The 72089-nt window shown below is 42.2% G+C and overlaps 1 long non-coding RNA gene across 1 annotated transcript; it reads left to right on the top strand.

Moving 5' to 3' along the window:
* Positions 1-41262: 41262 nt before the first annotated feature.
* LOC123372337 lies at positions 41263-43747 on the top strand. Its single transcript, XR_006580221.1, has 3 exons — positions 41263-41360; positions 41461-41600; positions 43682-43747. It is a non-coding gene; the product is annotated as an uncharacterized LOC123372337 (long non-coding RNA).
* Positions 43748-72089: the final 28342 nt, after the last annotated feature.

The raw sequence follows: 72089 nt of genomic DNA, 5'->3' as shown, positions 1-72089 counted from the left end.
ACAACAATTTTTCTCCCTCCTCCTTGTAACAACCTTTTATGCACTTGAAAAATGTTATCGTGTCCCCTCTCAGTCTTCTCTTTTCCAGACTAAACAAACCCAATTTTTCAATCTTCCCTCATAGGTCATGTTTTCCAGACCTTTAATCATTTTTGTTGCTCTTCACTGGACTTTCAACAATTTGTCCACATCTTTCCTGAACTGGACAAAATACTCCAGTTGAGGCCTAATCAGTGCGGAGTAGAGTGGAAGAATTACTTCTTGTGTCTTGTTTACAATACTCCTGCTAAAACATCCCAGAATGACGATCACTTTTTTTTTTTTGCAATAGTGTTACACCGTTGGCTCATATTTAGCTTGTGGTCCACTGTGATCCCATCACCAACACTTGCTCTGTGTTTGTGATGCCGTATCCACTGTAGAGCCCAGGTGGAGAAGGAAGCTTTCCTTCCAGCGGTAGGAGGTAAGATGTCTTATTTTAAAATATATGTTATTTGTATTACCACAGTACCAAGGGGGCCATTGTCAAAGAACAGGACCCCATTGTGCTGAGTACTGCACAAACACAGAACAAAAAGACGGTCCCTGCCCCAGTGGGCTTAGATCTATATTTCTAAGTTGCATATTTTTTGTATAATTAAATAAGGTTATTTTTTAAAAAACACCTTGGTAAACCATTTAACTCCTCATTATCTTCTGGGGAGAAAGAAACCTGTTTCACAACTTTCCATTAATTCAAAAGGGAAAGAGAAATACCCATTTCTTTGCTGCTCTTAAAAGCTCCTGCCAAAATTCCAACACTGCCTATCTTTAGCTAGCAATTTTTTTTCTATTTATTATTAGCTCTCTCTTCTGCATGACCCACTCTCAATAGATGCTTGGAGGCTACTTCTTTGCCCTGAAAGGTCTTCACATTTTTTTCCCCCTGTGTAACAAACTGAGGTTCTCCATTATGCAAATCTCCTATCAATTGCTAGAGGTTTTTGTGCTAATATGTAATGCTGATAGCCCCTAGATAGCACGAGGGCTTCCTAGATACTGTTTTCAGTAAACAATAGACAGTGGCAAAGAAAGGGTGGGGAACGTTATATTTGTGACTTGCACAGAGCCTCTGGTGGTATAAGTAGACACAGTTCAAATGGAACGATATTGATTTACACCAGTCAAGGATTTGGCTCAGAATCTTAATGTCAGTGATAGCACTACTCTTGTTCTATCTGCCACTGCTGTTGTCATCAAAGCGTCTGGAAGATGATGGGTTGCAGGGGCTATTTTAATAAGCATTTGATAAGATAAGCCACTTGTTTGTTTGTTTTTAATCAGTCCCCTGCTCTACAAGAAGGCAGCATGATTGTAAAAATGTTGGAAAGAGAGGAGCATATTTCTTACTGCATGATAAAAACTAATTACAAATTTAAAACAATCAAGGACCAAACACGTTTAAAAAGGAACCAACACTTCATCAGGAGAAAGGACAGGGTTAACTTAGAAGGGATAAGGAATTGGGTAAAGGAAAAAGGCCAGGGGACCAGGAGGAACAGATAAATAAACTATGACCTTGGTAATGATCAGACCCCCCTCAAATAAAAATATCCCCTCAAATAACTACGTATAGTTAACATCCCATTTGCTATATGGTTGGTGTATACACTGTACTTATGTTGGAGTTCTCTAGGGCTGACTGAATACAAGCAAGTCTGTATAGAACAACAATAAAAAAATAATGCAGGCTTGACCATTACTTGTGTGTAGTATGGTGCCTCACACACCTTCAATTCTGGGTGAGCCTTCATTTGCCCATGTACTCATTGACCAGGACTTTCCTCGCCCCCAGAGGCCTTTGCTTGCTAACTAGGTGTGGAAGCCAAGCGGAACTCACTGTTGTGATGGCACACGGTGAGACAGGCAATAGGCAGATCTTTCACTGGCTGAAGCAGATCCTGAGTATGGTGTACTGTAATTGCAAGCTATCACTTTAAGAGTAGGGGGTTCCTAGTCCTGCCTGCAGGCTAGGAGGCTTTGTAGGGAAGCATGCAATGTGGGAGCACAGTCAATCTGCAGAAAGACAGCCTTGAGTAAGATGGGGTGAATTGCGCCTCTCTGTTCTGGGTTCTTGTGTGTTATGAGTCTAAGAAATAAAGTCATGTTACGCTGCAAGTTTCCAGCAAGAGTATGCATTTTTATCTAAGTTCTCTGTATGCATGCTGTGAACATAACACTGGGTTGCTCAAACCTTGGCCTTCCCTTGGCTTCCCAACCAAGAGAGGCCTAACGAGTGAGGTGGGCCACTGATCCTCTCCCTCTAGATATGGAGTCTGGAGGCTCCTTCTCTCCTTCTGGGGCTGGTGATTTCTTGGGTAGAGGAATTGGGTTATTTTCTGACTTGATACCTTCAACTGCCCAGCTGTCTGAAGGAGTGCTAGCTGAGGGGGGCACCCCTGGTGAAACTGGGTGCGTCCGGCTGGCTGAGAGTCACTTAACCTCTCTGGGCCTCCGTTTCTCATTCTGAGGGGGAAATAATGCATCCTTGCTCCTTCCTTTTCTCTGTCTGGCCATTTTGAATGCAAGCTTGTTAGAGCAGGCTTACTAGGTGTGTGTACAGTGCCTAGCGCACCGGGACCACTAGGTTCTACTGTAATGCAGATAATGTTATGTGGCTGTAGGCGATGACATTTGACAATCCTTCAAATCTTTGGATCTTAAAGCTGAAGAGCCCCAGAAGTACAGAAAAAAGCAGAGGCAGTTGAGAGAATCTGACCAAGTTTCATTGTTAGTCTATGGAGGATTCTGAAGTGGACAAATAGGTTCACAATCAATATTTCTCCCACCCCCCACCCCTGATTGAAATTGTTTATCTGCAGCTTCCCTGAAAACATAAAATTAGGAATTAGTGATGGGTTAAAGCAAGCCCCTGTCTGATGCTTTTATTGACTGCAGAGAGGCCTAAGAAATCTTCCATAAAATGAGATTTTCAAACTGGCAAGTCATTAAAAAGCAGGAAGTTCATAAAGATAAAAAATACAGTACTTGGTATTTTTTAATTCTGATGTGTTGTGGATCAGAACCGCCCTGGTGTATTTAGATTTTCATTGCTAATCAGCAGGAGGAAACAGAGATGGGGTTTGGAAATGCTGGCCCGAAAACAAAATTAACCAATAATAATGCTCCATTTTTGCAGGGTTCATTTAGAGTCTTCCCTTTGATTTCAATGGCAGCAGGATCAGCCCATAGAAAGAGGACTCCCCTTCCATGTAAGGTAGTAGCCACCCTTCAGTCTCAGCAGAAGTATGTGGGATACAAGGGCTACCTGCAAACAGGAGGAAGCACCCATGTATCAATAAATAGAGCTCTGCGCCAATACAAAAATGTGAATCCGCATCCGTGATAATTAACTTGTATCCAACTTCCATTCTGCACTCTAACTTTATATGCATTCACACCAGCACACTATCTCACTGTTAGAGCCATGTGCGGATACAGACATTTGGATCCTCATCCAATCCGCAAAGATGGGAAACAATACAACCGCATCTGCGGATATAAAGTGGATATCCGCGGATTTGCAGGGCTCAATAAAATCCTTTTATAAGGCACTGTCTACATTCCTCAGCCAGCTATAGCGGATGACTAGATTTCCCAGATGGAACACACACATTTAATTCATTTTTTTTCTAACTGTAGCAGACAATATCACCCTGCTCTTAAAGGCAGGGAGCTGAGCTGATTAGGAGACTTGGCAAACACAAAAAATTGAAACGGAAGGCTGGCTTGCATGGTTTTGACTTTTTACAAAATCAGCCTCCATGAGCTGTTAAACATGCTTTAATTAAATCAACTGTTTGAAAGATAGTGATTTTAAAGATAACAGCAGCCTTTTCCTGCTATAAAGAAGTTTTGACAACCAGTCTGCTGATTGCCATCAGTAGTAGATATAGTAGCAAAGTGAGTTTAAATAAAAACAAAGCCTCCATATTTGTTAGGCTTCTGAGTGATCACTTGTTTCTTTGGTAGCGGTTTTTCATTAATGGCCAGAATAGCAGGTGCAGGCAGCAAAGTCAATACCTTTTAAGCAGGCCTCAAAACATCTCTCTCTTTCTTAGAGTTTGATACTGCTGGCCATCTCCATAGCATCTGAGTACCTTTCATGTAAAATCAATAACAATAGTAAAATCCATAGTGGACTTCCTGGAGTCTCCTGCTCACCACCTTTTTCAGAGTTAAAAACTCTGTTTGGAGTATATGTTTGTGGTGGTAGATTTGTTTGCTACAGGTTTGGGACTTTTATTTTTTTATTTTTTTTATGTTGTTTTTTTTTTTTACTATAAAACTATAGCCACAGCAGCAGCTGATGTGTGTTGGCTTTCTCCTTATGCACCGTTTTAAAGTTGTGTATATGATAATACAATAAAATATGTACACACCTACATAATTATTTTTCATTAATATTGAAGTAGCACCTATAACATGTTAGGCACAATACACGTCAGAGGTGAATTCTCCCGAAAGCGTCTGCATCCTACAAGACCTTACAATTTAAATATGAGCAAGTAGCAAATGTATTTTCATTTGTACAGGGAAAGCAAAACCACTGTGCAGCATGGCACCCAGTATACCTTAAACCATACCATAGCAGCTAGAAGCCAACAAAAGTCATTAGCCCTGCACAACAGATCCATGAAGATTCACTTAAAACAATAGACTTCTCATATATCTGTTTCCACAAAAACAAAAAGTGGACTCTTGATTCCTCAAGCACCAAATAAAGAAATGATAGAATCTGTATCAGTCCCAGCAGCAGAATCATGACAGGCATTTCCAAAGCTGTCATATGCATTGTCAGGAGAGACACCCCCGTCACCAAGGCAGCCAAATCCAAGTAGCACCTGCATTGAAGTCACAACACACCCAGCATAGAGTGAGTCATGCTAGTGGCCTTGCCTGGGATCACCAGAGCAGACATGCAAATAAGCATTCCAGAATCGAGTCACCAGTCATATATGCTTTTGCTGCAGCCGTGTCAGGCCCAGAATATTAAAGAGACAAGGTGGGTGAGTTGGTCCAATAGTTACGGTGCTGGCAAAGGACCCACTTGATCTGGATTGAAATCCAGGCTCTATCATTGCTTTCCTGTGTGACCATGGGCAAGTCACTTAGCCTCTTTGTGTCTTAGTTCCCCAATCTGTACAATGGGGATAATAGCGCTTCCCTCCTTCACACTGTTGTTTTGAGGGTAAACACATTAGTTAGTGAGGTGCTCAGATACTGCAGTGATGAGGACCATAAAAGTGCCTAGATAGCTGGCAACTTAACGCTAATTGGTACATTTCATTAGTCCTACTCCTGTTTTCTAGGTTAAATCTTAAGCTCATCGCTGGGTCTACTTTTCACTTCCTTTTTATTTCAAAGTTACTTATTGAAACAGAGCAACAGCAACATCCTTTATTGTATGTATTTATTTATTTATTTATTTATTTAATGGTTGGAACACTTAGTTTATTGCAATGAATTTCACCACACCAGGCCTGAGCCATTATATGCAATCCTGGCATTGTTCTCTGGACTATTAATGTGAAGTTCAAAGCAGGTGAATGCACTTTTGAAACAGGAGTACTTGTGAGGCAGACTGAACTCTCTGCTACCCTGCAGCCTATTTAATTAACTAAACTGATCACCTCCTGAAAAGGATAAAGAATGATTTGCAGAATTCTGAGGGTGAACACTTCCTTTTTAGGGAAGGTCTAACTTGTTTCTGTCACCCCTACTGCCTTTTTAAATTATTCTCTACCAAACCCCACAGAGGGCTTGTAGGGGAAAAAAGTGATTTTTTTAATTTATAACTTCAGCACCTCCAGAGTGATAAATGACTTTGACAGGTTCCCTTATCAGCACAAGGCCCTATTTGCCAAACCAACTCTTCATGCCAGAATGACTGAATGAATTAGTTCTTTAGAGCAAATAAAAGTGTGTAGTCCTATTCCATACTGGCTTTATGTAGAAAATCTCCAACCCACCATACACACATTTTCTTTTAAATCCCCACTAAGAGCCAGATTTTCTATGTTAGGTGCACATAAGTGTACACACATTTATGTGTGTAATCTCCCTCCCCCACCCCCGGCTTTAGTCATCAGGAACGGACGGGATTGGAATCTAACACCTTGAGCAATGAAAACATAAGTCTTTACTTCTTGAACTAAAGCTGCCCTTTGTTGGTAGTGCACTTGACTCTTATACTCTTATGTGGACTAATCACTCAGAGTAGTGCAACCTAATTTATGCACATGAATCAGATTTGCACAGTGTGGCAAGGTGCTGCTGCAAACATACCTCATCAGCCCGTGCCACACCAGCCCCAATCAAGGGGCATAGATTGGGGCTGATTGAAAAGCTATATGTCTGCCTGGCGATTGGCAACACCTGCCAGCTGATAGGCAAGGAGCTACAAAGGCTGGGAAGGAGCCAGAAGGATGGGGGTGGGCAGGTGCCCTCAAACTGCTTATAGACCCAGTCTGTGGCAGGTGAGAAGCCTGTAAGACCTGTATATAGATGGATACTGGTGGTGGGAAAATGCTTATAGAATAAAGGACATGAGTGTTGCACAGAGCTAAAGTCTCCCTGGATGTATTTGGGAGACCAGCCAGGCCCAGAAGAATGGGGCCGGCCATGCACCCTGTGACACACAGGCACAAGGAGTTTGATCAAAAGCCCATAGAAATCAGACTCCTTGACTACAGAGGCGTTGGAGCAAGTCCATGATCAGTTATTTGCCTAACTGGTCTTCATCATCCCAGATCTGCAGCACCCGAGTCATGAAGTTAGTCACACATAAATATAAGCGTGCACGATTGCATAGCCTCAGCTTTAAGGCCAGTTTTTCAAAATTCTACTATCGCTCCAAAAACTGTGATACTCAAAATGTGAAGAGCATTACATGCAGTGGAAAAATCTTTTTACAAATATTTAGAAGAAAGGTGCCTAAATTGTACATCAAACATTATAACTGAATTTAAAAACAAGAAGAGGCTAGGTAATTGTGTATGGGACAAAGCTAAAACGTTCAGATTGGAACATCCCTTAAATTTTAAGTCATTTAGCCGCAGGGTTTTGGTTCTGCTCCTTAATACATATAATATTACGTGGGGGAAAAAATGATAAAAGGTCGGGTCCATTCATGATTTTAAGGCCAAAAGAGACCGTTCTGATCATCTAGTCTGACCTCTTGGGTAACACAGGCCATAGAACTTCACCTAGTAATTCTTACATCAAGCCCATAACACCTGTTTGAGCTAGAGCAGATCTTTTAGAAAGAGATACATAGCCAGCACTCCTGCTGCCATGCATAAGTGGTGCAGTGGGAAGAGCCTTTAGCTGTTACCGGTGGCTACAGAAGGGCTGCACTGTGTCCTTGCAGAAAGCTCAGAGCTTGAGATTCCTCACAGCAAGTTGAAACAGTGGCAAAATGTTGAAGGTCCTGATGCTTTGGTCCAGACATCTGTCATTTTGGCCATTTGCATGGTTTCAACGTGCTGTGAGGAATTTCAAGCCCTAAGCATTCCATGTGTCTCCTGAGAAACAGCCTGCTGAGCTTTGGCATTTGAACAGGTGTAAAAGGGTCTCCTCTATTGCCATCTTTAGACGTGAAATGTGATTATACCCAAGCAAGCTCCAGTAACAAGGTAACCGTCATGTGAAATGTATGAGGATTAAGGGCATTCTGTTCCCTTGCCCCCAGCCTCAGGCCATAGAGGAACAGTGTAGTCCCCACTTAGGAACTGTTTAGCACTAAGGAGTTCAGAATGGACCCGTTGCCAACCTTTGCTCTCTTGCTCCCACGCCCAGGAACTCTGGAACTTTCTACAGCTGAACTGCCAGATTATCAATGGGCTGAACTGAAAGCAGTGAGGGGCAAAGCTCTAAATGATCAAGGTTTCTTTCAGATACGCCTTTCCAAAAGTACTTAGCTCTGGAGGCGGGTCATGTTTTCTCTGCTTCCTGGTGGAAGCTGGGCCAGAAGTACCATGAGATCAGCCTATCGCTTTCAGGTCCAGCTAGTGAGAGCAGCCTAGCGGTTGCTGTGCCATTGTGGTGCATGAGGCCCTGCCTTACTCAGCCAAATGAGAAAAGTACAATCAGAGTAAAGTAAATATGTTTACTTGCAAAGGGGTTCTATCTTCCAGGGGAAAGATCTCTGCCATTTATCCTAACCTTCAGGCAGGCCCAGCGATGCATACCAGAATTTCACATTGTAAGAAGGCACATTACACAAGGGAGCACCAAAGTATCAGAAAGATTTCAGGACAAGTGCCTGGCCTGCGAGCTATGCTTCACTGTATCTCAGTCCCAGATGCCCTCGGAAAAGTTCCCTTAACCAATGAATGTACAAGCGGCTCAGAAGCAGCTAGAGATTAACGGTTCTTCAGCTAGAGTTTTTACCTTCTATGCTGGCTCTTGTACAGAAATGAGTAGAAATGAGCAACTAGCAAACAAACAAAAAAAAACCCTACACTTTTCAAACTTCTTACAATGCAAGACCCACTTCTTCAGATGCAAGACCCACTTCTTCAGATGCAAGTCTTGCATGGATGTTTAGGGAGAAATCACAAATCTTGCATCTGAAGAAGTGGGTCTTGCATCTGAAGAAGTGGGTCTTGCATCTGAAGAAGTGGGTATTCACCCACGAAAGCTCATGCTGCAAAACGTCTGTTAGTCTATAAGGTGCCACAGGATTCTTTGCTGGTATGAAGACAGGACGTTTAGGGAGAAATCATGGTCCTACGGAAGTCAATGGCAAAATTTCTATTTACTTCAATGGGGTCAGGACTTTCATCCCTAGTGTTTTACTAACCAACGGCATGCAAGTGCTGGTCAGGGTGTAGGTGGTGCAAAGAGTGGTCTGCTTTTGTACTACTTCCCCAAGGGCCACACTTTATCTGCTCTGATTGTTGCATATCATTCCCGAAAGTGGCAGATGAAGTTGTGCATTCACTAAAATGGTCACTCTCTGTGCTTTTGCAGAGAAACCACAGACTAAAGAACTCCAATTTTGTATTCATTTATCAGCCTCCTGCATCAGTGAGACCTTTCATGTAGGAAGACTACATGAGTTCTCCATTATTTAGAGCAGAGAGAGCCGTTTTACATTTAACCAGAGTGCAAATTTCCTTTACATTCCAGGAGGGCATTTTAAATCAGTCATTTGACTACTACAGCAAATCAGATATTAGAAAGGAAGTAGAAAGCCAAGACTTTTAATAAAAATGCCCAATTCCACCTGAACATGGTGAAAGATAAAATAAAATAATCAAACATATATCAAAAAGTATAAGGATGCAATTGCTGAAAATATCCACTGAATGTATTACGTGTGAAGTGTTATTATATAAAAAAGAATGGAGACTCCCCCAATCCTTTTGTTTCCACACAATAAAGGAACTTCAAGGACTTAAGCACATGAGCAAAATCAATCCACCTATGAGTGAATAAAGCAAAGTTGCCATTGTTTGTTCCTTCTAGAGTCAAAGTGGGCTTATGGGATTTCAGACCTATTGTGATTATGCAAATGTCAGTGAACAGAGTATTGTCTTTCATTAGTATCGATCTGAAGAGTGAAGGAACATCATGGGCTTCTAAATTTTAATCAACCCTTTTGAGTTGAGAAGGCCTAGATCAGAGACTTTGCTAGAATGATTTCCAGAAAATGTACGGGAGATCCATGTGTGCGTGCTAGGATGTAAGCATTTGGATCTTATTTGGGAAGTTCTTCTGGAATTCCTCATCGGAATCTAATATGATGATGAACATGTCTTTTTAGGTGAATATGTGCACTGTTCTGAATTCTGCCCTGCTGTTCAGCACTGATAGACGTCTACTACTCCAGCCTCAATGGCGAACTGGTGTAATGAACTGAGACTTTAGCCCTGCACTTTGACCCAATCCAGTGAAACACTTAAGCATACGCTTAACTTTAAAGGCATGGGTATTCTCATTGACTTAAGTGGGGCTACTTACATGCTTAACTTTCAATGAATTCTTAAGGGTATGGAAGTGGTATTTACCTCTGTATGCACCATTAGTGAGGCCATTACTGGCATATTGTGTCCAGTTCTGGTGTCCCCATTTCAAAAAGGATGTTAGAAAGTGGAAAGGGTTCAGAAAAGAATGGGAAGAATGATTCAAGGTTTGGAAAAGAAGCTTTGCAGAGAAAACCTAAGCTCAGCCTCTTTAGTTTATCCAAGAGAAAGTTAAAAGGAGACTTGATCACAGTCTACCAAGACTTGCATGGGGAAGAAATTCCTCAGAGTAGAGGGCTCTTTTATCTAGAAGAAAAAGGCATAATAAAAACCAGTGGTTAGAAGCTGAAGCTAGAGAAATTCAGACTAGAAATAAGGCACAATTTTTAAACAGTGAAGCTAATTGACCACTGGAACAGTTTACCAAGGGACGTGGTGGATTGTCAATCATTTGCAGTCTGTAACTCAGAACTGGATTTCTTTTCTAAAAGATACATGTGATGGGATATACATACCCTACATGGGCTGGAAAGGTTACAGAACTGATGAGCACAATCAGCCCTACCCATTACTCCTGTAGTGGGTGTCAGGCTTGTAAGGATACTCCTACACTCTGAGCTTTGATTGAGCTAGTGTGCTAGAAACCAGTGTAACCACAGTGGCACGGGCTTCTCAAGGAAGTACCTAATGTCCTGGGTAGGACTGTACTCAGGTAGCTGGCCTGTCCTGCCATCTGCACCTACACTTCTATATTTAGTGTGTTAGCTTGATCAAAGCTAGCATGAATACATTGACATGAGTTAGAAATTCAAGCTGAAGGTGTAAGTGTGGACATATCCTATTGTGATGGCATGTGTAGCCCATGCAGGCCCTGAAGGGTTAATGTGGGCCTGAGAGACCAATTGATATACCTGGCAGCACCTGAGAGAGAAAGCCAAGCCTAATTGCTAATGACGCCCAGCTGGGGAGGGGCTGGGGGGCAATTGTAAAGCCAGGAAGTTGGCAGAAGAATGGGGTTATAGGGAAAGAGTCAGCAGTTACTCATGGGGATGGATAGAAGAGATTGGAAGCAGTCCAGTGAAGCTTGTGAGGGAATAGACCTTAACTGCTAGCCACAGGATACCTAGGCTGGAACCCAGAATAGAGAGCGGGCTTGTGTTCCCCTACCAGCTACTGAGGAAGGTGGGGTGAAGTCACTTGAGGTAAGGAGTGTAAGGACCATGTAGCCCAGAGACAAGCAGAAGACCTCCTGTAAGACCATTAGACTATAACTGGGCTGGACTCTGTTACTCCAGAAGGGGTTGGCTGGAGGGCCAACTTGTGGGAGAGAGACCATTGCAGCAACACAGGTACCATGCAGGGAGATAACCACTACGCCACATGTGGCCATAAGGAGATCCTCCTGCAGTGAGTGATCCCCTTTACACGTAGGGTATGTCTACACTACCCACTGGATTGGTAGGTAGTGATCTATGTATCGGGGATCGATGTATCGCAATACATTGATCCCCGAATACACTCCCCGTCGACTGCAGAATTCCACCAGGGCGAGAGGTGGAAGTGGAGTCAATGGGGGAGCGGCGGCCGTAGATCCCGCACCGCAAGGATGTGAAGTAAGTCGATCTAAGATACATCGACTTCAGCTATGCTATTCTTGTTGCTGAAGTTGCGCATCTTAGATCAATTTCCCCCACCCTGCAGCGTAGACCAGGCCTTAGAAACTGATTGAAAAGGGGGAAGCTCACACAGTGGTAACTGGCTGGGAAGGAGATCAGGCCATCTACTCTCACTTGAGGTGAAAAGTGTGGCTAGAGCTAGGGAGTGAGTAGGACAATGGCCAATCTGAGGAGGGAAGGTGACACTGATGTTTGACTATTTGTGTTTATCAGGGACCTGACAATGGTTAAGTTGGGCTCTAGTAGGGTGCCTTACCTGAGGGGAAATGCTGGGTCTGAGAGCTGAGCCCAGAGGGTGAGCAGATGAATAATACAGAGGGGCTGTGAACTACGCCTAGGTGGGATAAAGATCCCTTTATTTTGTACTTGTTTTGGACTTGACTCTGGATTCTGCTATCTTGGAAGATGTGTACTGGGGAGGAGAGGGGAGGGATGTTGAACTTTTGTAGGGACCTGGCCAGAGGGCTCAGCTGTAAGCTACCAGAATGTGCTGGAAATCCTGTTGAGGAAACTGAGGCAGAGCAGCTACTGCACTGTATCCTGCATGAGAAGGTAAACAGGAAGCAGCAATCACATGGCAATATTCTATACCTCAAATAGAAGATACAGGCGTAATGCAGAAATTACTGGGTAAGGGTCTATGGCCTCTGTCATGCGGGGGGTCAGACTAGATGGTCTAGTCTGCATTTAATATTTATGAATCCAATCTCTGACTCAAGAGATTTATTTATCACCAGACATAATTTCCTCCCTTCCTGCTTCCCTACCACAATGAATATTACTACTTCTGCTTTGCATAAATATGGAGGGCTGTTGTGTCTGCTGTCTCTAAGGCCTTGCCTGTTCTGGGAAAAGGCATCGTGTTGGAAAACAGGCTAGTTAACATGCTTAGCTGGGAAGGTGAGGGAGACTGGATTTGTATGTGTGTGTGGTGGTTTTTGTTTGTTTTTTTTAATCTCCCACACTGTGGAGTTGTCTGTAATGGGATAATGCATCATGTTAAAAACATACCTGTTAAATCATTTTTCTAACATGATGCATTTCCCTGGAATAGACAGGTCCTAAGTAACTGAGAAAGTTTTTTTTCAAATCCTCATTGTAGGGACAAAAATAATGGCTTTCTGCTGCATGAATACAGAAAGGGAGAATTTGCAGAAACCAAAAGCGGGCCTTACCATGGGGAGATTGTATATATTCCTAAACTCTCTCTTTTTTTTTTTTCCTTTTTTTTGCATAAAAAGGAAGAAAATCCTGAAAGAAACCAGGCATTTTTTTTTCCCTCCATGAAGATGCAAACATCCGATTTTCTGCTTCTTTTGCTAGAGGCGAGGATTTTTCATGCAACTCTAATGATAAACAAATTATATATTCAAAGGTTGCCCTGAGGAACAATACTGGTTGTTGTCTATCTTAGAGGCCTTGGTTTATGGGTTAATCCTGTAATTCATCAGCTGAAATATAGCTAAGGACAGGGAAACAATATTAATGATATCAGAACATGTGGTTTTGGGTGTGTTTTTTTTCTTCTGGTTTTCTTTTTTTTTTTCTTTTTGTTTGTGGATCTCGGTTATCTTTCCTGTTGGGAAAAGAAACTTAGTCTTGAACCAACTTAAGATCCCAAATAACACATTAATACAGATGAATTTATTAACTAATGTATTATTGTTAGTTGTGTCTGCAATTTGTAAACTGGTCAGAGAGGGAATTGGGGAAGCACCTTAATGTCTAGCTACATAGCTTCTCCAAACTATCCATTCCGCTGGGTATGATGCAGTATGCAAACCTTACGCTGGCCAGGGTGGAGTTAGTGAGCTGCTGTAGGGTCAATCAGACCTGCCCTCCTACACCTGCAGTAGGTGTCTGGCGTGGAGGGAGGCGCTAGATGTGGGGCACACTGCTCCATTGGGGGCTGACTGGGAAGGAGAGCAGATCTTCAGCTCTCAGTTCGTGATGGTGGCTGAGCTAGGTCCAGGAATGTCCTAAAGAACTGTTACCTTCCCCCGGGGAGGCAAGCCCAGTGTGGGACGTCTGTTTGATTTGTCCCTGGTAACTCACTTCCTGGTGCTGTGTAGTCTGCTGCAGATGGTGCCCTGCCTCTAGGAGGAGGCAGCTTAAATAATTGCCCTTTTGTTGCCATACTCCTGGTTCCCAATCAGGATGTAGTTTATCCCAGAAGCAACCTGATCAAACTTGATGCCGCGAATGTGGGGTTGGAAATGTGGCAAAACCAGGCTGGATGCACCTTCCTGTTTCTGTTCACACTGAAATGCAGAAAGCAGCTTCCCTTGTGGAAAATTAACACTGTTGCTTTTGTCCCTTTCTGTCACTTGTGTCGAAATGAAGAATAAGTTAATCAAAAGCTTGAAACTATAAATATAGAGAAGAGAACCTGAGCCTTCAATGTCAACACACGTGAGCTTTAGGGAAGTTCAGCTCCAGGACTGTACTTCATAGCTGCTATCAGCTAGGTGTAGGACAAGGAGAAACATATCTGTGGTTCCAGCCGCTACCTCATTCCCCATGGGTAGCCCTGCTTGCTGTCCGACACGTTTGAGCAGGAATGGAATGTTGCTCTAAGCTCCTCCAGTTTTAGCATCCCTACTCCCTACCATCCAGTGTTCTTGTTCCTCATAGACTTCATTTGACCACCAAACCCAGCCTTGCTTGGAAACAACTAACTCAGATCAGGTATGGAGCTTTGGTGCGTGATCCATTTTTTTTTAATTAATCCAAGATCCCAATTTAAAACATCATGGGCCAAATTCCCTACACAAGAGGGCCAAGTTATGCATTTGAGATCCAAGCAGTGCCATTTCCCTGTTTTTATCTAATATTTTCTCTATGTAAGTGTTTAAATTATTTTATGAGATTCTTTGAGGGGAAGGGAAATTACTCATAATATTTGATTGCTTATTACAGATCCCCAGTTTATTTCATCTTGTAGTTAATTACATATGAGGCTGTGTTGTGTGGCTGCAATCTTCATGCCACATTAATGAAGCCTTTTGCATGTGATGGCAGTATTTGGCTTGCTGAATACAGGTGATATTTAAGCTATTTAATTAGCCTATCTGTAGTACTGCCGGTAGTCGGGAAGAGGCTGAGATAGTAATCCAGATTGGGATTTCTCAAAGGAGCCTAAGGGAGTAAGGCACCCAAATCCCACTGAAAATCACAGCCACAATACCCTCCCTTCCCATGAACTCCGTGTACCCACATTTTTAAGATCCCACAGATCCGTCAGTTTTTGAAGATGGACTTTTGCAAAAATATTTGACACCTAGATTTGCAATATGAGGTTCCCTAAATTAGGTTGCTAGATCCTGATTTAAGTGACTAAATATGCAGCCTCATTTTCAAAAGTGCTGAATGCCCTAAGCTTCCTTTGAAGTCAGTGGATGATCAGCTCTGTTGAAAATCAGGCCTCTAAATCAAGTGCCTAAATATGGACTTAGGTACCCAGCTTTTAGCTCCTGGCTGTGAAAATCTTTGTCCTTGTGTCTTGGTTCTGAGTGTCCTTTCAGGTTCATCTAGAATCTGACTGAGAAATACTAATTCCCATATGCTGCATGTAAACTATAACTAAACCATTCCCTTGTTGTACAAATGAGAATTACTCCTGTCAGCTTGGCACTGCCTCAGTGTTGTCTTGGGGAGAATAATACCTTTGGCTATTTTAAAACCATGTGACAAGTTCTATCTCCTTTCAGTCGAGGGAGAGTGAAACAAACGATGCTATAGCCTTGGTTATGAGGACAGATGGCCTGACTTTGAAAACTAACACCGAACCATTTATAACAAGGGCATTCTTTTTTAACCTTATGCAACTGTGCCCCAACTTTTCTGGGGTTTTCAAGAGTAGCAAAAAGACTTCAGAATGTATTTAGTATCTATGGATTTGACATATTTTTGTCACTAAATATTAATCCAATACAATCCAGTCTCGGGAAAAAAAAAACCTTCCCACTCTCCTTACAGGTAATAAACTGCTCTTCTTCAGCATAAGATGTCACAGGGTTGGACACAGGTTGGGTGACCAGACGTCCCGAGATTATTAGGATCATCCCGATATTAGGGGCTGTCATAAACAGATAGTTAAGGGTTAAGGTCTCTTTTACCTGTAAAGGGTTAACATGCAGTACCTGATGACCACCTGACCAGAGGACCAATCAGAGATAAGATTTTTTCAAATCTCTGTGGAGGGAAGCTTTTGTCTGTGTTTTCTTTGTTTGTCTCAGGTTCTCTTTTTGGATCTAAAAGAGACCAGTCATGTCTCCAAGTTCTCCTGGAGTAGTTTCTACTATTTAATAGTGAGTATTAATGAGAAAGGCGGGTTAGTCTTTTGAGTTGATTTCTATATTTGCAATTGTGTGCTTGCTAAAGGAAATTCTTTATTCCTGTTTGCTGTTACTTTGCTTTCACTGAGAAAGAAAGGGGGAGGGGGGATTCTCTCCAGAGATTGATAAGGTTATCTCCTATGAGTGTCCAGCTTGGGCTCATAGAGATTCTGTATTTTCTTTTTGTTCTCTTAATAAATTCTTTTCTTTTCTTTGGACTTGGTTAATTCCTTCTCTTGTGGAAATTCAGGGGAAGGGGAGGGGGGAAGAGACAGTTCCTCCTGGGTTTGATTCAAGCAGTTTGAATCAGGTATCTCTTTCCAGGACTAGGGAAGGGGACGGGGGAAGTGAGTCCCTCTTTGTGTTGAGTCAAGGATTTGACTCAGTGTATATCTCGCTAACCCGCCTTTCTCATTAATACTCACTATTAAATAGTAGAAACTACTCCAGGAGAACTTGGAGACATGACTGGTCTCTTTTAGATCCAAAAAGAGAACCTGAGACAAACAAAGAAAACACAGACAAAAGCTTCCCTCCACAGAGATTTGAAAAAATCTTATCTCTGATTGGTCCTCTGGTCAGGTGGTCATCAGGTACTGCATGTTAACCCTTTACAGGTAAAAGAGACCTTAACCCTTAACTATCTGTTTATGACAGGGGCTTTGTCTTATATAGGCAACTATTACCACACCTCCCTCCTACGGCACTTTGGTGCCCCTCATCTCAGAGCAGGATCAGTACTGTGATTGTGGTTTATTCTCATTAACTTCACTAAGAGTTACACAGAAAATAAAAATCATGGAAAACCTACTGATTTAGGCATTGATCCAACAAGCTTCTTAAACACATGCTTCACGTGACTACTCCCATTGACTTTAGGGGGACGTGCTTAAATTGAAACAAGTGGTTAAACGTTTTGCTGGGTCAAGGCCATGTTTTCTATAGTGCAGTGGTTCTCAACCTATTTACCACTGACTGTGCATTATGTGGGTCACATCCACACAATATATACACTACCTCTATGGCCCTGAGGATTTCACATGGGCTGCAGCTGTGTGCGGATTGGGCCGCAGGTTGAGAAGCACGGCTCTAGTGGGTAATTGTTATACTGAGGGGTTTTGGTTGTTGTGGATTATAATTTTTTTTTTTTTTGGTACATGGATCTATATCTGTGAAATGGAGATGCCACTATTTTCTTTCTCTATCTGATCTATGTAGACAGTAAGTTCCTTGGGACAAAGACGGGGTCTCATTGCGCATTTATGTGGTGCTTAACCCAAAAGGGCCCTCATCTCAATTGGGATCTCTGGACTCTACTGGAATACAAATAATATTGGCAACGGATAATGCTCATAGTACATAACTGTGTTTTCTTTCACATAGTTATTTTGAAATGGCAGTTTTCAGTAAACTACTGTACATTTTACACTGACTCATCTGGAGATATATGGAAAAAGGAATAAAAAGCCAGGTTTGCCTGCATCTGGCAGTCATTTTAAAGTGTCTTTAAGTCTCTGAGAAAGCTGAAGTGGAGCCAGCACTACGAGTGATTGACTTTCTCATACATAAAGAAATACAGCTGGTTTTATTTGTAGTAAGAGCAAGTTTAATTAAATTGTGTAAACTGAGCAAACAGCAGTGAATATTAATAAAACCTATAGATGCATGAGTGTCTTGTATATTGCTTGGAAAGGAGGTAGATAGAGAGAAAAGAGGCAAGGCAGAGAAAATAATAGTCTCTCTGAAGCCAGCAAAAAGGAAACTTTGTTTCCTCCATAAAGACTTAAATATTTTTCAGATAAGTCACTTTACAATAAAGAAATCACAGACTTGTTTTATATTGGCCAGGAATACAAGAAGCAATTTTTATCTCCTTAATTAGATTCTGTGATGTATCCAGGCATGGCAATGGGATGGTTTTAAAATTAGAGTAATACATTTTTCCTTTTTGAAACGGTTGGAACATAATTAGTGCGGTTGTCAGAATAAAAAGCTAAACAAAACAGCAATTACAGTGGACAATCATTATTGTCGCAGAATGCCTAAAATCTTCATATTAGACAAACAGCCAGACACATGCTAGCATATGTTTTGATCCCCTTTTGGAGATCAAGAAATAATGTGTTGCAGTTTTGAGGAACAACACTATCCAGCTGCCCAGCTTTTAGAAAGTAAATTACCCTGGCCCAAGAGTGGGAATATAGTAAGTATAAATTGGCTACCTACAAGCATTGGTACAAATTGTGCTCTTTGTTATGTTCTTGAAACCACATTAAAACCAATTGGTTTTCCAAGTTGTAACTGAATGTGGAATTTGGTCCATTGAGCAAGGCTTTCAGAAGTGCCCAGTGCTTTCTTAGTTTAGTGATGCCTAGCTTGAGATGCCTTTAAAGGGGCCCGCTGTATGGAGAGCATTGAGCACCTGGCATCTGAAAACCAAGGCTCCCCCCAAAATTAAGGCACCTAAAATCACTAGCCCCTTTTGAAAATTGTGGCCATTGTCATTGTATCTAATGAAGGGCCTTGCCGTTCCCTTTGGATTCAAATTTATAATAAACAAGAAAAAGTAAGTTTGTGGTTTACAGAACCACAGAAAGATCTTGTATGCCTAAATGCCAAAACAGAGCTTAAGTGGCACATAGGCCTTGTGCTGGTCCTCTGCACAGGGGTGAATTTCACTCCCAAATGCAGACACGCGTATGTAATGGCAAATACAGTATCACTTGTATTTGTAGACTATCAGTACAATAGCAAATGCCTATGAGCTGGCAATAAATTACATCCTATATAATAAACTGGATGTTGTTTTTAGCTGACTACCTGACTCATTGACAAGATTAGCATCCACTCATACAGTGTTCCTAATTAGGATTTTAATCAGCATCCCTTTGGAAATGTTCTCTTTTTAGAGCTTTAAAGAAGACACAAGAAGTGTAGGTGAGTGCCATTTTCTTCTATCCCTTACTCCCTTTTTCCCAACCAGGAGGCTTCCACTATTCAGACTTTCTAAATTCTTCTCCTCGCAGCAATAGGACTGACTCAGAACTGTAGGATGCTGGGTGTTCAAGATCTGTACTTTTGGGTCATGGAATCATGCTGAAGAACCTATTTCCTCCCTCCGCCCCATTAAAACCAGTTATATGGTTCAGAAGGCTCAGCAGATCTCTAGAAAACAGAGTAATATATGGGGCTCTGCAGGCATTGTAGGGCTACCTACAAATAGTGGGGGGGTTTTAAGTCAAACCCACATTTCACTCCAGAATCAAATCATCTTGTGTGCAATATATATGTAGCCCATGGTCTTTTTTCATAAATAAAGGCATCATTCATGATCCACATTGGGCTGCCTTGAATTCTCCAGTAGCTGTTACTTGTAGTAGTTCTTAAGAAGTGCTAGGTATGTAATGTCCTAGTGACTGGGGGCTAACATTCTGAATGCCATATAATTATTAACTCTTATCTCTGCTCATCCCTGTGCCACAGTTTGCTCCATCATTCACTCCTGCCCAGATCCAACATTGCACAAACATCTTGCCAGCCATGCAGTGTGCTCACACATTGAAATTACAAAGAAGGGGTCACAAATAATTTGGGATACTAGTTAGACAAATATTACTGAGTCTGACAAAACATTAGTTAAGCAATAAATCAAACTGTCATTTTCCATAGAAGCAAATTGATTTGTTAATTTGACCTTTGCTGTGAGAGTTTGAGGTATGTTAAACATAATTTGGTTAATTACTCTCTAATAATCAGTTTTTATTAGATGAAAAAAAATCTGAGGCTGACATTTTGAGGCTGACTTTATTATGTTAATGAAAGAGGCTTGTGCGCTCCATGTCTGCTTAAATTTGTAGTTATCCACAGCTGCTTGTCTATTTTTCTCACCCTTTGCAAAATAAACTGCAAATGCAGCTTTCTGGAAAAATGAGTCTTAGGTTGTTTAAATGAATGCACTGCAGTAATTGAGATGTAAGCTGTGGTGAGACACTGTTTGTAGCACATTAAGATCCAGTAGTAAGGTTTAAAGGTATTGGGTGGGATTTTCAATAACTCCCATTGCTCTTAGGTTATAAGGCCAGAAGGGGCTATGCTGATCCAGTCACCTGACCTTCTGTATAGCACCGGCCATCGACTTTCAGTGGGAGTGGATACCTAATTGTGAGGCTCTTTTAAGAATCCTTAGTTCAGAAAAGCACTTTGTAGAGAACTGGGAAATATTGGTATTATTTATAACTCACATATACTCCTTAGTGCATACATGAGATAATGCCTTTCCTGAATGCACAGAGTTAGATCAAAAAGGATCGTTAAAGGAACAAGGCAAAACAAAGGCCTAGATAAGGGCTTCTCCTCAAACAATAGCCAGGTTCACGGTCATGAAGAGGGATTCCTCAGCCCCAACTCTGACCATGGGGCTGTTTGCCAAGGCTGAGAAGCTCTAGATAAAAACATGCTGATCTGTTAAAGGTGCCCCTGGCAGAAGGGCAAGGGCGAAGTGGTCAGTTCGACTGGAAGCTGACCCAAAGAGGCTCAGAGAAAGCATGCCGCAGGCTGACAGATGCTGACTTGTTGTCCAGAGAGAACAACAAACACCCACACTAAGTCACATCTACCCAGATGCTTGAGAGGAATGCTAAGCATAGGTAAGGTAGTGTGCATGTTAGACTCTGTTATTTTAAATCCAGTTCTCTAAGTGGCAAAATAAATCCTACTTTGTTTTGGAGAAGCCACTTCTGGACGGTAGCAGTAGGCAGTGACACAGGCTTCTGAAGGTGAACTCTTGTAGGTGCCAAGTCCACGAGGCCCACTAGGTGTTATGGTTGGCCACTGGGGAGGGGATGCAATCTGGAGACCCAGACAAGATGTAGCTGGACCACAGGGCACCATCCCAAAGAGAAATGGAGGTATGGGCCTGACACTTGAAAGGGGTTTACTCAGATTGATAAGAAAAAGGGTCTCAGAAGCAGGGCCGCCCAGAGGGGGGGCAAGAGGGGCAATTTGCCCCAGGCCCCGAGCCCCACAGGGGCCCCCACCAGAGTTTTTCAGGGCCCCTGGAGCGGGGTCCTTCACTCGCTCCGGGGGGCCCGGAAAACACTTGCGGGGCCGGGTGCAGGAGCTTCTTCCGCCGAAGTTCAGCTCGGTCTTCGGCGGTAATTCGGCGGCGGGGGGCCCTTCCATTCCGGGACCCGCCGCCGAAGTGCCCCGAAGACCTGCGGCGGGGGCCCCCCGCCGCCGAATTACCACCGAAGACCGTGCTGCGCTTCGGCGGCGGGTCCCGCTTTGGCGGTAATTCGGCGGCGGGGGGGCCCCGCCGCGGGTCTTCAGGGCACTTCGGCGGCGGGTCCCGGAACGGAAGGGCCCCCCGCCGCCGAAGACCCTGGGCCCCCGGAATCCTCTGGGCGGCCCTGCTCAGAAAAGCCAGCCACCAGGGGACTAAGACATATGTACATTTCTGAATACTTAGCCATTCTATCCAAATCTCTGTGGTTAGTAAGTCTCAAGATTATACAGTAAGATTTAAGGTAGTCCCTATTTCTGTTGCATCAGAAACATGATAGCTGACTTTCCCATGGTGATTTGCCACCATGCCTTGCAGTCATCATCAGAATCTAAAAGTGCGGAGGCAAATGAAAATGATTGTTTAAAAGAGGTAATCCAGTGTTTGCTCATCCTCCAGCTTGGTTCGGATGCAGGTTTAACACAAGTCTTTGCATGAAGATTGCTGTTGAGTCTCACTTTATCCAAACAGGATTGTCCATCCCTAGTGGTCAATGCCCAGCCTGTATATAGGACCTTACAGAGTTATGGGCCAAATTAGGCAGGCAAGATCAGAGCTCTGTGAACCCTGAAGGTTGGGTGTTGGTAAAGACCATTACAAAATGAGTCTTGCCGTTCTATTGGCAAGTTTGGAAATAAGTCACATCTGCAGGGATGGATTTAACTGATTCTTCAAGGTCAGCCTCCCATATGCAGCCCTCTGCTCTCCCTCAGTTGTCCCTTCAGTCCAAAGGAGCTTTCTGGGTGAATGTGGCCCATTTCCTAATTCAGTTGGCCTCGTTAGCACTGAACCCTGCTCCTCGTGGTAAGGCAACTCCCATCTTTTCATGTGCTGTGTATTTATACCCGCCTACTGTATTTTCCACTCCATTCATCTGATGAAGTGGGTTCTAGCCCATAAAAGCTTATACCCAAATAAATTTGTTAGTCTCTAAGTTGACACAAGGACTCCTCATTGTTTTTGCTGATACAGACTAACACAGCTACCCCCTGAAACCTAACACTGTAGTATGTTAGCTAAGGAATTCTTTGTATGTGTTAGGAGGGGAAGGAAAGACTGAGGCAAACATTATCCAATGTAATGTTTTATGTAATAAATATTGCAATTTCTCTTACTTCCCCACATTCTGCCAACAGCTGCCACTTGCAGCAGATCTTGCCTTCTACTCTTCAGGGAACTGATCCAGCAAGGATCATGCATGTGACTTCTTGTGCTTAAAAGTTAGGCACATGCTTAAGTACTTTGCCCAATAGGAGGGCTACATTTTTACCCTGCCAGCTAGTTTCGTTCCTGAATTGTAGAGCTGCTTTTGTCTTGAACCTTAAACGTTAAAATACTAAGTGGCTCTGACTATTGGGTATATTCCTCAGTTTTTCATTTTAGGATGGTTGACACAAAACACAGTATTATAGATTAAGCCAGTCAGGTGGTTTAGTGCAGTGCAGAGGTCCAGGTTTGGGGAGTTGTGGTTAGCTCAGTCTTTCACTTCTCAGCTGGAAGAGCTACCTACACAGCAAATTTACCCTATGGGAGGAGGGAGTAACGTGTTTCTAAAGAAATATTGTAGTTCAACAACAGCGTAGTGGGTTTGCTGCAAGAGTTACCAGCCTGAAGTTCTCTGGCCTGTGTGATACAGGAGGCCATACTAGATCATTGTAGTGGTCCCTTCTACCTTTAAAATCTCGTGTTGCATCTTGAGTGACCCCTTTTGGCTGAAGCCAAAAATAAGAACATTTTCCTCTTTGACTTGAGGGATCTCAATATCATGCAGCCTTTTAGGGGATGTGGGGAATGGAAGCAGAAACTGAGGATTCTAGGTTCCTCCCGATAGGTACTATATTACGTACAGCACATTTTCTTGTTAGAAGTTCATGTGTCTCAGAGTTTTAGATCAAAGAAAACTCAGTGCCAAATAACTAGTTGCTATAAGGTCAAGATAATAACTTAAACAGTATGAGGTAAATTTTCAAAAGCAACTTCATTGACCTCTCATCCATTTACAGGCTAATATTCAATCTGAGGAAAACAGCTTCATGGAACACAGGTAACACGCCTATGGTTTAGGTCATACAGAAGATAAGTAATTGTCTCTGAAGAAGAGAGGCAGCTGGGTATTTGTTCTAATAATGAGGGATGTGTTTCGCTCTGGGAGGTCTAAATTGTGACTCAGCTGTGACTAATCAAATCACTTCTCTGTTAGTGTATGCTTGCATAGGTAGCAAGTAGGGATTCTATGCCAAATCTGTAGTCTGATGATAAACTGATAGGTTTGACTAACCTATTCCTTGTCTGTTTTAAAAACATTTCTGATTTTTTTTTAAATGCTCATTTTAGATATTAACAGCAGCTCAGTGGGCTTGATCTAAAACCAGTGAAGTCCCTGGAAATCTTTTCATGGTTTCCAGTAGGGTTTAAATCAGAGCTTAGAATAGAAGGTGGCAAATTCTTGGAGCAAGTGATGGAGACTCAGTAATCAGGGCTCTACTTCTGTGGAGACAGTAGCACGTGATCCTATAATTAAAGACTGTTTTGGAGAGGAATTAAGGTTGCACAGGCTACCTTAATCTTGGCATTTCTAAATGGTGAATATTTCACTTTGCAACCTTAATATTCTTTTAACATAGGGTTGTTGTTTTTTTAAATGGAATTAGGGTGTACTTTCAATAGCACAGCAAAAGTATCGGTTTATATTCCCTTGTACCCTATTGTTTGCATCCTTAAAGCACACAGAAGACCATTTAACATGCAGGGTGGCTTGCACAATGCTAAGCAAACTGCTGAGTCATAGACCATATTGTACTGATTACATCTCACTATTTGGTACCAAACGCTGCCCCCCTCCATGCAAACCTTCCTGTCTTGGCCAGATGCTTGTCTTACATAAGCGTCATTTCTTTTTCACCTCTTCCTCCCAGGTCTGAGGACTTGTTTTCCTCTTCTCCCACTACCATTGAAGTTAATAGCAAAGCCCCTGTAGATTTGAGTGACATAGGATTGGGCACAAAATGGGTGATAGCACATAGTTAGACCAGAGTAATTGGGAATAAGTAAATGACCTACCGTGTGACCTCCCACCAGTCTCTAAACCTCTTTGGTGTGATACCCACTTTACAGATGGGTACTCTAAGGCAACATTTACCTACTACACGTGAGTGTTGATGGTTAATTCATGAAAGGTGCTTTAAAATCCTTGGAGAGAGGTTGCTCTAGTTTATAATGATTTAGCTACAGATTTGGTAGATATTTTTGAAAGTATGACCCTGTGAATCATCATGTGATTCTGTGGAAGGAAGAGTTACAGACCTCAAGCTACAGACCTTGTGTGTGTGTGGGGGGGGGAAACGGTGGGCATCATATTTCAACTTCAGCCAGCTATCTCTCATGCACAACCCTGTCTCAGACAAGCAGGACCTTGTACCAGCTGCACCTGCAGAAAGCGAGGAGTCTTAGAGCTGCAGCAAGCATGTATACTGACTATTATCGCTCATTCTGAAAAATGCCATGGTCACTGGTTGATACAACTTTTCTTACTGATTACACTGCTGTGTGAACTCTGTGTAACACCTGACAGTGATGAGGCACACGTTGTGCTGTGACTGCTGTTTATTATACTAATGAAAACTGTCTGTTACCTTATGGTCCCCTCGTCTGTTTGTTGTCTCTTGTCTTGTACTTAGACTGTAAACTAGTTGGGAAAGGGACTGTCTTATCAGTATACACACGTGTAGTGCCTAGCCCAATGAAGCCCTGATTGGAACTTCAAGGCATTACCATCATAGAAATCACTAATAATCATGCACTTAAACTAGAGTTAGGAAAAAGTACATAAGAAAATGTGTGTAAATTGCAGTGTGCATAATACCTAGTTTTTGCATAGCACCTTTCTTTTGTAGATTTGAAAGTGCTTTATAAAGGAGGTGTCATTACTCCCATTTCACACATTGGGAAACTGAGGCACAGGAATGGAAAGTGACTTGCCCAAGGTCAGCCAGCAGCCACGCTAGTAACAGAATCCAGGTATCCTGAGTCTTGGTCCAGTGCTCGATCCAGTAGACCACATTTGTAATTTTTTTTCAGTACGGGTGCTGGAGCTGCACGCTCTGAGTTGCAGCAAGAAGTGGGTTAGGGATGGTTAGTTGGTATTGTTGTACTAAGGGTATATCTTCAGTGGAGCTGGAGATGTAATTTCCACCTTCCATAGACATACCTGCGCTAGCTTTGATGGAGCTAGCATGCTAAAAAGCATGCACAGGTGCTAGGACAGGCTAGCCATCCTGATTACCATCTTGTCTGAAACTCTAGGTATGTACATGGGGCAGATGTAGTTACACTGCTATTTTTAGCCTGCTTGCTTGATCAGAGCTAGAGCAGGTATGCCTACCCAGGCTGGCAATTACACCTCCAGCTCCAGTGTAGGCAAATCTTTAGCTACATCCAACAGCTACCTGGCAAAGAGCATAATTCATCACTGCTGTCCATGGTACTGATCTAGATTAAAACCAATCCTTAGCGAAATAAAAAATAATTCTGAGCCCATTATGCTCACCATATCAATGTTCATGACTATTTGCTTTCAACACAACTTGATTTATAATCCTATTCATCCTATGCCTGGTATACAAGCTCTTGGAAAAACAGTTTCCCACCTCCTTCTAAGCTAATTTCTCTCAAGAAATACCTCCCATGCAGCTATGAAAAAGTAACTTGTCTCTGAGCCGCAAAATCTGTCAGGTCCTGGAAGTCTGGACTGTAAAAAGAATCCTTTATCATGCTTTATGATAGGAAATGATGCTGTGAAATGGCTTCATTTGTTTTTTTGTGCATTGTTCATTTCCAGATGAATGCAAAATAATACATATTGCAGGCATAGATTATATTGGTTCACCCACACAGCAGAAGCATTTATAAAACTATTGTATCTACATTTTCATCCATTACATCTCTAATGTGAGTAATTTTACTGTGGGGGGGAATGTAGATAATACAGGTGCATCTGTCTCTTTTTTTCCCCCCATTTTAATTGTCTGATCAACCACAATGGAGCTCTGCTGTGTTAATTTCAAAGCAGAAAAGCAAGTTCAGTGCTTGCTAAATGTAATTATTATTTAAAAGGTTCTTTTTGAAGTGGGGGAAAAAAACCTCCCCCAATATATTTATAAGGCCAGATCCTCAGCTGAAGGAATAACACTGGAAAGTGTCATTGCATTTCTAAAGCCAGCTGGCCTCTAAATGTATCCAACAGCCTGTCAAGCTAGAGAAGTCTTGCTCTCTCTTTTTATCAATCCCTAGGCATTCAAAGGCTTTTGTTTCCCCCCAAAGCCTGTAGGTAATTGGTTTTGTACTGCACAGCATATGCAGACATGACTATATGGCTAACCTCCACTCTTGGGGAAATCTACAGAACAAATCCTTTAATTATCAATGCACGTTTTGCATGTGTGCAGGGCATCATAAATCAATCCAAACTCTTTGATACCTGCAAAGAACATCTTTCTATGGATCCTCTGAGTGTGAGAAGGTTTTACTGAATCAAACGTATGGAGTCATACCCTTGCCCTTGTATGCGCGAGGCTAAGATCCATGGCCTGACATGACTTCCTGGCTGCAGAGTGCTACATGTAAGGGAGGTATAGCTCAGTGGTTTGAGCATTGGCCTGCTAAACCCAGGGTTGTGAGTTCAATCCTTGAGGGGGCCACTTAGGGATCTGGGGCAAAATCAGTACTTGGTCCTGTTAGTGAAGCCAGGGGGCTGGACCCCTTCAGGGTCCCTTGCAGTTCTATGGGATAGGTATATCTCCATATATTAGGGGGGGGAGGAGGGATTGCTCAGTGGTTTGAGCATTGGCCTGCTAAACCCAGGGTTGTGAGTTCAATCCTTGAGGGGGCCACTTAGGGATCTGGGGCAAAAATCTGTCTGGGGATTGGTCCTGCTTTGAGCAGGTGGGTGGAGTAGAGGACCTCCTGAGGTCTCTTCTAACCCCGATATTCTATGTATCTTGAGCACAGACTAGACCTCATCTGGCATGGCTCTGGAGGTGGATTCTGTGGCTGGATCCCCATACCAGGATGCTTGGTGTCTGTATCAGAGCATCCTGACAGCGAGAGGCAGGTCATGCACTCTAAAAAACATGGCTCCTGGTGGACTGGTCTCAAACAGATGTAAGAGTTGGACAATGAAAATGGGCTTCTGAGCATAAAGTCAGCCCCTGCACACCTCTTCCAGGGTAACTGAGGCAGGTGGGGAGACAGCTACTTTCTGTGTCCCTAGCCCATTCCTTTGTAAATGAAGGAAGTGTGGCTGACACTGGATGCTGGTCTTTTTTATCTCCTGTCATTCAAATAATCCTGGATCCAAAACCGTAACTCTGGAGTCTGCTGTTTATCCCCACACACAGCCTTACCTCCAGTTCCTGAAGAACGGTGGCGTTAATGTACTAAAGCCAGTAGACTAATGCTTGCTCAAGGGTATCGCCACGAATCCTTGCTTGAATAAATATGGACGTCAGCCAAGCTGTACATATTCAGCCAGGGGAACATAATCCAAGTTCTTAACAGGCCTCTGGTGGTGGAGCTAAAGTTGAATCCCTTTTTGCTTTCTGTGGGGCGGGGGAGCTTTTCTGTACTGCAAGCTGCACTACGCAGTACAATATGTGTAGCATTAGATGTGTATATAAGTGCACTTAGCAGGCCATTTTGTGAGTCAATTACGTCTTTTGTGACCAAAAAGTAACAGAAGTTGTTATGCTGTTGGGTCACAGTCCTGCAAGGACTTATGTATAGGCTTAACTTCATGCTTCTGATTAGTTCCATTGTCTTCCCAGTGGCATGTGTTTGCAAGATCAGGGCATTATTAGTTACATGTTTTTTGATTAACTAAAGGGCTGTTTTTTTGCTTCAGATCCAGACATCTTATTGTAAATTGTTTTCAAAAAGTTTCCCAGCATATCCTTGGTGATCAGAGAACAATGCCTACTGTATAACCTAGAAAATGAAATAAAGGATGCATATAACTCTGGAAAACAAATTAAAAATTGACCACTTTCCCCCCAAGGACAATATGAACAATAATTAACAGGATTGTTTGAGGTTTTAGCTTTTTTTTTTTAATCATTTTAATGAGGTTAAGCGTCACTGATGCAAAGAATTGTTACTATAATTGAAGATTAAGTGTTCACACTTTCAAAAACTGGCTGCTTCCGTATTAAATCTTGGAATAATTGCATATCCACACTAGGCAGAGTAAGTGCCAAGGTATGGAGCTTGCATCATGTTTAGCAGGGAGACTGACTAGATTTGGAAAAGAGGATATAATTTAGGATGAGAGCTTAACAGGATCCAAAAAGAGATTAAAATTTTATATGGAGGGCACGGATAGCCAGAATTAAAATTATATAATATATCAGAAACTTTCCCTGGGGCAGACTATCCCATGACTGCTTCCTGCAGTGTTTCTTTCAGTTTCCTCTTAAGACCTGGTGCCAGCTATGGTGGTTGCTAGGCAATGGTGCTCAAAATAAGCGATGCCAATGACAATAGATATCAACTCCCTTTCCCAGTCAGAAAAAAAATTGATTCCTAGACACCCACAGACCGTGCACACACACAAATTTCTCTATCTAGCTCACACACACACACTTCTTGATCTCCCATATAATACCAACCAACTAAAAGAAGTGGGATTGTTCTCCCCCATCGAATAAATGCCACCCACTCCCCTGCAAATAGCTACTTTGCTGTAACTCCCAACATTGCTCCTCTCCTCCTCCTAAAAATAAAAAATATATTAAAAAAAAATGAGCTGCCCAGCTACTGTGCTTTTCACTCCCTCACTGCATCTCAGGTTCCCTGTGCTTCCTTTTCCAGCTCGCCTATTGTCAGGTCATAAACTTCCCCGTGTTCTCTCTTTTCCTCTTTGATTTCAGGCCCCTGCCTGTTGCCTCCTTGCTCCTGAGGAAGAGCTCTGTGGAAGCTCGAAAGCTTTTCTCTCTCCTCACAAGAAGTGACATATCTCACCTCACCCACCTTGTCTCTCTAGCCATCTTTCTCCATCAGACTTTACTGCTCTTTTTAGCTACATGAGCTAGATTGAAATTAGTGTGGGCGTGTCTACCTGAACTGCAGTCACACCTCTGACTGCAATGTAGCTGTACCCTTAAGAGTCCAAGCAGTCCCAGTGCAAAACTCCACCCCGCAACAGAGGGCAGCACCAAGGACCCAACCCAGGAAATCGGAGTCTGAAGGAGCAAGGAGATGTCAGTTCTCTAGTCCCAAAGGGGATAGAACAGGCAGCCTGTGAGCATGTGCAGTTCTCAGTCCTGCTCTCGAGACCTCCACCAGCCTCTGGTTGTAAACTATGGCTCTGCAGTACTGGAGGGGCTGGATGCTGCTGCCGGCCCCTCCCGCCGTCACTTTACTGCACTCTGGTGCTGCACTGAAAGAGCTAGAATTTGCCAGGCTTTCCTCCCCTAGTTCAATCACCTCCTGCATCTTTCTCCATCGCGCAGCTGGCGAGAAGGGGAAAAGTAAGGGATCGGTCAAGAAAGATTGTTTCCTTAAAGAAAGGAAGGAGAAGGCATTTAATAGATGCGGTATTGCCTCAGTAGCCTCTCATTACCAGCTACCAATGGTGACGTCATACTGGACTAGATGGACCCCTGCTCTGATCCTGTATGGAAATTCCTATGAGACACAGCACAGTATTTTGTAATTGGGACAAGCGTGAAATGTGGAATGTATTCACATCATGCTCACAATGACAAGTGTTCCCTGCAAGGCTGACTCATGTTTTCATTCAAGGCAGACAAACCATCGAGAGGGAAGTCTCCATCACACACATGCACAGGTATGTTTTTTTTAAAATGTGCATGGCGTGGATGTTGGAGAGAAATTATCTGCCCTATCCTTATAATTTCTGCACGTGCTGTCCTTGATACTACACAGGTTCTGTTTTGCAGCAAGAGTGGGACACATGCCACTGGGCCATGATGTTATCATTGGCTCTTCCTGATGAAAGCATATCACCCCAAGACTAGGATGAACCTGCAGGAAGGGAATTAAGCAGTAGAAGTTTAAAAAAATGCCATTGCTTCTGCGGAAATAGTTGTAATATGAACAATAACTGCCTGTTTTTCCCTCTGCTCCCTCCGCCATGGCACCTGCAGCAGCGAGACAGGGCCTTTGGCAGTTGCTGAACAATCTGAGGGGGAAGAAAAGGAGGTCTAAGGATGAGGTGTTTAGAGCCCTCCTCAAAGACTTGGAGAAGAAACAAAAACAACAGAAGGGTGTTTTTGATGTCTGAGAGGGAGAAAAACAGGCAGCTAGGCCAAGACTGCACTGAGGTATCCCAGGACAGCGTTGCCATTGCCAAAGACATGAGGGTGAAAGAGAGCACAGGGATATATAAAGCACTTCCTGGTGGCAGTGCGCAGACAAGAATGCTGTGCAGGCATGTATGCTGCTATTAGGCCCTCAGACAATACCACCCTCCCAACCAGGACTCAGCCATATTCTGCAGCCCCTGGGCAATACGAAGTACTGGGAATACCAGCAGTATTCCCTGCTGTAGCCCCACAGCTCCCAGAGGTGATTCCCCTCCCCAGCTCCAGCACAGAGCAATGAGAACAACATCACATGAGGGGCCAGTACATGTGCACCTTCTAATGCACTTGGCAACTTTGAACTCTGGCATCAACCCCAGAAGGAAAAAGGAGATGGAGCAGCAAAGGCAAGCCATCCCCATTCTGGTGTGCTATCCCTCCTGCCCCACCACCCTGCACTGTGTTTGAATTTCAGACTTGTTTATTTTAAACCTATGGTTTGTGGTTTTACAATCACTATGAGTAAAATTTATAACTGTTTGCAAGTTTTATTTTTGGCTGTTATGTACTGGCATAACTTGTGCACTAAAAATCATTGAAAAGCTACAAAGAACCTGCAGTTCTATGCAAAATAAGCACAACTTTGCATACGTACTAGGTTTTTACAAGTATAAAAGTACAGCTACGAGATAAAATAAAGAGTTAACACAATGTGCCACTCCTGCCTCCCATAAAAGGAACGTGGATGCTCACAACCCAACTCCCTCCCACCCCCATCCACCCACACACACATCCGTGGAGAACAGCTGGATGTACAGCGCCATGTTGTCAGGTCCCACACTGAAAACAAGAACAAAAGGCATCCCTGACAATATTGCCCTGGTGGTTTGCCCTTCCCAGTGGATGCCTTTATGGCTGCTCATGTCACTGAGCAAGTCTTTGCACCTCAGCTTCCCACCCATTGTTGAGATTTTTCTCCCTTACTCTCACAAATAGTGTGCAAAATGCAAGGTGCTACTATTATTCTCGGCAACTTTTATTCTGCAGCTTCTGGCCTACCCACAAGATAGAGCCATCTTGCTTTGGGATGGTAAAACACACGCTCCAGTGTCATACTGCAGTTACCGAGAGATAGTTAAACACTTCCTTCCTCTGTGAAATTCATCCTTGAATGGCTTCATTAGCCAGGGAAGCAGAAGGTAACCCAAGTCTCCTAGAATAACCAGAGCAATCGCCACACCATTAATGATCAGAGTTGATCCTGGGGGAGGGGGAGGAATTTTCCATTATTCAGTAAGGTAAAGAGGGGTGAGTTTCAAAAGATCTCAGCATCATCAGGGCCAGCTCCAGGGTTTTTGCCGCCCCAAGCAGCAAAAAAAAAAAAAAAAAAGCCACGATCGTGATCTGCAGCTCTACTGCCACCACTTCAGTCTTTGGCGGCAATTCGGCGGCTGGTCCTTCGCTCCGAAAGGGACTGAGGGACCCGCCGCCGAATTGCTGCCAAAGACCCGGACGTGCCACCCCTCACTGTTGGCCGCCCCAAGCAGCTGCTTGCTGGGCTGGTGCCTGGAGCCGGCCCTGAGCAACATGCACCTTTCCAGCCCACCCTAAATTTATGTTTGTAAACTTGCCACCGTGGTCAACCAGGCATGAAGTGCCACAGAGAAACACCCCTTTCTGTTTATAAACACCAAAGTTTGATTCCACATAACTTCAATATTCATCTCACAATGCACAGCAAGAAAAAAATCCCACAATGCACACAGCTCATCGGTAAAGCAAAGGACCACGGGATACCCACTTGGGATGCTGCATGCTTAGTGAGCTCCAAGGTTGTGCTGTGTGTGCACACAATGATGTAAATGGAAAGGGCGCAGCTGTCCCATGTGCATGTTATTAGTGCCGCTTACATATGTGCACCAACTAGCATGCAGCATCTTAGTATGAAATCCCCTAAGTGTCCATGTGGATTCTGCTGCTGCACACTAAAGTTCTTCGGTGCACTTCGATTTACCACACTTTGAAATGGGAGTAGATTAAATCGCAGTAGGGCAATTTTAGTGTGCAGCAGCTGGGGCGTCACATACTTTTAGTGTGTGGCAGGCTAGCGTAGAGTAAAATTACACTCCTGCGTGCCACAAACTAAGTGTTCATGTAGACAAGACTTTAGGGTTGCTACCATGGTTGGAGACACCATGAACAGAGAATGCCTTGTATGGGAAGCATCTCCATGCAGGGAGCAGGACTTCACTCTAGAGAAGTCAGATGGGACTGTAGGTGCCACAAAACAATCTGAGTTTTAAAAGCATTAAAAGGACTCAAACTGGAGAAAAATTGGCCTTTTACTTGCTATGATTTTCAGGTTGGGGAAAAAGAGAAGGAGAGATCAGTGTCATCAAATGCCTTATAACTAGAGTGGGGGTTGGGGCAAACCTGAACCCAACCTTACTAGTGAGTTAGTGGGGCACAGTATTGTTACAGAAGGCTTCTAGCTATAAGAACATCCAGCATAGTCCCTGGGTTTTGTAGGCCTAATAAAACTTGTGCACTGCAAATGGCTTTCTCTGGCATTCTTTTACATCAGCTCTAAACAACTACAAGGTTGTTTCTCTGCCCCTAAGTATCAGCTATTCCCCAGCTCACAGGCAGAGCTAAGAAACAATGTTTTCCCCAGGTTATTGTTTCTTGAGAGGGTGACCTTCTTCAGGAACAGTGCTGAGATTCCCTGCTTTCATTTATTTACAAAAAGGAGGCTACAGCTCTCCTTCAGACCTTATGCCAACACACAGCACACTTTAAAAGTTCACTCTCTCAAAGAACAATAACCTGGAGGAATTGTTTTTCCTCTGGGAGTTTCTTCACGATAGCATCACATACTGAAATCAGTAGGCTTGCTCAATGGGCATAGTACTGCATTGTGTGAGTTGAAGGCACCAGAGAGTGTTCCTCTGTTATTGCCTCAATACTCCTTACTGTATGGTTGCCCTCCTAGAGGAACTTTTTGACCACAACTTTCTAGTGGGTTGGCCCTTTAAATTTGGCAGCAAAAGGAAACAGCCATTTTGGAACTGGCTGCATCTGCTCCTCTTCCAGGTGGTGAGAATTCTTAGAACTTCATTATGTGTTCCCTGTCTTCTGAGGAGAAATACATTTCTGTACTGCTGAAAAAGAAAGGTGGGAGATTCAGGTTTGTGTCATGTTTTAGGCTGTTGCAGAGGGTCATATACCTCCCTGCACCTCATGGTGTTACTTGATCCTGGGTTGGTTGTTTTACTTCCTGTGTTTGCTTTACTGATGAAGGCTAAATGCTGTTACGCTAATGTCTTTGGCTGGGTGCTTGGTTGTTCACAGCAGCTGACTGTGAAATCTAGAGCCTTCCTTCTTGAATAAATGGATTTCTAAAGCATCTTATCTATGGAAAAGCTGATGAACTGAAAGAATGATTTATATGCCAATTGCTTAGCCATTTGGCTGCTGTTCATTAAATATGCAAAAGATAATCTTGGTCTAGAGGTGGTGAAAAAAGTGGCACCTTTTTCTCATTCATCTTGGTCTATGTTAACATCTTAATGGAAAGTGCTTTGAAATCTACTGATGGAGAGTGTTATATGAGAACTTGGTATTCTTACTCCAGACGTCGTTATGTTTTTGTTAGTTTGTTTTTTTGAATACATAGTATTCTTGAGAACCTTTGTGGTTGCTTTTGTTCACTTCTGTTTCCCCAGGATTTATTGTTGATTTGTTTTGTTGTTAAAGTGGAATGACGTGAACAATAAGAAGTTCTAGAAAAATATTTTTTAGTGATTTTAAGTTGAGAAATACAGAGACATTCAGTTTGCACAGTTTCTTTGGGTGTTTTGCTTGAAACATTTGTAAGTTGAAAATCAACAAGTGCCTTGATGCTAGGTGCCAATACTTGTATTTTAGTAAAGTATTGATGATTTGATACATTTTGTCTATTGATACTGAAATATATCAAAGTTGCACCCACTAATGCCAAGATTGAATTTAGCCCAGTGTCTCAGGAAATACTTCGACTTCGCATTAATTTTAATTAGAGGGGATAGGAACACATTTTGTGAAATGAAGACTGACAAAAGGACTGGTTTCAGAGTAGCAGCCGTGTTAGTCTGTATCCGCAAAAAGAACAGGAGTACTTGTGGCACCTTAAAGACTAACAAATTTATTGAAGCATGAGCTTTCGTGAGCTACAGCTCACTTCTTCGGATGCAAAAGGACTGTAATCAAAGGAGTATGATAAGCAGCAGGGTAGATGGAGGTGTTTTTAGAGAGGGCCTGCAAAAGACAGTTGGTTCTAATCTTAATTAACTTCTTCAGTAACATTCTAGAACTAAAGGATCAGATTCTCAGCTGGTGCTACTAGGCATAGCTCCATTGAAGTGAAGGAACAGAATTCTGACTTCCACTAGCTGAGAAACATCTTTCACTTCAGTGGAGCTATGCTGATTAGCACCAGCTCAGAATGTGGCTTGGAGCAAACATCCTGTTAATGAAATTCACAGGTGATACTAAATTTGGAGAATTGATGCACACCAATGAAAATGAAGAAATAATACGAAGTCTACTGGTGATGGATACCTGAATGAAAAACAAAATAAGATTCAATATGCAAACTAATAGAACTGAGATAAAAATAATCCAAAGCAGTCATTGGGAAGGAGAAGTCTGAGAGGGGAGACTTAGGAGGGCAGACATGGCAGTTAGCCCCTCAACTCTCAGTGACTTTAAATAGGTGCAGGGTACATAATGGCACGTTGTGCATTTGAAAGATCAGCTCTTTAAAGAGCAGTGTTGTAGGACAGCGGGATGGGAAGCCAATGTGGTTTGGAACTGAATGCCATGGGCAGAGGCTTTCTGTCATGGAGCAAGGAGAAGTTAGTCCTGCTCTCTCTCAACACAACAGGTCAAGTGTGCACCAGGAATATTGGTTTTGGTTCTAAGGAAACTCATGGCCAAAAAAGAGACTAAAACCATGGAGGGAGTTCAAAGAACATGAATCAGTGTGAGTGGGTGACTCATGTAGGGTCAGAGCAATACTCTTCCAAGGGATTGATTCATTAACAAAGTCCAGTCCAAGCCTTTTGCTCAGGCTTGCATGTTCAGCCAACCCACTGGGTCCTCTCAGCTGAAAGTCTCTCTATCGTGGTCACCTTACCCTGTTCCCTATAGGCTCAGTTTTGTAGGTGTTGAGGTGTGGGGCCAGCTTCATCACCTGTCTTCATGACAGACCATTAACTCTTTCCTGCCCTTCTCTGAAGTGGAGTTTGTCCACTTCATCGAACTATAGCCTGCCTGTCAAGGTAACAAAGGTGCAGTTAGGTATAATGTTATGACTTTGAGAGAGAGAGAGAGGATGTAATCTGAGTGTCATGAAGTGTTTCTGATGAAGAGGTGCATTCAGCTATGGAATCATCATCCACGGGAAGTGGTGGAAGCCTGTTGCTTAGCACAATAAAAGCTTGACTGGACAAAATGTGAGAGAATGTAGCATAATGAGCAATCGTGACTCTGTATGGAGACCGACTTTGTGACCTAATAGGTGATTTGTATTTATTTAATCTGATTCCAAGCAGATTTGACTGTACCCTGCTACACATCTATGAGATATGAGGACGCATAGGTGGACCCTTAAGTCTATGCAGATTCCTACTGACTTGAGTGTGATTCATAGTCTGTGTTGGAGTGTACAGGCCCTTTGCAGGATGGGGCCACTACTAAAAAGTGTAACTTCTAAAAGAGAAAACATCTTTAAAATCAAACATCTGTCTACTCTAAACCAAGCTTCCTCTCAGTTTTCAAGAAAATAGGATAAGAGAGCCGGTGCAGCAAGCAAATAGGGCACTAGGGACCTTTGTTCTATTCCTGTTTCTGCCACTGACCTTGGGCAAGTCATGTCACTGCTTTGTGCCTCAGTTTACCCATATGTAAGAGTGAGAGTAATGATACTTATTTCCTGTTGTAAAGCGCTTTGATATGTGCTTAATAAGAGAGAGGTATTACTGTTACAATGTGTAACTCTTTTATACAGAGCTTTTTATCAGTAGATCTCAAAAGCAGGTCAGCATCATTATTCTCATTTTACAGATGGGGAGACTGAGGCAATAGAGAGGGGACATGACATGCCCAAGCAGGTCAGTGGCAGAGATGGAAATAGAATGTGTCTTTTGAGGCCTGGTCCAGTTCTCTATCTACTAGGCCACCCTACATCTTTTGATAATTAATGCTAATTAATCACTATAATAAAATCACTGGATAAGTTTTCCCTACTAACTCCCCCTTGCCCGTAACTGTCTTCCACGTGTGATGCTTCTGTTAATTATCTTAATTTTGGGGCTGTTTATTATTTGAACACCATGCGAGTGTGCTCAGCAAGGTACAGCATACAGGAGAAGATGAAATGTTTGTCTCAAAGGGCCTGCTGTGTACATTGCGGCGTTCTTGTTTTTCTGAATAATTCAGTTTTCCACCTCAAATGTAGACTCCTACAAAGAGAGTGGAAGTGGATCTTTTCAGCAGAATGTTTTGCCTTTTACTGTCCTAACCTTTTCTCCTTTGACACTCACCATATCTGTGCATTCCCATGCCTCTGTTCTGTATGGTGTCCTTTATCTCTTCCTTCTACTGTTTATCACTATTACCATGATTTCTATACCCTTATTTCTTTTGCTTTTTAGCAGCTTTCTACTTCCTTCACCTCAGCTATCTCTTCCCTCCCACCCCTCCATTCATACTCCTGCCTTTGATCATTGTAACTACTCTGATGTTCTTCAAAATAGCTTCCAAATCTCTGCATTTAATAATCTGCTCCACATTCTAGCAGGCAGTGAAACTCTGAAGTAAAAGAAGAGATGATTTTTTTTATGAGACGGTTTTGTGTAACACACATCCCAGTGGTTCTTAGAGATTTGGCTAATTAACTGACTAATGCAAAAGGGACTGGATTCTGCACTTAAGGCTTTGAAGGCTGGTCATTGATTCAAAATAAACAAATCCACTATCAAAGGGTCCTTGCATGATGATACAAAATATATAACAAGGGGAAGGAATATTTTTGAAAAGTACTTTGGGCCCAGATCCTTAGCTGGTGCAAATCAATGTAGTCCCATTGACTTTAAGAGACACGCAGTGAAGCTTCAAACATTAGTCTAACTGAAGCTTTGGTAGTTTACAGACACTGATGATATTGCACTTAATTCTCAAGTTAAAAAGAAACATTTTAACCTTTTAGAAGTGATGCCTTCCATTTATAGAGTACTTCATTCTTGCCATCTCATTTTGCTATATCACCTAAGTCTCTTGGCTGCGTCTGAGAGTTTTCAGAATTCTTTGTTTCATGTCCTCTTGTAGCTAATGCCTGCAGCAAGCTTGCAGTTACAGCTGCCAGAACTCTGTATAACCTGCCTGGTAAGGGTGACTGGTTTTCTAAAAAAATAAAATCCATGTTTATAAGCAATGAAGTACAAACTTCAAATTCAGTTCAGAAATGCCCCAGAACTTAGAGGCTTGTCTGACTCTTATCCCGGTGACATTATCAAAAGCTCTTGGATCTGCAAAACTGGACTAAAAGTCTCAAGAAAAAAAGACTGCCTCCTGAGGTACCTAGTGCTTGGGAACAGAACAAGCACAAAGAAGAGTTATTAGTGCACTTTTGCTTCTGATCCTGGTGGTAGCTGGATTTGAGGAGGCATGTGGAAATGGAAGATGTTAGGGGTTGGGAAATTTTCTCCAAATATTAAGAAAGGCTTTGCTTATGTTTGGTGTGAGTTTGGATCTTTTTTAGCTAAAAAAAATCCATCTGGTCCTACCCAAATATTGATGTAAGTTGAATAAAGGGGAATGGAAAATTACTGTGATTTAGGACTGGTCAAATTTTTTTTGTCAAAACAACCTTTTTGCAGCAAAATTAAAGTTTTTAATTGTTTTTTCAGGCATTTGATTTTTGAATCGGGATATTTCTCCATGATGATTGTGGTGTTGTGCCTCATGTAAGTTGTAGTTAAGGGACTGAGGAAACTCTTCATCTTGAGGGAGTAAGTTCCCTAGCCAGACTATGTCTCCCATGAGGCACCACAGCAAAGACACCCTTTATGCAACTACCTCTTAGTACCATGAAGAAAGACCCCCCCAGTTTGAGTACCCCTGAAAATGTAGTCAATGGGATCAGTCTACTTAGCCTGATTTACACTGAATTAATATTTTAGTTTCAGGCTTGTTTCTTTCCCCTTGACCAACTGCTTCTGGAAAACTTGACCTTCATTATTATTTGTATTGCAGCACTGTCTTTGGCTTTGTGATGAGAATATTTTTCTTTTATTCAGTCCATTTTCTGAGAACCTTTTAGTTCCATCAGAAGCTGAAATTCTGTTTCAAATGAGTCCAACCGTTATTTCCTATATAAATCTAGTTCAGCTCTCAAAATAGTTTTCCTAAACTTAAATAATTCTTATGAAGTGTTTAAATTTACATTAACACGGCTACCCCTCTGATACTTAAATTTACATGGTCATCAAAGAAGGTTTGTCTTCTTTTTATCAATCTTTGGAGAAATTCTTTTCCTGGGTTTGGTAAGAAGTTGCTTAAGCATTGCCATAGTCTCCCAATTATTATAAACATGCTATACTCAAATGGCTTCTTTTGTAACAGCATCACATGACCTTGCTATATTTGTATAGAAAACACCTCACCATTCATGTAACAATGGTATTAGGTAGTTATCATACAAAGCTTTCATTTAAATACAAAATATTTGTAAATATATGTCTCAAAAAACCTCAAGCCCTCATAAGCATTTAAGGAATAAACAAAGGTTTTGACCTTTAAGCAGAAACATAGGATTAAACATGCCAAAACATTTCCCAGCTACACATATTTTCCTTAAAGTTAAATGAACGAAAATGAAAATTTGCAACAAGAATGTCTTTAAAAATCCTTTCTGTGGGTTTGAAGTGAGGTTTTTCATCTATGAGGACAGGAGTGAAAGCAGCCCACTTGCATGTTTTAGTTTATAGCTTCTGATAACACAGCACTTCTCTTAGATATAGAATAGCTTTACATTTTCTACACAATCTACCACTTATGGCATTGAAAACTTGCAATTAAAGGCGCCTATCATATGTTGTAAACGTGTGTTGTGGTTTGTACTTGGTATAAATCTTTTAAAACATAGCGTAAAAGGCAATAATATAGTGTGTTAAAGCAAAATAGAAGTAGTAAAGCTGCATTTCAGAGCTTGTGTAAACATATTTGGAGGCCTTACTACTGAGGACATGTAATCTTGTTTGATGCTTTGAGAATCTGTCACAGTGACGAAAACAGGGACTTTCAAGGAACTTTCTTAGCTTGAAATTTTTATATAACCATATAAGTAACCCAAAACATAAATATGTGAGTTGCCATTCTCCAAATATTATGTGCATGAAAAGAATTGCACGTATTTCCTAAAATTCAGTAAAGGTGGAAGAAAGTTTGTACTAATCTAACATTAGATAAATTATAATAACTTTATTAATAAACATTTGCACATCAGTACTGAGGTTTGCACCCTACATAAGAGCTTGGTTCTTGTTTTAGTTAATTATCTGCCCTTCCTCTCTCTTGCTGTCTCTGTGTGTGGGTGGGAAGATGGGGAGAAATTATGCCCAAATGTGAATCTTCATACCATTTTGATTTGCTTTTAATCTTGAAACTGATGCTTGTGTGAAAATATACTTAAGATGTATAAGGAGGAAAATCCTGACTAGCATGGATTTCCAAAGCCAGACTCAAGGGCCTCTCTCCACATGAGATGCAGTAGGGGGTGAGGTATGGCTCCATCTATCCTTTGGATGGTTTATCTTCAATTTATCTACACCCTTTTCAGGTACTGAAAGCCTGGGCTTGAAGAACTTCTGTCTAACAGTGGGACCAGAGCAAGCTTGTACTGTTATCTTTACAGCTGCGCATGCCATCATGTGATGATCTTTGCTTCAAAACTATAGTACCCTCTTGTGTGCTCTGAAAAAGCCACAGAGAAACTCTGGTTTTCGGCATAGACCTGCAGTTGTTCAATGGCTCTTGCTCAGATATAAACGAGGCCCCTCGTTCCTGAATTTTTGTTAAACCGGAATAGAATGTCATTCTTTGAAATGAAGTCTTAAAGTACTAAATAAGGATTATAGGTGGGAATTTCAAAGGGGCCCATATGAATTAGATACCCAATTTGCATTAATTTTAAAAGGGCTTTGGGGACCTAATTCTCTGGTTCCCTTGAAAATTCCACCATGAATCTCTAGTTTTATTCAGCCCTTGGAGCCTTGCACTGCATTTACACAGATGCCCTGGCAAGACACTAGCATAGACTGAGGAGTCTATTGGAATATGTAATTTCTGTGTTTATAAGGCTTAACCTTAATACAGGAAGAAAAGCTCTGTGTGTGTGTGTGGGGGGGGGAATAATGGGAAGGAATCAACCACCCCAACATGTGTGTCCGTACTAGGCTGTAACAGACTGATAATATCTTGAATGAACTTTATTGAATTAGGTTGCACCTTGTTCAATTAGGTTTCATACCTTTGAGGTCATTGTATTAAAAATGCAATTGTGCATGTGCTATTGTGGAAATGTATGTATGTAACTTCTCTAGGAGACTCACTACTGAAATCTCTGGGAAGTATGAGGAACTTCAACGGGCTTTTTTACAACAATACAGGTGAAGAGGATTTCTAGGAAGTACCTGAGGGTAAGGGGAATACAAATGACCCACTTTGGATCCACCCTTCTGAAGCTAGGCCCTGGGGAAACCCCATGGTCCACTAATTATCTGTTCCTGGAAACTCCAGATTGAAAGACCCCTGACCTGTATAAAGAGGGACTAAACATGTGATGAGTGTACTTGTTCTGAGCTGAAACTGTGATAAAGTTGTGACCAAAAAGGAACACAAAGGAAGGACTGCTCCAGCCAGAGCCCATCTGTGTTGAGGTGGGTGATTTTTGGTAATCTTATTAGCAAGAGTATAGGGTTTTTTTCTTGTTTTATTTTTTTCTGTAATGCTTTTTTACTTTAAGAATAAAATAGGCTTCCATAAAAACAGCTGTGTGGTATCAATACCCAGGGGCGGCTCCAGTGGTGAGGTGTGCTTAGGCAGTCTGTCTCTGCTGGCAGTAATGCAGTGAAGGCAGGGAACCGTGGAGCCTGGAAATACCCAGGTCACAAGAGAATCATATGTAGGTCCCCACTTAAAAGGGCAATGGTTGGACACCTGGAAGTCTGAGAGTGGGTGCCCCCCTGTTTCTTGAGGACAGACCTACTTGCTTGCGTTCCCACTGTGCCGGTGACTTCCAAAACGTGCTGCAATGTTTGAGCATGGCAGTCTGGCAGTTGCAGGAAAGTCCTCTTTCCTGCTAGCTCCTGTGCATGGGCCAAAGGTCCACCCATTGCTTGCCCACCTGTATGCAAGAGGAATGCTCTCCCTCCCTGTGCAGTCTCCAGTGACGTGGGTACCCCATGCAGGGGAGTAGAAGGGGCCATTTACCCCATTACTGGCCATTACAAGTGTATAACTGGGCTCATGATTAAACCCATAAAGATTAAGTCTAGATTATTCAAACACTTATGTAATAGAGCTACTTAGTCTAGTAAAGTTACATGGCTGTTTGAAGGATATTTCCCTTCGACTGCATATACCAGTGTTGCCGGCCCAGAGGGCCCGAGGACAGCAACAGTGGGGGTTCGTTGCCCGGTGTGCGTCGCACTAATTAACACACCAGGGTGGAGAAGCAAACCAAGTTTATTTGAGCTCAAAAAGGTGCCAGGGAGAAAAAGCAATCTCAAATCCTGCACACCCCTACAAGCAGTTTTTCCCTCTTTATACCTGATTTCAGCTAAGCATTCTCATTACCCCCTCTCCCCACACCTTTCATTCCCATGCAGCAAATAGACTTTACAGTAGCAATTACATTAAGCAGTTAAGTCATACTTGGCAAAAACCACTTTAGCTCATTAGTAACTCTTCTGTGAACAGTTATCTTGTTTTACTTTCCTTGATCTGTTATTCTGCCCCCCTTAGCCAGGTGCAAGCAGGCCTCGTTATTGCCTCCTGGTATCCGTGTTGCACTGATAACTAGCTGCTACACATTCCATTCTCTGTTGCTAGCTTGTTAGGTTGATTAAAGTTCAAACATGGGAGCGCTTTGGTCAGACATGGAGTGACTTTAGTTCATTCAGGCCTACTACAGAAAGGCTTCATTGACACTGGTTTTCCACTCTCCTGAGTTACCTAGAGTCATGCCTAATGACACCAACACCAGGGGGCTGCGTTGTATATAGCAGATAATGACAAGGTTAAATAAATGGATTCCAAATAGTTTCACTGCCATTTGCAATGCTTTCTATGAGAAAATATGAAACATTCATAATGTGCTAAGTAAAATTATGGCTATATTTCAATAACGAGGACTCCTAGGATACAAGTAGGTTAATTATGATGAGGCTATTGATGACAGATTCAAGTGAATAATCTGGCATGTTTAAATCATACAGTACTGAATGGGGGCAGATTAAAACTGAAATATATATACATATATTTAAGTATCTATCTATATATATAGCCAGTTAAGATAATGTTTTCTTTTGTACATTCATGTTAGCCTAAGAGTTTTTCAGCAGTAAATGAAGCCTGTCTTTCCCCTTCCAAGCTAGATCCTGTAGAAATGTCTATTAGTGTAACAGCCTTGGTAAACATGGTCATAGCTGATGACTGATTACTTCCAATAATCCCATATAGTTCTGTCACACCATGTTTAGGCGTAGGTGATACCAAATTAAAATGATAAAATGTCTTTATCTCTTCCCTGCAGCTGTTTTAGTAATTCCATAAAACCAGTTTATATCGTCAGCTGTGTACATCCAGAGAAATAGATTACAGTGGCATTCCTCCCAACATCCCTAAATGCTATGACTTCAATGTGCTTTATAGTAACCTGCATATTTGGTGTAAGAGTCCACTTCAGCATGAGAATTTTTTTTAAGTACCCTTCCATTATTCTGTATTTATTTTACAGATAGCCGGGTCACCTTTCCCTTTATATCATGCTACCACATGGTGCCTCCTTCTAACAGCAGAGATAACAAAAACACAATGGAAGTTAGTAAAAAAAGTGTAAGTGTTGAATTAATAAGGTGCTGAGACGTCTGGAAGAACTTTGGCTGCTCAGAATTGAAACTAGCTACTGTGCAATCAGAACTTCTTTAATTGGAGATGGGCAAAGCTCAGAGGCCAACCCTCAAAAATCTGTAGTAAAATGGAGCTAGGATCCAAAACAGCCACAGGCTTTAGTTTTCCAACAGTAAAACTTGACTGAGGAGGGGCTCAGTCCTGAAAAGCCACTGCATGCAGACTTCTTACTGAAGTCAATGGGAACCATGACTGGGGGAGCATTTACGGAATGTGGCCTGAGGTGTTGCAAAATAACAAAATCAAAATATAGTCCAATCCCTGCTTTGGATCTCAGAAGAAGGGTGCACCAAACTTCCTGCTGCAAAAAGATACTCTTCCCGGCAGTTTGTGATTTAGGCCCCAATCTGTGAACTCTTATACACATGCTTATCTTGACAACAGCAAGTAGTTGCCTTGATTTCAATGGCAGTAGTCAAGTTAAGCATACAGGTTTTGCAGGATTGGGTCCTTATACAAATCCTATGTATATTTTAGTGGTACAGCATGGATTTTCTTGAAATTTGCTATGCCTTGTGGAAGACCAGAGGAGGGTTAGTGACCCAAATTTGGGGTCATTGAAGCCAGGGGTTCCGGAAATCTAAGCCTCCACAAAATAGTGTTTGGTTTTTTTTCAGAACGTTTCTAGACATCAAACTATTGCAGTGATGTAGGTCAAAATGGACTCAATTGGTCAATTTTTACCCAAGATGCTGCCTGGCACCCTCTAAGTCTTTGGGGAACCCAAGCTGAGAATAGTATTTAAGAACATGTTCATTTCTTCGCTTTCGTAGATGTTCAGTCCGGAAGGATTACAGTGCCCATGAGCCTCTTAAAAAAAACAAACAAAAACAGAGAGGTTTTCTGTGCAGCCACTTTATGCCTGCAAGGGTGGTTTGAGAGACTGTGAATACTCTACCACTGATGTTTCTAGTCCAAACCATTGCACACCTCTGCAATAAAGGTTTAATAACTCAATTAGCTTGCTACAAGTTGTCTGTTACAATATAACATGTTGTATGGGGAGGTTTACTGTGAACACAGCAGAACAATCTGCCTCTGATCTAACCAACATTTTTGTTATACTGTATTAGTGGGGAGGAGCTGGAAACAGGACTGTGCGGGGGAGAGGGTGAACTGGGGGACAGGGAGAGGAGTTGGAGCTGTGGGGGTGGAGGCAGGGATGAGGACAGGTGCCAGCTGTAGGAGAATAGAAGGAAGGTGCCATGGGCAACTTCTATTTTGGTCTTTTTAATAGTGTTAGATGGAAAACTGTGGGTGAGAGTGAGTGGGTTGTAAAAGGAGGTGAAAAGCCTGTACATTTCAACAACTGTGGGGTTTGCAGCATAAAGGCATGTGTGGTCATCAGACGTATTAGGGCATTGATGAAAGAGGGCAGCATTAATGCTGATTTTTGGGGCAACCTTAACTGTGCATTTCCTGGTTTTCAGAAATCTGAGTTTTGTTCAACTCAGCATTCTGCAAGGGGACGACTGTAACTATGTGTTAAGGTACTGTAGTATTTTGCCACTTAATTGTACCATGTACACAATAGTGTATGAAAAAATTCTGTTAATTTCTGCACGTTTTGCAAGGACTCTTATATTTGCAAATTGTGAATCATTTGGCATATTTGCTTTGAAAATTATTCTTTCTTCCATAGAATTTTTTTTTTAATTGTGAAAACTTTTCTTCCATATCTTAGGACAACAAGCAGTTCTCACTGCCAAAAAGTCTCCCTCAAAGATACAAGCGATGCATAATATGCAAAGCCTTAGAAGCAGAAATGCAAATATTACTATGTCAACGCTAGACATTCTGGGACATTCCTAATGAATCTGATGGTCAGTGGAAAATTTTGCATTATTTACGAATGATTCAGGTTTTACAATGAGAATTTCATGTAAAGAATTTTCACAGCACTTAACAAATTATCAGTATCTATGTTCAGCCGATAGTAAATGGCACAGAATTTATTTTCTTGTTTCTGGAAGCATATGTGGCATATTTATTGTTATCAAAACAAAGCATCATTCATCCCTGGTGTAACTCTGTTGATAATGATAGGGTGAGCAGCATATCAGGCATGAACACGGCATAAGTTGTTTTCCTTTCATGGGAGGATTTATACTGTATCTTCTGTGTCTTGTTCAGAGTTTTGCCAGTCGACAGAAATAAAGATGCTGTAGCCAGCCGTTGTCAATGATTTTGTTTATAAGGGTGTGATTCTCTGCATCAAATTCCAGCCGGTGCCAATGGCAGTTCTGTTGTGGTGGTTTGAATTCAGCAAAAGGCAAATGGCTCTTTCTCATCTGCATTGTGATTGTATATTTGTCCTCCATTTGGGTTTTGTAGAGGGGATGAGTGTAAGCAGGTTGAGCAAGAGAGTCACAGACAATTCAGATGAAAGTGTTTTAAGGGTCTCGGGTTTCTTTGCCTCATCATCAGTTACAGCTCGTCATTGTCAGGCTATAGTTCTCTGTCAGATGTTGACACTTTTTTAATGATTGCTCCTGAAGTTTTGGGCATTTACTCCTGTTGTTATTACTCCCAAAATATCAGTTGGCTACAGATAAACAGACTGAGCACAGTGCATCAATCCTGCAGTACTATTGCTGGCAAATCTCCCTTGGACTCCAACAGGGTTCTTTGTGTGAAACAGATAAAAGGCCAGGCTCATATATAGGAGGAAGACTTTTCCCCTTATCAATCCATCATGATCATTTCTGTGAAGAGAGGAAACCAGTAGTGCTGTGCCTCCATTAATACTGTAAGATGGAGGCCTTGAGAGAAGCTTTACATTAAAGAACACACATGGAGGCATTTCTTATTCAAATTTAAAAAAATAATCAGGATTTCAAGAAGCAAAAGTCCTCACAGAATGGAAGCTGCAGCTCTTTAAATAGGTCACTAAGATCAGTTACACTGCAAATTAGAAACCGGGCTGGAACCTCTTTACTGAAGGAAAGCTGGAGGGGAGGTACTTCACAGTTAAAAATCTGTATATTAACACACTAAGCACAACGGAGCTTCATCAGTGTAAGAAATAACCAGTGACACCTCGTGGGAAGACACCAAAACTCAACCCATTTCCCATTAAACCCACAGACAAGTTGAAATGGGATTTTCGGTAGCCTTTAGAAGGCAGTTTGGTCTCACGTCACTTTTTTTTTTAAGTTTTGAATCTTTTCATGTATTTATCTACGGAAATTAGATTCCAATTTGAAATAGATCAGTAGTCCAAGACTTGCATCTGGGCACATGTAATATATATATACCTAAACCTACACATATATATGTGGCCACCAATTTTTGGTTCCCTGTATCCATATTCTACTGCAAAAAAAGGTAGGACTTTTTCTTGATCCAAAGCTGATTGAAGTCATGTAAAAACTCCTGATGACTTGAGTGAGCTTTGGGTCAACTGCCCTTGATTCCATATTATCTGTATTTGTGTTAAAGGGTCTTCAGATGGGCTGTGGTATGACCAGACATTAGTAAAGTAACAAATATACAAAGCTCTGCCATGTTATACTATCAGAAAGGGGCTAATTGGGAGAAAAACTTGGAGTGTAATTCGAAGGCAGTCTCAGCTGGAATATTTTGTGCTCTTCTGCATCTGTGGCTATGCAGTAGCTAGGGAATTATCTGGCTAGATGCTGATGACTTATTTTTCAAACCTTTTCAGCTCAATCAGAAGCCCAAATGAAAAAGGAGCATTGTGTGAATTTGTGACACTCTTTGGAAGGCTTAACATCTATATGCCAGGAATGGATTAGCATCTTCAAAAATCTATTTCACCCCTCTCAAAATGTGACAGACCCTGAGTGGGTACAGGTGGCAGAACTCTTCAGCTTGTATAGTCTAAATATGTTTGTAATTGTAGGAGCTGGAGCTCAGTTATTCTTTTGCATGTTTGGTTTGCCTTTGTTTTGTTTTTCCTTTGGAATTAAGACACCAGAAGTGAGACCTTGATTAAAGCATGTTCTAATGAGATATGGTCCAGCATGTATCCTAAGAAGCCTGTTTGAGACACTGCATAGAACCATAACTGAACGAGGTTTTGGGTCTTGTACCTTCCCCCTTTTTCTCATTCCAGGAAATACATTTCTGTTTGTAAATGTTGCGGTGATGGAACCATGTCAGGCCCTGCATAGATAATGCCAACAGGAAATAACCTATTTATTACTGCATGAACACCTGTGACAAAGCTGGACAACAGCATTGTGGGGGAGGGGAGTACAACATCACTGTTGGAATGTGACTTTGAATGTTGTGGGGCTAGTTTTCAAAGATAGGGGCCACAAGTGTCCAAACCGAGGATGGGCCTGAAATAAAATCCTGGATCCCAACAACCTTGGGAACCTCATGGGTATTTGCAATATGGATTTTTATGTTTTAGGAGCATAGGAATTACCCTACTGGATTAGACCTGAGATCCAGCTAATCCCATATCCTTTCTCTAACAATTACCAGCACCAGATGTTTCAGAGGAAGGTGTAAGAACCCCACAGTATGTGGGATAATCTCATTGACATCCCTGTAGCCATGAGTTCCACAGTCTAATTATACACTGTGTGGGGGGAAAAATCCTTTATTAGTTTTGAATTTGCATCCTTTTAATTTCATTGATTGTTCCCTTGTTTCTTGTGTTAGAGAGATTCTGTTCTTCCTGTCTCTTCCTTTATTTTATATACTCCATATTTGATTTTTTTTTTACCCATCTGTAGTCCAGTGAGATTAGGATTTGATGTTAAATTGCCCACATTTGGAAAAACTGGCTCAGATTTTGCAAAGCCATGTTTTCTTGGTGAATCAAGATACACCTCTGAAACCTGAAAAGTAAGTTTAATTGATGGTAAAAACGCATCCAGATGCAGGTGCCTTTGTCTTCCATTCATCTAAACTAATGTTTTCACTTTTGGGATGCTTGGTAAAATTCTCTAGTAGGAGCAAGGCTTTTGCCTCATTTGTATTTACCTTTCTATACAAAAGCTAATCTACCTTCTAGTGGTGAGACAAGACTTGCTTCATGTTTTATGGTAATACAGGAGTACGACATACTAATGGAGTTTGTGGCTTCGTGCTTCAAAACCTTTCTTCAATCTTTTAAAAACTTCTTCCAACAGCCTAGTGGTACACGCTGTGCCTGGGCTGATTTTTATTGCATTTCAAGTTGGAATCTTTTCTCTTTATTGGCTTTCTGGGCTAGTTAGCTGATCTTGGATAGTCTGAGTTTTCAGCCCTATGCATTGCTTTTCCTGGAGAAAATACTGGGTGGGATTTTCAAAAGCCTTCTGCATATGCCCTTTTGAAGGTAGCAGAAGTTTGACAATTTATTTCCATGGGAGCAGAGTTTGGTCAACACTGAGCACTTTTGAAATGCTGACTAAACATTTAAGGGCCTAATCCTGTACAGGCAAGAATTGCCACTTACCACTTTCAAAAGGAAAGAGAACTGGTTTTACTTGCATGTCTGGCTAGCAGCCTGAGCATCTTACACCTGCTGGCAGGCAATGTGATAAACATTAATAGAAAGTGAGCCCTGTACACTTTGTATTCTGTGTTGGAATTGAAATCAATATATTTGAAAATGTAGAAAACATCCAAAAATATGTAAATAAATGGTATTCAATTATTGTTTAACAGTGCGATTAATCATGCAATTAATTGCGGGTTTTTTAATCGTGTGATTAATTTTTTTAATCACTTGACAGCCCTACTGCTAAACCAAAGCAAAGTAAGCCTGCCATGGGCATGAGATTATTTAGCCCCTCATTTAAGCCACTTAACCCACATGTGTCCGTTCCCGGAAAAGAAGGCAAATTTTAGGCCCCCTGAGGTTCGGCAGCTCCGCATTTTATTCCTGTGTCACTAGAACAAAACAGCTCTGACATTTATGCCAACACAAAAAAGAAAAATTGTGGAAGGACATCAACACTGCATTCACCTTCTGGTTTTTACATCTCGAAGGCCTGGTCTACAGTACGGGGTTAGGTCAAATTTAGCCGCGTCCACACAACCAACCCTGTTCCATTGACCTAAAGGGCTCTTAAAATTTACTTCTGTACTCCTCCCCGGCGAGGGGAGTAATGCTAAAATCGACTTTGCTGGGTCGAGTTTGGGGTAGTGCGCATGCAAATCGACGGTATTGCCTTCCGGGAGTGGCTCCATTGTGACCGCTCTGGACAGCACTTTGAACTCTGATGCACTAGGAGAAGCGCCGGGAATTTTTGAATTTCATTTCCTGTTTCGTCAGTGTGGCAAACTCAGAATCGTAGAGTCCCCCCCCCCCCACAATCGTAGAGCGTAGAATGTTTCTATGCTCCCCCATCATCTCCGTCCTTGAGGTTATTGCAGATTAGAAGACGGAAAAAACCACACTCGTGATGACATGATTTCTGAGCTCATGCAGTCCTCCTGCACTGATAGGGCACAGCTGAATGGATGCATTCAGTGGCAGAGGCCAGGAAAGAATTAAGTGAGTGCGGAGAGTGGAGGCAGGATGCAATGCTGATGCTAGTGGGGGAGCAAACAGACATGATGAAGCATCTGTTGGAGCTGCAGGAAAACCAATAAGAGCCCAGACCCCTGCTTCATCCACTGTATAATAACCGCCTACCCTCCTCCCCATGTTCCATCCTCACCCAGATGCTCAAGAATGCCGGGGGGGGAGGCTCGGGGCACCCAGCTACTCCACTCCAGAGGATGGCCCAAGCAACAGAAGACTGTCATTCAAACAGTTTGATTTTTAGTGTAGCTCCAATAAGCAATGTGGCCTTGTCCTTTCCTCCTCCCCCACCCCCACCTGGGCTATCTTGTCCGTTCTCTCATACGTTTTTTAATTAATAAAGAAAGAATGCATGGTTTCAAAAGAATAGTTACTTTATTTCGAAGCGGGGAGAGTGGTTGGCTTACAGGGAATTAAAATCAACAGAGGGCGGGTTTGCATCAAGGAGAAACACACTTAACAGTCACAGCGAAGTCTGGCTAGTCATGAAACTGGTTTTCAAAGCCTCTCTGATGTGCAGCGCGCCTTGCTGTGCTCTTCTAATTGCCCTGGTGTCTGGCACAAAACGATTGTCTGTCGTTGCTTTCACAAAGGGAGAGGCGACTGAAGAAATGTACCCCAAACCACCCGCGACAATGTTTTTGCCCCATCAGGCATAAAGAACTCAACCCAGAATTACAATGGGTGGTGGAGACTGCGGGAACTGTGTGATAGCTACTCACAGTGCACTGCTCCATAAGTCGATCCTAGCCACGGTAGGGAGGACGCACTCCACTGACTTAATGTGCTTAGTGTGGACATACGCAATCGACTGTACAAAATCGACTTCTATAAAATTGACCTAATTTTGTAGTGTAGACATATCCTAAGTTGTCGAGCTTTTCAGTGCAACATGAGGGCTAGAAACATAACTTCAAATATAAAACTAAGATTGTGACCTAATTAACTGCTTCCAGGAGCTGAGATTTCAAGAAAATCATGAGATGGTGCAGGAATGGTGATAAAAATCAGAGTTGACAACACTGGATCTTTTCAATTAGGTAAACTTGGAATTCTTCTTTGAATCTGGCTTTTATCTAGAGAATTGGTGATTGAATGGGATCCATATAGTCCAGTGGTAAAACCACATGTCTAAGGGTATGTCTACATGATGAGGACTATACTGGCATAGCTATGTCAGTGTAGTTATGATAACATAGCAGTAGTGCAGATGCAGCCCAGGTTGATGTAGGAATGCCACCTTCCTGAATGACAGCAGCTATGTCGATGGAAGCATTCATCCATCAGCACAGCTGTATCAGTGCTGGGGGCTTGGTCCACAGAGCTATGTTGATGGGGGTGTGTGTGTGGATTTTTCACACACCTGACCGACGTAGCTATGTCAAGCTAACTTTTAAGTTTAGAACAAGTATCAAGTACTCTAGATTCTATTTGTACCTGTGCCGGTGTCTTCTGTGTGACTTCAGGGAACCAATTCATCAAAGAACTTAAGCCCTTGCCTGAGCTAAGTGCTTGAGTAATGCCGTTGACTTCTATTAGATTAGTTATATCTGCAGTATGTAGTACGTATATTTTTAGTACTAAGTACCTTGCTCTCAGCCCTGCACCGTACTCATTTGCAGTATGGATAAAATAATACTTGTCTCAAAGGGCTGCAGTTTGTTGGCTTTACAGTAGTGTCCACAGTGTGCGTGCTAAGCACTGTCTATCTGCAGACCTAATTCTTTCTCATAGATTATGAGCTCCTCAAATAGGCCCACTGTGGCTAGGCTGTCCCTAGGAAGCCCCGGCCTGTGTGAAGAGCTCACAGTCTAAGAGAGTGAATGATCATTTGTAAATCAACCTATCCGGGAGCCTGACTCAGCAAGGTGTTTAAGTACGTGAGTCCTGAGATTGATGTCAGTTAGGCATGTGCTTACCTTGCTGAATTGGGGCCTAGGTTTTCATAGTAGTGCTGATATCATAGTATCTGAGCATACCATCACTACAGTAAGAATAGCAACCATGGTGAAACATTTTAAGGCCTTGAGAGGAAAGAAGCTATATAAATGCAAAATGTTCTTATCTGATCAGGTTTGTCCACCACAGTGATAAGGAAGTGGAGTTTCCACTATCCAGAGGCGGCAGAGGAAGGATGGTTCAGTGGTTAGGGCACTACCCTGCGATTCAAGAGAGCTGAGTTCAATCCCCAGCTCTGCCACAGACTTCCTGTGAGAACTTCGGGAACTCACTTAGTTCCTCTGTGCTTCAGTTCTGGCTCTGTAATATGACAGGAGAGTACTGAGAGATTATTGAGGGGTATTGTGAGGATAAATACATAAAGATTGTGAGATGCTTAGGTAGTATGGTCATGAGGCCAAAGAGATATCTACAGGTACAAAGATGGAGGGCAAGATCAGGCAAAATGAAACAGCTTAGATGCATGCTGTACAAAACACCTGGGTGGTAATTAGTTATAGTCTTGTAGCTGAACTAAACAGAAATATATTTCCCCATGTTTAACACTATGAGACTGTTTCTTTCTTTTCTGTATGCTCATATCACAGTGAAACTTACAACTACCAAAGGCAGGACTAAGGTGCTGATTTGAAGGGTAATGTTGGGATGTGACTCATGAATTGAGGGATGGGCAAAATAGCAGCAGTTGAATCAGGTCTGACAAACTGCAGTACTTCAAAGTCCCTAAGTTACTGTGCCCGCCTCTTCAGGTATTTTTGACTCATTTAACATTTAAATACAGATAAAAGAGCAGAAAAGCCTTAATGCTACTTTACCTGAGCTTGCTGCTGAGTCTCATATTGTTCCATTGATGTGTGATACCACTTGTCTTGCATAATTGATCAACCTTAGATTTTGACTTGAAAGTTACTGTGCAGCACAGACAGCATCTCTCTGCTCCTTGAAAGGAGGTTTTAAGTGTGCCTGTTGTGAGTTACGAGGATCAGAGCCAGGCCCTGTGTTCTGTTTCTAGCAAGAATACCAGTTCTTTCTTGCTCCATTCTCCCCTTTCACCAGCCCCATTTAATCCTTCATACTTGACCCAGTCAAAGAAATGTCATCAATGCAGTGCTACCTACCTACCAACCAACCAACCAAACAGGCGAAGACCCCAAATCCAGGGAGTTGCATTTTCACCAGACCTTTCAAATAGCACTGGATGCCATTTCTCCCCAAACTTCTCTTTTATTCACCGTGGATGGTTCCTATTTGCTAGGCATGTTAGTGCTTCGTGGCCAGTGATGGACAGACCTCATAGTCGTTAGCCTACCTCATATGTCTGGTGATGGAAAGATCATGATGTTTCTCTCTCAAAACACTGAGGTGAAATCCTGCCCCCATTGACGTCAATGAGAGTTTTGTCACTAATTTAAATGAGACAAACCTCAGGTTTCTGCCATACAAACTTAAAGACATTTTCCCTTGGTTTTCAATTGTATTACAGGTTAGATCCTCTTTAGCCAACTACTAGAAAATGATGATATCCATCCATCCGGTAAGGGCATGGGAACACGGACACTGGCTTGTGTTGCATCAGGAAAGACTCCCTCCTGTGAACACTGCTACATAGCAGTCAAGGTGGGACAGATACCAATATGGATCCAGCCCAAGCATTTTAGGGTTCTAATTCCTTTGGTATTCCCAATACATGGCAGTCTGAAGCAAGTGAATTTGGGTTGCTGCATACAGTGGCACCAAGGCTTGGTGCATAATTGCCGAATCAAAGGTATTTCCCACCATTCCCTGCACCCTGGAGAATGATTAGAATTGCTTAGGTCAGATTAGTGGTTGGTTAGAAGTAGGGTAGGGGTAGAATTGGTGGTTTGGGAAAAGATTGTATATTGTACTTAAAATGGCTCTCTGTTACTGAGAGGAAATTATTATGATGATATCTAATCATCTCTGTTCAGGCAAAATCTCATTGGGGCTCTTAATGTCAGAGGGAAAACTAAAGCAGGAACTGAATAGATTGCCACAATTTTATCATGTTCATTATGTAACGGATTGATCCATATTGTAGGATGTACGAACTTTCTCTACAGTACTTGCAGTGGAAAGCGAAATTTCAATGCTGTGTTCACACTAAACCCTTATTTGAGATTCTTCATATTTATTATGTACCATTTAGGCTTTAAAATACCTTGACATGAACAGAATCCAAATTACGCTAGCATTTACCATGGATCTGCTGCTGTTGCAGTATCAATGTACAGAAACACTTTCTTTTCTCAGGTGCCACTATATTGTAGTGTAAATTGGTTGGGGTTGATAACCAATTGGCACTTTCATTCAAGGTGATATTTTTAATGAGGGGTAAAAGTGTTAAGTGGAATTCTCTAAATTTTTTCAAGATGCCAACGCTGGGGGGAGGGATAGCTCAGTGGTGTGGCGTGCTAAACCCAGTGTTGTGAGTTCAGTCCTTGGGACCATTTAGGGATCTGGGGCAAAATAATAATAATTTTAAAAAAAACCTGTTGGTCCTGTACATGGTCCTGCTAGTGAAGGCAGGGGTCTGGACTCGACCCTCCCAGTTCTATGATAGGTATATCTCCATATATTTATATTTTTTATAAATGAAATTGCAGTTTGAACCTTGAAATGAACTGAAACCATGTGGGACTTTCAGTCTAATTATAAATAGAGTTTAGATGCAAGTTCACATTTTTAGACTCTCACATTTCACTTTCAGCTTTGTTTTCCCTGCTTTTCAGATTTCTGTCTCCATTCTATCCCTCTTCTTACCTTTTTCTTTCCCTCTGGACTCCTTCACTCCTGCAGTAGACAAGATTCCCATTGAGACGGATAAATGCACAGCTGGGTGAACGCCACAAGAGAACTTCCTGAGTGTTGTGAATAAATTGGCTTCATTGGTGCTCTCACTGTTTTTTGTGCAGGTGTTCACTTTCTGCAAGCGTTTGAATGGCTGAGGTGTACTCACCAGAATGCTCACACCAAGCTAATTTTAAGCCTTCACATACGAGCAGTCACAACTAGCAAATCTCAAATCTCTCTGCGCTGGAAGTAGTATAAAATATATGAACAAGGACACTGTCTAAAGCAGCTGCGGAGAAGAGTGCCCAGAGGCTATGAGACAGACAATGAGTTGATTGCACTCTTTGCAACTAGGACTGTGCATCTATCCAGTATCCGTTTGTGTGACTGTAATGAGAGAAAAATTAAATTTAATCTCTTCACCCAGCTAATGCATTCTTATTTCTAGAAACAGTGCTGTGGGGAAAGCTGACACGGCCTATAGAGGGAAAGGTGGGATTTTCAAAAGCGCTCCGTATTGGTCTACCTCTGACGTTGATATCAATGCGATTACCTTCAACGGGAGCAGAGTTGAGCCAATGCTGAGCGTTTCCGAGAATCCTGCCTTTTAACATTTGCCTTGCCCTGTTTATCTGCTCTCTTACCTGAAAGATTCACAGTGTCAGTGTTGTCTTGAAGCCCTGTTACTGATTGTAAGGGTTACGCTTATCCAGCTGGAAAACAGAAGTTGTCTTTTGTGACTAATCACAGAACGATCCCTGTAGTTTTAATTTCAGAACTCTGATATTGAATACTATGTATTGTTAATCTTCTAGCTAGAGAATAAAGATAAAAAACAGTATACCCAATATTTTTTTTACTACATTTCAGTACCTAACAAATCTGAGGACATCATAACCTACTGTTAGATATTCTGAAATCAGGAAAAATGGCTAACCTGATAAAATTGTACTTTGTGGATTACTGATTTATTTTCAGATGAATGTGAACATATTATGGAAAAAATCAGGCTATAGATGTAGCTCCAGCTCCCATTAACTTGGGGCTGTTGCCTGGATTGGCAGCCAGAACACAGCTCTCAATAAACAGATTGTCTATTAAAATTATACCAGGGATAAAATTCAGCTCCCTATAATCAAACGTTGTCTCTCCAACACTTACTATGCCTGATTCAAAGTGTAGCAACACAATGAACAGATTTTAAAATACATTTAAATTAACTTTTCCTATGTGCTATTTCTATTATTACTTTTATTGATTTGTGTTTCAGTGGCTTTTGAAGGCCACAACTATCATTCAGGACAAACTGTGCTAGGTGCTGTACAAACATATAGCAAAACACCAACCCATGCCCTAATCAGTATATAAATGACATTTATCGCCTTCTATTGGGATACATGAATATCAGTTACTGTGTCATTGTAAGAATTTCTGGATTAGGTAATGTCCTTTTTTTCTTTACTATGTGCCTGATGCAGTGCCCATTAAGGTCAATGGGATTCTTTCTTCTCAACGGACTATGCAGCAGGTATTATAAGTTTTTTGGATTTTTTTTTTAATATTAAAGTAAAAATAGTTCTGAATAAAGCTACCTCTCCTGGTGATTCCTTTGAGGTTTTGTTGAAAAGAAAAAAAAATCTTTGACAAACTTAGAAAAATAAACCACATGCAGTCTCTCTGTCATCCAGTGTGTTTTACTGCACCGAGAATTTTTCTTCAGCAACGTCAGTAAGAAATGATTATAACTGTAACCTGCTGGGTTAAATACAGTGTACCACAAATAGTGTTATCTGCTTAGTGGCTCATAACATTCATTTTCTATTATACACTTTTATCTTAAAAAACAAAACTATTTCTTCAGAATGCGTTAACATTCCGTTTTAATACTTTAATTGTCACTGTGTCTTTTATCTTAAACTGCAGCAATATTCTACTTAATGAGAACATAAAAATGGCCACACTAAGTCAGACCATATCCTGTCTTTTGTCTGGCCAATGTCAGATGTTTCATAGGGAATGAACAAAACAGGGCATTTACTGAGTGATCCATTCCCTTTTGTCCAGTCCCAGCTTCTCGCTGTCACAGTTTCGGGACACCCAGCGTATGGGGTTGCAGCCCTGACCATCTTGGCTAATAGCTATTGATGGACATATCCTCTATGAACATATCTAATTCTTTTCTGAACCCAGTTACAAGTTTGGTCTTTACAACATCCCCTTGAAACAAGCTTGACAGGTTGCCTTTGTGTTGTATGAAGAAGTACATCCTTATGTTTGTTTTAAACCTGCCGTCTATTAATTTTCTTGGTCCCTGGTCCTTGTGTTATCTGAAAGGTTAAATAAAACTTCCTTATTCACTATCTCCATTCCGTTCATGATTTCATAGACCTCCATCACATCTCCCCCCTTAGTTGTCTCTCTTCTAAGCAGAACAGTCCACTCTCTTTAATCTCTTCTCCTATGGTAGCTGTTCCATATCCCTAATCATTTTTGTTGCCCTTTCCTGACCCTTTTCCAATCCTAACATTGTTAGCTGTTTTGACTCCTGCTGTTCATTGATCATGTTTTCAGAGAACTCTCCACAGTGACTCCGAGATTTTTCATTTTGTATGTATAGCTGGGATGAATGTTTCCAATGTGCACACATGACTTCGAATTTCATCTGCTATTTTGTTGCACAGTCACACAATTTTGCGAGATTGCATTGTAACTTTTCACAGTCAGCTTTGGACTTAACTAGCTTGAGTAATTTATTATTGACTGCAAACTTTGCCACCTCACTGTTTACCACCTTTTCCAAATCATTTCTGAATATGTTCATCAACACAGGTCCAAGTACAGATTCTTGGGGGACCTTGCTATTTATCACTTTCCATTGTGAATACTTCCCATTGATGTTTATTTGTTTCCTATCTGGTTAGTGACTCCTCAATGATAAGACCTCCCCTCTTAATCCAGGACTGCTTACTTTGATTAAGAGCCTTTGGAATGGGACCTTCTCAAAGGCTTTTTGAAAGTCCCACTACACTATATCCACTTGATATCCACTATGTCCACATGCTGTTTGATTCCCTCAAAGAACTGTAATAGATTGTTGATGCTGCATGATTTCCCTTTACAAAAGCCATATTGACTCTTCCCCAATGTATTGTGTTCATCTATGTGTCTAATAATTCTGTTCTTTACCAAAGTTTTAACCAGTTTTCCTGGGACTGAAGTTAGGTTTACCAGCCTGTAATTCTCAGGATCAGCTCTGGAGTATCTGTTTTAAAAATCAGCATTACATTAGCTATCATCCAGTCATCTGGTACAAAAGTTGATTTAAGTAATAGGTTATATAGCATAGTTGTTAGTTTTTTTAATTACATATTTGAGTTCCTTTGGAATTCTTGGGTGAATACCATCTGGTCCTGGTGACTTATTATCGTTTGGTTTATCAGTTTGTTGCAAAAACTCCTCGATAGACACCTCAATCTGGGACAATTCCTCAGATGTGTCACCTAGAAAGAATCTTTCAGTGTGAAGACTGATGCAGAAAAGCTAAATGAATTCTTTGCAACAGTTTTGTCTTCATTTAGTGCTCCTTTAGTACCTTCATTGTCCAATGGCACCACTGATTGTTTAGCAGGCTTCTGATGTACCGAAAAAAAATGCTGTTAGTTTTTTGTTAGTTGCTCTTCAAATTTTTTGTGGGCCTGCCTAATTGTACTTTTACACTTGACTTGCCAGAGAGTATGAAGATGAAGGAGACCTGTTGCTTCAGTTTGATTGCTGGCTTCATTGACTGTTCTACATTCAAACAATTCTACAGTGTGAAAATGAAGTTAGATGGGTCCTCTTAGAGCTTGAATGGGCAGATTTTCAAATGCTCATCAACCGTTGTTTTCAACAGGAGGAGGTGGATGTTGAGAATACTTGAAAATCTGATCACTTCATGTAGGTGCTTTAAGCCTGAGGTAAGCATAGACATTGCAATGGCTTAACTAAAATCATCTTAGAAAGTGATCTAGTAAAACGGGTTCCCACCCCTGTGTGGACACCACCAATTGTAAACAGATCTGGGTAAGTGGGTTTAAAAAAGCTGCAAAAATAATAATGGTAGCCTTTTACACCATTCACTTTGCACTAATATAAATGACTACGCAGGACACAGTGCAAGCAAAGAGTCTGGGTGCACACTCTGTTATGATCAACAGTTAGAGCTATTACTGCAGCCAAATGGAAAAAATACTGGATTGCATTAATCAGAAAGAAACACTGTAAATACTCGAGAAATTCTCACAATGGGGGAAAAAAAGACTCTCTATAAGAGAGACCCGTGGAAGCTACTTAAGCACTTGGTTGCTTTTTAATAATTATTTGGACAAGGAACCTAAAGCATGAAGTCTTGCTTGGAATTTTTCCCCATTCTAATTGGAGCGGGGAGAACCTCATTATTTCTTCCTAACTCTTCACTCAATTTACATACTCAATAACTCATTGAGAGCTCTTGTATATTGCATTCTTGTTGCGTATGTCCAAGTATACCTGCAGCAAAGCATTTTATATTGATTTTGCTTTGTGCGCACAGGGAAGTACAACCAGAAAAAGGAACAAAGTGAATACTCGGCTACCCTGATATAACATTGTCGTGGGGAGCCAAAAATCCCTACCGCGTTATAAGTGAAATGCCGTTATATCGGGGTAGCGGTGGCAGGGCTTCAGTGGTGGTTTAAAGAGCCCGGGGCTCCAGCTGCGGGGAGCTCCAGGCCCTTTAAATCACCAGCCGAACCCAGCTGCCTCAGACCCTGGGTAGCGGCCGGAGCCCTGGACCCTTTAAAGCGCCGCCGGAGCCCCGCTGCTACTGCGTTATATGCGAACCTGTGTTATATCAGGTCGCGTTATAGCGGGGTAGTGGTGTAGTAATTAATCTGTCATTGTTTCTTCCCATCCCACACCCTATCTCAAAGTGCTTTCTACCATGGTGAACTTCCAGTTCCCTACTGAGGTGTTCCATCAGTCCTGAAGTCCTCTGCTCCAGAAAGGAGTGTTCCCAACTTCCTCCACCTCACCCCCTTGGCTTAGCTATCTATCTCAAAGCTCCCCACTCTTGGACTTTTAGCTACTCCCTTGCATGTATATCTCCAGTAAAATACCACTTGTTTCAACCCCGGTCTTGTTTTATATTCCTTTTCTCTTTCCCTCACCTTTTCTCCATCAGAGCACCAGTTACAGCCTGAAGGGAGCCTTTCCGAAAGGGAATTCCTGGCTTGGGATGGTTAAGTGTTGTTTTTGTGCTTGTGAGGAGAAGCAGTTACTGTTGGGGTATGCCTTTGGACACAACAGACGGACACACAATTAGGGTATCCTGTGTCTTCAAACACAACCAACGGACACACAGGAATACACCGAGACTGGAGTCTTCAGTTACAGTTGTGTGTTTATTATCGCAGAAGCTCAGCTACACCTTGCAGAAGTATAGCTATACCGCCCATTCACCTCCCCCACATCCCGAGGAGTGAGCATCGAGATCCTTTTGCATTTTCCGTTTATTGTAATTATCAGCGGTCCCCCTTCCCAGATGGGCAGTTCTGGTCTCGGTCTCGGCCCAATAATTGCCCTCTAATTTCCCTGCAAAATTCCCCACCCCTGTTTGTTTCCCCTCGCCCATTACCATTGTTGCCATATAAGGGGTTGTTATTGAGCACTTAGCTGTCTGTCAGTGAATACCTGCAAGCTTGTGGTTTTGGGGTTTTCCGTGTGCATCTTCCGCCAGCAGCTTACCAGACAGACTCAATGTCAGATAGAGCCAGCCCCCCCACAGTTACTGTCCAAATGTTGTGCAAATGACTTAACTGATGATGCGAGAGAGAAACTGTTATTGGCAGCCGGTTGGAACAACAAATGCAAAAATCTCTTTCAACACACATCTTTTGCCAATACACCATGTGGAAGTACATCATTCAAAAGAGAACTTAAAATAAATAGTCTGTGGAAAGCAGTCAAAACACAGACTGGTTCTTTATTGCCTTGCAACTTCTGTAGTCACGTACCCGAATACACCAGGCTACTATTCTGAGTGAGTAGCATTTTACATCCACTTGACCCTGGTGTAAATGACACAAAGTACAATCCAGTGGAGAATCAGGCCTCATAGCCTTTTGCTGTGACTGTAGCCAAGGCAGTATGAGCTAGCCGCTTGAGTCAGTATCCGGAGTCCTGGAACCATTCCGCCCGTCCTGCTGGGGCTTCACTGCTATTGTTGTTGGAGGTAGCTAGAGGAAAACTTACTCAGTTATGTCTGCACATGTTGCAGTCTTTGACTGTAGTGTAGACATGCCCTTAGCTATGTCTTCCTAAGATCATGTTTTCCTGTAGCAGGTAAAAACAATTGTGTAATTGGCAATTTCAATGAAATGTTTCATCACAATGTCTAGTAAATAAAAAGATGATTTTTGGTAGATTATTCTTTCCATTAGTCAATCAAATTTACCATGTAGAGAGAGTCTCTATAGAAATTGTTCCTACTATGCTAGTATGATAGGAGTTTGAAGTTAAGGTGCAAAAAGTGCCCAGAATTTCTAATAGCTGATTTGACATCACACGATGGAACGATGAATTACCTTCCTACCGTGAGGCACAGCAGGTAAAAGAGAAAGGGAGCCCAATTATATGAAAGACTTTCTTTCTTCCCCACCACCAAATAAATACCTAAGAAGGTTCGAAACCAGCAGTATGTTGTGTGTGGACACATGGAGCTCACTTTTCGGTCTTGGGGGGAGGAAGTGCCTAGGTACATGTTCTCTCTGATCATCCCTATCCAAATACACCAATATTTATATTGCAGTAGGAGAGGCAACTTGCAATGAAGCTTAAAAATAGAGATTTTAAACTGAAAAGTTTGAGAAGTTTCGAGGGGCTGGTGGAAGAAAATTTGGAGCAATTTCCTATAATTCGGAAGATTTTTAACTATTTCCAAATATGCATTTTATTTTTACACATAAACTTACCTGGTGCTTATCTGAACTAGAATAACATGCCACAACTGCTAGATCGTAGGCAAACTTGCATTTGTCCAGTGAGAAATGAATCCAAATGGGTATGAAAAAACATGCAAAAAGCCATTACTAACAATACAAAAAGCCTAATACTGGCTGAAAAATGAGGAAAAGTTTGTGAAATGTCCCCTATTTGTTCAAAATGTTGATACATTTGTTGGAAAAATCAAAGTTTTTGAAAATTTAGACCAGCTCTTTTAAAAAATAAAACCAAAAACCACATATAAAAAACACCATAGACAGTGGGTCCTGATCAATTCCATACCATAATTCGTTTTCCTCCTAGATAGTCATGTCCCCTGATATCATCTGATTATATTAAAAAAAATTATCAAACAGCAATGATTTTTTAAATTTGTGTTTTCTGATCTATCTTCATTTCCACTGTATTTTAGGCTTTCAGCTTTTTCCAAGTTCCCCTTAATTAACTTCTGCATCCTCCTTCGACACTGACTTCATCCACTTTTTTCTCCATTTTATTTTATACTGCTCTCTCCATTGTACCACTCTTGCCAATTAATCTGTCTTCTCCTATTTCTGGACTGTGGATCTCTTTGATGCATTGTATATTTCTTTTGTATGTTCTATGCTCATTCTTTTTGCAAAATATTACTATCACAGAGTTCTGCACAGGGATGGAGTGCAGAATATGCGTAATATATTGATGAGGCATCTAGGAAGATCCTCCCCTAAGGATCCTGGGAGCAGAATTTTGCCCTGTGAGAGGTTCGTAGAAAAAAAGAACCTTGGGAAGGTTTCTACCCTTACACATACGCAATTTCTGCTGATATTGAAGGGAGTTGGCCTGGAGGTGAAATCATGTCAGAATTTGGCCCTTTTTTAATAAAATAAAAAAAAAATTAACAATGTTTTCTTTTAGGTTTTGAAGGACCCAAATACACCATCAAAACTTTCATCGGTGTTTAATGGGTCTGATTTTCAGATAAAAACAGTGCCCAGCTGAGAGAACTCCATTCATTTCAATAGTTACCCCAGATTTACACTGAAATAACTGAGATCAGAATCTGTTGTAGTTCTGTGTTCAAGTTAACAGATACTTTAGACATAATTATTAACATAAATCTAAAGCATAAATATTCTCAGTGCCGTGGATTTTTATAATTTACCTCACTTTGGGTGAAATCCTGGCACAGCTGAAGTCCGTGACAAAACTCCCATTGACTTCAATGGGGCCATGATTTCCCCCTTGAACACTATTTTGGCTCTTCCATTTGTTAAATGTGTGTTTCCATCACTTCATTTATTTAACCTAATTTGTCTCCACAGGCCCATTCTTGCAAGGTGTTAAACACCTCCTGAGAGGGGCTGGATGCCCTCAGTTGCCATTGAGGAAGTTAAGACTGCTTAGCATCTCATAGTAGCAACTCACTATGTATATTAAGGTTCTTGGGAACAAATCCTGGCTCCATTACAATGACTCATGGGTCAAATGAAGAAATTTAGACCTCACTTCCACCGCTTGAAATCGCTTAACAATTTAGAGCAAGATTTTATCACCTTTACTCTCACTGATTAGTACCATATTCTGGCCCTGATTCAGCAGAACATTTAAGTACAGGCTTAAGTCCGCTTGATGCGACATAAGAACATCTGTAACGTTTAAATACAGTATTTAAGGGGCTTACTGGATTTGTGTTTGAGTGTACGTGTGTAATCCTGACTCTATTGAAATCAATGAGAGGTTTGCCACTGAATTATATAGGGCCGGGGTTTCACCCAGTGTCTCTGAATAGTATCCACTGAAGTCAATAGCATTACTTGGCTCAACATAAGTGTGGCAGAATTTGACCTTTAGAAAATATTGCATCTGACTCCAGTTAGATTCCATTATATTTTTTGCTATTATGTATGTTACATGCTTACACTTGTGGTAGTTGTGTCCAGAAATTAGATGGTTGTGGGAGGAAATTATTAAAGAGATTAATTTCATAAGACAATGTCAGCTTCCTAGCAGGGCCGGCTCCAGGGGTTTTGCCACCCCAAGCAACCAAAAAAAAAAAGTCACGATCTGCGGCAATTCAGCGGGAGGTCCTTTGCTCTGACTGGGAGTGAGGGACCCTCCGCCGAATTGCCGCCGAATAGCTGGACCTGCCGCCCCTCTCCGGAGTGGCCGCCCCAAACACCTGCTTGCTAAACTGGTGCCTGGAGCTGGCCCTGCTTTCTAGAGATCCCCATATCTCCATACATAATGATCCAGTAAAGTATCTACATTTCAAACAGAACAACAAGTTACTTTCTTTTTAATATTGTTAGCAGCAAAACTTTGCATTGGACATTATTGGAAAAAAATGTGACTTTACCACCTATAGAATTGTGGTGTAGTAAAATATGGACTGCCCTTTTAATGGAAAGAGTTCCACACTAAATACATACACACGAGAAGTGCCAAAAAGGTAACAGGTATTTAGAACTGTGGTCACCCTTTTTAACATAGAGGCGGGGTTCTTCCCAGCCAGCAAGCTAGAATCCGTAGCCAGGTTTTTTGAACATTAATCTGATCCTTGAAGTGTATAATATAGAATGTCAATGTTTTATTGTAACTTTGCCATGTCAAAATATTTTCTTCGAAACTTTTTATTAAGCTATACTGCTGTCATTAATTCCAAACTCTAACAAACCAACAACCCCCCCTAATGGAACAGGACTCTTTTTAACAGACAATATATATTTGGCATGATTTCTCCAATTTGTTCAGATCATTTTGAATTATGACCCTATCCTCCAAAGCAGTTGCAATCCCTCCCAGTTTGGTATCATCTGCAAACTTAATAAGCGTGCTTTCTATGCCAATATCTAAGTCGTTGATGAAGATATTGAACAGAGCCGGTCCCAAAACAGACCCCCTGCGGAACCCCACTTGTTATACCTTTCCAGCAGGATTGGGAACCATTAATAACTACTTTCTGAGTACGGTTATCCAGCCAGTTATGCACCCACCTTATAGTAGCCCCATCTAAGTTGTATTTGCCTAGTTTATTGATAAGAATATCCTGCGAGACTGTATCAAATGCCTTACTAAAGTCTAGGTATACCACATCCACCGCTTCTCCCTTATCCACAAGACTCGTTATCCTGTCAAAGAAAGCTATCAGATTGGTTTGACACGATTTGTTCTTTACAAATCCGTGCTGGCTATTCCCTATCACCTTACCAAACACCTTCTCAGTGTTTGCAGATGATTTCCTTAATTACTTGCTCCATTATCTTCCCTGGCACAGAAGTTAAACTAACTGGTCTGTAGTTTCCTGGGTTGTTTTTATTTCCCTTTTGTCTGAGTGTCTGTTCACTAGCCTTTTCACTGATACATCCTGACCAGCGTCTGACTGTTCTCGACCCCCTCCTCCCACCGCTGTCTGCCATGGGCACCTTTTTAATTAGTCCAGGTCTTTTGATCTTTTAGGGTCTCCTTTGATCCTAGGCTTAACTTTAAGAAGAGTAAAACATCCTAGCCTGGATGGAGCCAGCTAGGTAGTTCTCCCCACAATTAATGGTCCAGTCCTTGCTGTTTTAATTCCCTTGAAGCTCGGTTACCTGAGAAATACTGGGTTATTGTTTTACCTTTCCTGCTTGGCCTGTCAACAACCCTATTCAGCGAGGCAGCAATACACAAATTGAACAGGGAAACAGCCGCGCATCATATTCATAAGAAATAATACAGATAGTTTCCCAGGTTGTCACAATTGGACCGAATTTTTGTTTCTCTCCCCCTGTAAAGCTGGTTGTCTTAATGACGTAAGTCCAAGGTGAAGAGAGCAATAAATAGCGTAGCACTAATACGTTTTTAGAACTTTCCAAAACTGACATGTAGATTTTCTATGAATCCAAATGTAGCAATTCATTTGACTCCTGCTAGTTGGACAAAGACCTAAGTCTGTGACCTTGTGCTCCTATCCGTATTGTTTCATCCCTCCTCTTTATCTTACAGCTGTTTCTACTGTGTTTTTTTTCCCTCTACTGGCCATATCTTGCCCTAAGGTACACTGTCAGCTCTTTGGGCCCAGGAACTGTCTTTTTTTAATGTGTTTGCACTATGCCGAGCACAATGGGCTCCCGATTTTGGTTAGTGCTATTGGAATATAAATGTCCACCAGGTTTAGAAATGAATGCTTTACAATAAATCACTGCAACAAGATTCTTGTGGGAGACCTTTTTGACTAAATGTTTTATGCTGGGACCGAAACTTTTCATGAAAACATACCTGTTTCAATGACACTTTTATTTACGGTTTCCCAGGCCCAGAGTGGCATCTTGGCAGGAGGGGAGAAAAAGCAAGAGCCATCCCAGAATACCCTATAGCGTGGTAGTTAGGGCATTCACCTTGGAAATAAGAGAGCTGAGTTCAAGTTATGCTTGGTTCAGAGCAAGAACATCAATCCCAAATGAGTGCTACCAGTCTCCAGAGTCTTTCTCTCTGGTCCAATAAACATTTGTGTATTTATACAATGTGGAATAGCTCGAGCAGAAGAGGTTGAGAGAGACTGGCTCTAGGTCTACCACATCCCAGATGAGTGCCCAAATCACTGGGCTGTTGGCTATTCCGGGGTGGTCTTCCTCTTCCCCTTCCCTCCAGAATGCTTGTGTTCTGGCCAGCCCTAGAGTCCTGGTTCTCTAATATATAAAGTGCCCATTTAATTTTAACTCTGTCCCTGGTCCAAGACTGAATATAATAAATCCATAACCACAGTCCAGTAATTCTCATTATTACTCAATTCAGGCTCCTGTAGAATTCAGAGGGATGGAAGAAATTTAATAGTTTTGGTTTATATAAACATATTTGCACTCTGAAATCCCCTCAGCAGGGAGCCTCAGATGAGGTGAATAGTGAGCAGAGTGCAGGTGAAGTGCTCAGTGGTTTAAAATAAATGCAATTAACTTCATTTCTGCATTCTACATAACCTGCATGGTGTCCGGTATCCTGCATCTGAAGAACTGAGGTTTTTTTACCCATGAAAGCTTATGCCCAAATCAATATATTAGTCTTTAAGGTGCCACTAGACTCCTTGTTGTTTTTACATAACCTGTGCTCTGAACCTGGCTAATGCTTTTGTTCCAGGTATGAAACGTTAGAGCTCTACAAAAGCCCTACTTGCTCTGGAATCCAGTTATTTAAGAGCCACCCCCCCCCCCCCCCGTCTCTTTGTGATAGTGGAATTCCACCTGGGTGTCTGACCTATGGGAACCTGGGGCTTGATTCTGCAAAGCTACAGCAGATCATCCTGTGCTGCACACCCTAGAATTTTCTCTCCTGACTGGCTGTCAGAGCCAGAGTTTCATAAGGTTCAGCTCATGCTGCATGGCTTTTTGTTCCATCGGGCTTTTGACTTACGTTGTTTTGTTTTGATGCCTTGCGTTAGGTGAACTTTCATGAAAGGATGAAAATGGCGTTACTTTAACTATTCAGTGTTTAATGATATTGCACAGTGCCTCTGTACTTTTTATAGGCTTTAAATGGTCATAAATACATATTTTGTAATTAGCACTTTTGTTGAAATGGTTGATGGATGCAAATTACCCTTCATGAAACTTGAATGCAGCTAGAGCAATGTGTAACGTTAGGGACAGGAAAAATACCAGTGCACTCTATTTCAAAGGAGAGAGAACTAAATTAAGTGACTTTTATATTCATGCAAGATAGGGCATAGGTGAAAACCAAATAAGTGTTTTATATCAGTTTCTATTCCCATGATTGTCATTCATTTTAGAACTGTAAAAATATACCGTAGCTATAGCACTTACTTAGTATTCTTAGTCTATTGTAACCTATTCTTTACTTTTGTGCTAGAAAGTTATTGATTCTTTATTTGCTATGCAGACAGTACTCTGCTGGTCTGTGGCATGAAATAAATCAATTTGTCACCCACAAAAAGGAAACCAATGTAAATCTCTGGCGGTTTTACTAGTTGGTTTACTTTCATCCCCACTAATTATGCATTAACTATGATCTGTAAAACCAGACTTAATGGTAAGAAAGCATCATAATTCACCAAAGCACTAACTGGATAGTGCAGGTTAAATTTTGGCTCAAGATGTAATTATTATTTTAAAAAAACCAACAAAACTCTGAGTGCAGGGGACTAGATTAGATGATCTCTTTAGGTCCCTTCCAGTCCTACATTTCTCTGATTCTATGATTATGATTGGGGAAAAAAATCCAGTGAAGCACTTTGTAAAAAAAAAAACACTTAAATGCTCCCTGCTAATGTTTGTATCCTAAACACTGCAGCATTGTGCTGGAACATGACAACCTTCAAGTGAAATTGACTGGGGTATTTTCTGCCCCCAAACTGAGAGAAATGCAAAAAAGGAAGCAAACAGTGTGGAAAGTGAAAAGTCAGTTGGGTCCAATCCTGCAAGCACTCCTTGAGTGGAAGTCAATGGAAACACTGCACCAACAGTTCCCAGTCCCATTGCTAATGATGACCCATGGCGGGATGTCTGACACTGACAGGGGCAGGGCTTATATTTTAAAAACTGTACTAATATTGGGGCGAAGTGGAAAGGAATTTCTGAGCTAATTAGAGCAGAAAACGGATTCCTGTTATGTGACCCTGATGCACTAAGTACCACCTAAAATGCCTGGTTTAGAGAGACTGCATAACTGACACAGGGTCACCCAGAGGATTCAGGGGGCCTGGGGTCTTTGGCAGCAGGGGGCCCCCCGCCGTCGAATGGCCGCCGAAGACCTGGCACTTTGGCGGCGGGTCCCGGGACGGAAGGACCCCCCCGCTGTGGGTCTTTGGGGCACTTCGGCGGTGGGTCCAGGAGCGGAAGGACCCCCCGCCCCCACCGCCAAATTGCCGCCGAAGACCCAGAGCAGAAGAAGCTCTGGGGACCCGGGACCCGCAAGAATTTTTGGGGCCCTGGGCCCTGCAAGAATTTTCCGGGGCTCCCGAAGCAAGTGAAGGACCCCGCTCCAGTGGCCCCAAAAACCTCTCATGGGGGCCCCTATGGCAAATTGCCCCACGTGCCCCCCCGGGTGGCCCTGAACTGACAAGTGATGAAGCTGAAAACATGTGGTGCCAGGTCGTCCCTAAGGACTGCGAAAGGGTCCTAGCCAGCAGAGAAATGATGCTGTGGCAAGCAGCAGCTGGGAACATATTTCAAACTGAAGAAGTGCCACACCAGAAAAACAACTGACTTGTTTCAGTAGCTCAATCTCCCACTATGGTGATTGCCAGATGCTTCAAAGGAAAATATAAAACCCACATATTGTACCTATGGGTGTAATACCAGATTTGGGGTGAAGCAGCGAGATGGATAACCTAGCCCAGTGAAAATGAGCGAGTGAGTGAGGGTAGGCAGAGTGGAGGGGGGATGGAGTTAGAGGGGGTGGGGCATCAGAAAAGGGCAGGACAGAGTGGGGCCTTGGAGGAGGGGCGGGGCTAGGCAGTTCGGTTTTGTGCGAGTAGAAATTTGGCAACCCTAGTCTGCTCAGGATGCAACAGCACGTGTCATTGACTTATTTTTGATGACTGTTTTTAATAATGGCATCTATAATGTATTAGTAAATGTTCTATTGCAGGGGTGGGCAAACTTTTTGGGCCAAGGGCCACATCTGGGTGGGGAAATTGTATGCAGAGCCAGGGCAGGGGATTGGGGTGCGGGAAGGAGTGGGGGGGTATGCAGGAAGGGGCTCAGGGCAAGGGATTGGGGCAGAGAAGGGATGCGGTGTGCAGGCAGGGGGCTCAGGGCAGGGGGTGGGGGTGAAGGAGGGGTGTGGTGTGCAGGTGGGAGCTCAGGGCAGGAGGTTGGGGTGCAGGAGGGGTGCAGAGAGCAGGAAGGAGCTCAGGGCTGGGGGTTGGAGTGCAGGAGGGGTGCGGTGTGCAGGAGGGAGCTCAGGGCAGGAGGTTGGAGGGCAGGATGGGGGCAGAGTGCAGGAGGGAGTTCAGGGCAGGGGGTTGGGGTGCACAGGAGTGCGGCAGGGGGCTCAGGGCAGGGGGTTGGGGTGCACAGGAGTGCGGCAGGGGGCTCAATGCAGGCGGTTAGGGTGCAGGAGGGGTGCGGGGTGCGGGAGGGGGCTTAGGGCAGGGAGTTGGGGGGTGAGGTGCAGGAGGGGTTCGGGCTCCGGGGTGGTAGCTCCCTGCATGCCTGCTCTGTCCCCGGCCCCGCGCTGCTCCAGGAAGCGCTGTGGTCCCTGGGGCAGGGGGGATGGAGGGCTCCGCGTGCTCTGCCCTTGCTGCGCCTCCAGGTACCTCCCCCGAAGCTCCTATTGGCTGCGGTTCCCCGTTGCCGGCCAATGGAGCTGTGGGGGGTGGTGCCTGGAGGCAAGGGCAACGAACGGAGCCCTCTGCCCCCCCCCACCTGAGAGCGGCAGCACCACGGGGGCAACCCCGCGGGCTGGATCCAAAGCCCTGAGAGGCCGGATCCGGCCCACAGGCTGTAGTTTTCCCACCCCGTTTTATTGTGTATATTGTAGAATTGAGGAAGCCTGAGTAACATGGCAACTTGCTTTCAAAAAGCAAATGTCAGTGTTGTAATGACTACTGTGGTTGTGATAGCTAAATGACTGTTGTTTCAAGCGATCTCTGGTTATTCAGTTGCACATGCATCCATGTCTAATACGAGTCACATGCGTGCATAGACAACAAGAGAAAGATGATTCTGGGGGTAAGTCACTGGGCCGGGCACTGGAGACCTGGCTCAGTTCCCAGCTCTGCCACAAATTACCTGTGAGACCTTAGGTCAGTCACTTAATATCTCTGTGTCTCAATTCCCTATCTGTAAAGTGGAGGAGATACTTTTCTTCCACCCTTTGTGGAAGGGTTAGAAGAAACCCTGTTAGAAGGTAAGCTCTCTTGGGGCCAAGATGAACCATGCATATGTACAGTAACTAGATGTAGGACGGAGGGGTCAGCTTCTTACTGTAATTAATGCAAATTAAAATAATAAATTTAAAAAAAAAAAAAAAAGAAGGGAACGGACAACTAGTGACCAAGAAGATGAGCTTTCTGAAATAGTGTGAGGGAATAAAAAACAGGCAGAATTTGCTAAAGCAATCTCTGAAGTTGAGTTGATTTCAATTTTCTCCGCAGACTGTTAGTTGGGCTGACATGACACCACTCCATGTCCAAACTCCTTCCCCTGTAGCAATGTGCAGAACTCCTAGTGAGAACACAATGAATCATCAAACAAAAAACCCCAACCCACCAATGACAAGTGTCTCCTGCAGTGCTGCCAATATCTGTTCAAAGAGAATCTTAATACACTGCCTCAAAGAAAAGCCATGAAACTTAAATGGATACTGAGTCACCGAATCACACAGACTTGGAACAAACACATCAGAAAGTGGATCTGAGGATTGATTTGCTGTGGCTCCCAGCACACATTCCATCAGATGTAGGAGTCAAGCTGAACCCATGATATTGATGGTTTTCAGATATTATTTCACCCCTTCCTAGAGGGCTTTTCCATTACTCCATGACACTACAGAGACAAGGGTTGTGCATGATTTAAAAAAAAACAGAATGATCTGAGTACTATCATTAATATGGAAGTTAGCGGCCTGGAAATTACTGCATGTTTGTCGTAGGATGTTTATTTGACAAAGAACAGTGCATTAAAAGCTTTTGAATAGGCCAGTCATCACTGTCCGCTCCAAAGACGTTGAAGAAACTATGTCTTTTGTAACTTACTTCAAGTAGTGAATGGTTGTTCGCGGTAGATTTACTGCATCAGTAAGTAGTGCTACTATAAATGATCATCATTTTTATACATCTGTGACATGTTATCTTTTATTCTTCAAACAACAAACATAACATGAAGAATTCACAGAGGCATATTGGGGGTTCAAATAACCATCTTCATTAATTATATATAATATGCAGTGCCCTATCTACATATACACACTGCTGCTCCGACAGGGTTCTGGTGGCTTCTTAAACATAGAAGAGAGCGAAGGCCACTAGAAGGGTCACATA

This window comes from Mauremys mutica, chromosome 6 (genome assembly GCF_020497125.1).
Source record: "Mauremys mutica isolate MM-2020 ecotype Southern chromosome 6, ASM2049712v1, whole genome shotgun sequence".
Classification (NCBI taxonomy): domain Eukaryota; kingdom Metazoa; phylum Chordata; order Testudines; family Geoemydidae; genus Mauremys; species Mauremys mutica.
The sequence above is the reverse complement of the archived record's forward strand: the minus strand, read 5'-3'. Positions and strand labels throughout refer to the sequence as shown.